Source organism: Centroberyx affinis, unplaced genomic scaffold (assembly GCF_046629955.1).
Source record: "Centroberyx affinis isolate AG114_WGS23_722 - 3 ecotype Tasmania unplaced genomic scaffold, CSIRO-AGI_Caff_v1 ptg005254l_1, whole genome shotgun sequence".
Lineage (NCBI taxonomy): Eukaryota > Metazoa > Chordata > Actinopteri > Beryciformes > Berycidae > Centroberyx > Centroberyx affinis.
The window spans coordinates 1-56,482 of record NW_027282615.1 but is presented as its reverse complement, the minus strand read 5'-3'; the positions used below and the strand labels follow the sequence as shown (position 1 = coordinate 56,482).

The following is a 56,482-nucleotide window of genomic DNA, read 5'->3' as shown; positions in this document are numbered from 1 at the left end:
ATGTACAGTACAATATTGCACAATACTTTGTTTAGTAAGATAAAAAACAGATATTGATTTTGTAAATATGGATGATGCACAAAGATTGAGTTGGCTGTTCGCTTATGAAACATTTAGATTAGCTAGTTACCTGGAGAAAGCCTGGGAGATGAGAAAAAAAGCTCTTTATCAAGATAAACTGTAAGTCAAAGCTGAGAATAACAGCCTCAAAGACCAGCTGGACGATTACGAGAATCGTGCCAGGCGCTGCAACCTTCGTGTGATTGGAATTCCCGAGGGTAGCGAGGGCCAGTCTCCATTAAAATTCATGTCTGAGCTTCTCGTTGAAATTCTGAAGGATGAAAGCTTCACCAACCCACCAGAGCTGGACCGTGCCCATCGGGCACCGATGCCCAAGCCTGGGCTAGGTGAGCGCCCACGCCCGTTTATTCTCTGTTTTCATCGATATCAAGAAAAGAACCGTGTACTCCAGCTGGCAGTCGAGAAGCGGCAACTTTTCTACCGAGGAAAAAAAATCTTCATTTTCCAGGATCTGAGTTCACGGCGAGCCGGGAAACGGAATGCATACAAGAGAGTCAAGTCGCTGCTCTATGAAAGGGGGATAAAGTTCGGCATGCGGCACCCAGCGACGCTCCTGGTATATTATGAAGGGACCCGATACTCTTTTGAGTCTGCAGAGGCGGCTGAGACCTTCTATGACCAGCGCATTGGAACGAAGGTACCGGGCTAAGCTGACAAAGTAGGCTAGTCAAGTTGGCAGGCAAGCTGGTGAACTAACCGGGATGTGAAATAAGCTATTTGAACATTTTGCACAGTGCCCAAGAAGTGCATTGGAAGGGACACCTTGCCCGGACTGATTATCTGACAACACTTTCGAGTCAATCGCGACAAGGTGAACCTTTTTTTTTTTTTTTTTTTTTTTTCTTTTCTCCATGAACATTTGGCTTTTCTGTACACTCTGTTAGGATAATATAGGTGTACAAGGTATGTTACTAAAGCCACGTTTGTTTGTTTGGTGTAGTTTTTTTTTTTTTTTTTTTTTTGTTTGTTTTCTGGTTTGTTTTATTTTTACTACCCTACACAATCTCTTTAATATAAAAGCACTGAGTGCATTACAGTGAAAGAACGTTATAGATAACTCAAGTTATGTTTTTCCGATGGTTGGTTGACTCGATGGCTTGTTTGCTATTTATTTGGTGCCATCATCTGTAGTAGACTTAGTTATATAACATACCTTATATAAAATCATGTTATATTGCATTCTAAGTTGCATTCTAACAATGTTATGTTTTGTTTTGTTTTACTTTCATCATTCACTGTTACTGGAATTATACTTATCTAAACCCATAGTGGACTGTTAAATCAGTCTGGGGGCATGAAAGGGTTAGTTCTACCACAGACACCCACGTGAGGGCGATCTTGTCCTATAGACTGGCTAGCAGTACCATACTGGGGCCCTCTATACAGGACCAATGGCGCTATCTTAGCTAAACTTTTTTTTTTTTTTTTTATATGGATATAAATATATAAATATACCTATATAATTTTGGTATGGTAAACTAAGTTGTTCGATTATGGCATTAGATGCATACTTTTTTTTTTTTTTCTCCTTTTTATTTCTTAGGTTGTAAGAACTTGGAGAGTTCTCCCAAAGAAAATAGGTAGTTTACAATGTTACTTTTCGGAAGTTACGTGTTTATCACAGAAAGGGTGGGATGGGACACACAGAGATTCTTTCTTTGCTGCTTTTTTCTGCTCAGGTCTATTTCTTACTTTGATCAGGGATTATGACTATGGTTAATTATACTGTTTTATCTTTCAATGTTAGGGGGTTGAACTCGCCATTCAAGCGTACTCGAGTTCTGGATTTTTTGAGAAGGAAGGACGTAGATGTGGCTCTCTTGTCTGAGACCCATCTTAAACCAAATGATGTACAACGAATGCAAAATAGTCGGTACAAAGCGGTTGCCTTCTCTGGAGATGGCTCAAGGACGAAAGGGGTAATGATTTTAATGAAACGTAACATAAATCTTTCAATTGAAAAATCCAGCTCAAATGATTCAGGGAGACTAGCCTATTGTGGGGTTTCTATTCAGGGGAAAAAAGTTGCATTTGTGAGTATCTACGCCCCAACGGTCTTTGACCCTGCTTATTTTCCATGGCTGACCAGAGAGCTACTGAATTTGACCGATTATTCACTTATTATAGGGTCTGATATGAATACATTTTTTGACTATAACCTAGACAGGTCTAATACAACTACTACACGTTCCCAAACCTTAGCCTCCAGGGCTCTGTGGAATTTTGCCAAGGATCTCAATCTGGTTGATATTTGGAGGATACAAAATCCAACAGCTAGAGATTATACGTATTTCTCCCCGCATCATAAAATGTTTTCAAGGATTGATTATGTTCTCTCCACCCCAGATCTGACTTCTGTGGCGGGGAATGTTGAATTTCTGCCCCGAAGTATCTCTGATCATAATGCAATATTAACTACATTTAACTTGGATTGTATTCAAGGCAGACTGTCTAGGTGGAGATTTAATACTACATTACTTAAAAATAAAGAATATCTTTTACAGCTTAAGCCCAAATTGGAGGAATTTATCAACTTTAACAAAGAATCGGTTTCGGATCCAGCATTAATCTGGTCTGCAATTAAAGGCTTTCTACGGAATAATGCTATTGGCTTCTCCTCGCACCTTAAGAAATCTAAAATACAAGCTATTTCTCAGTTAGAACAATCGTGTAGTGAACTAGAAAAATCGTGTAGTGAACTAGAAAGGGAGCTTAAATCCAACTACAGCAATGAGGTGGAGCTAAAGTTAAAGACAAAAAGGGCAGAATTAAACAACTTATTGAGGCAACGCGTTGAGTTCTTAATGCACATCACTAAGCATAAATATTACACTGATGGCAGTAAACCAAGCCGCCTTCTTGCATTGACATTGAAGCGACAAGATAACAAATTTAATATTTCATCAATAAACTGCCCAGAAAAAGGACAGGTTTCCAAAACAACTGACATAAACGATGCCTTTAAGTCATTCTTTGCCAACCTATACTCCTCAGAGGACCTATTCTCCCAAGATCTATTTCACTCCTTCTTTGATCATTTAAATTTGCCTATTTTATCTGATGAGGATTGTAGGGATCTAGACACTCCTATATCCTTAGAGGAACTGTATAAAGCCATAAAATTAACCAATAAGGGACGCTCCCCAGGCATAGACGGCCTTCCAGCTGAATTATATCTAGAACTATGGAGTATCTTGGGACCTATTTGGCTGTCCACCATTAACTCAGCTATAGAGAAAGGCTATTTTCACCGAGATCTCAACACGGCACTTATCACAGTTCTACCTAAACCTGGTAAAAACCTTCAAGACTGCTCCAGTTATCGGCCTATATCCCTAATTAATGCAGATATAAAAATTTATGCTAGAGTCATTGCGCTGCGCCTAGAGAAGGTCATAGGAGCTTTGATCAACCCAGACCAAACAGGATTCCTAAAGGGTCGATTAGCATCTGACAATGTTCGTCGTGTTTTGCATATTATTTCCGAAACAAAAAAGATAGACTCGCCCAGTGGACTTCTATTTCTCGATGCCGAAAAGGCCTTCGATCGACTAGAATGGAGATATTTATGGAATGTTTTAGAAAAATTTAAGTTTGGTCCAAAGTTCATCAAAATGGTTCAAGTTTTATATGCTAATCCCTCCGCCAGGGTCTCCACGGGAGGACTTTTTTCAGACCTTTTTAATATCTTTCGTGGGTCCAGACAGGGGTGTCCGGCCTCACCCTTAATATTCAACCTTTCATTAGAACCGCTGGCCCAATATATACGACAGAGCCCATTGGTTGCCCCAATAATAATAGGAACCATGTCCCATTCTGTTTCTATGTATGCAGATGACACGCTTATATATCTCTCAAATCTGCAATACTCCCTTCCAAATGCTCTCAAAATTATAGAACACTTTGGGACATTGTCTGGCTTTAAAATTAATCATTCCAAGTCGATTCTAATGTTACTTAATACGGACACAGGCAGAATGGGCGTTATGCCCTGCATACCCGTGGCACATAAGGTGACATATTTAGGTATAGAGATCAGCCCCTGTGTCTTTGCAATAGCAAAGAACAATTACTCCTCCATTTTGAGGAAGATTGAGGACGATCTTGGGAGATGGAAGCCTCTTGCATCATCAATACCGGCCCGTATTGCCACAATAAAAATGAATGTGCTCCCCCGTATTAATTTTGTTAGTTCGATGCTACCATTGTCACCCCCAGTAAATTATTGGAAGAAGCTTGACTCATTGTTAAAGAATTTTGTTTGGAATGGAAAGCGACCGCGCATTAAGTGGTCAACCCTCCAAAGAAATAAGTCTCAAGGTGGGTGGGCCTGCCCAAATTTTAAGCTTTATCATTGGTCTTTTGTGCTGCGCTCTTTACACTACTGGTTTGATACAGAGATGCATTGTCCTTGGAAATACTTAGAACAAGAGCTGGTTTCACCCTTAAGGCTCCGGGATGTGGCCTTCTCTGGGCTAAATCATAGGAAATGTACTGTACAATATGGACCAATAATATCGTACACAATACAAACTATGGCAAATGTGGAGAGATACCTAGGCTTCAAGTCAAAATGGCACAAACATTCACCTATCTGGCATAACTTAAATCTGTTGTCAGATGGCAAACCCTTTGCTGTGGAATCATGGGCCCAAAAAGGCATAAGAATATTGGATGATGTTTCAGGTCAGCAATCAATTCTTGACTTCCCAGACTTGATATCCCGCTTTGGTATTTCAAGAAACTCGTTATTTTTCTACTTTAGGCTGAGATCAGCTCTTAGGGCATACAAAGTTCCCTGGGGACCAGACTTAGCTAATCACCCCATAGTGTCTTTGATAGAGAAAGCACCACAAAAGGGGATAGTCTCTTACATTTATGACTGCCTTATGTGACATCCCTCTGCAAAAATATCTGGGTTTAGGATGTGGGAGAACGATCTGCCCCAGTGTGAAGGGGTCATAGACTGGAGTGTTGTATGGGATAATGTCTTTGGCGCATCTAAAAACCCAAATCATCAGTTAATTCACTATAAAATCTGTCACAGAACATACTTGACTCCACGTAAAAGACACTTGATGGGTTTGGCCCCCCACCCATACTGTACATTTTGTGGTCAGGGGACTTTGGGTACTCTGATGCATGTCTTATGGGAGTGTCCAGATGTGCAAGGGTTCTGGGTTGAGGTAGTGAAAAAGGTGTCTAACTTGGTGGGAAAACGCTTCCCCTTAGACCCTGTTCTCCTCCTGTTGAGTGACAACTCCAGGTTCGAGATCTCAGAGAGAGAGCGCAAACTTTGGTTGGCTGGCATGACGGCAGCAAAAAAAATCATAGTTTTACGTTGGCTACCTCCCCACCAATTGTCATTAAAGCATTGGTTACAAGCTCTCCTTGATGTGATATACTTGGAGTTGTCATCAGCAAGGGTTAATAGTGTTAAAACACAAACATTGGACATGTGGAGGAGTGCTGCCGAGAATGTTAAAACTATGTTATTGGCATGAATTTAAAGTGTCCTTTTGAATTTTCACCCCCCCTTTTTCTTTTTCTTTTTCTTTTTCTTTTTCCTCTTTGTATAACTGCACTTTTACTTTGTATGTACTTAATACCCTGAGCCTGATTATTTTACATTTAACTGGATATTACTTCTTTTATTTTAGGACCTGTTCTCTCTGTTTTGTGTGCCCCTTGAAGGGAGGGACAGTTGGTGGGTGGGGGGTAGGGGGTGAAATGTAATGTAATCTGCACTATTCTGTATGCTCCTATGTACGTCATTCACCCTCTAAAAGGGAAACTTAAAAAATCTAAAAATAAAAAACATTTAATTACAAAAAAAGGATGCTATTATTATGGAATTTTGTTGATAGCCCCAGTCAGTCAAGAATAATCCCTGTTTTAATCAGTGCTCCACCTCTTATCCCTATAATTATGCAAAATATGCATAATTGTGTAAGCACAGGAAAACTTCATATCCTACTATAAAATGAGGAAAACTCTGTCCATCTGTATGTCTGTCTGTCTGTCTGTCTGCATCCATTTTGCTCCTCAATGGGTTGGCCAATCAATTTGAAATTGGACATGGGCATTGAGCATTGGCATAGGCAGGGACTGGACTGACGAAGCTGATTTTTCCTTTTTCCCAAATTTACGCTGTTTATGTGCATTTTTGGCAAGTCTGTGCGGAGTTGTGACGCGCGCATCCCCGGGTATGGACTAGTACTTCATAAACATGCTTTGGCTTTATTATTTTAAAAACACAATAAAAATTGTTTTTTTAAATACATTTCTAAAGTCAAATATAATAACATACTGAACATGTTTGTAAAATTTCATAAATTGATTGTTAGTGTTGAGAGAGTATGGCAATTAAAAAACCAAAAAACAATAACAAAACTAGAAGGGCACTCGGAGAGCGCAGACCTCCACCAAGGTTCTTGCTATTATTGCTTGTCCGTGAGTCGGATCCGGATCCGCTCCAAAATGTAATGGGTTCTTCCTTGGCCCATGCTACATGCTTCCACGAAGTTTCATGAAAATCGGGCCAGTAGTTTTTCTGTAATCCTGCTAACAGTCAAACAAACGGCACCGAAAACATAACCTCCTTGGCAGAATCAAAACAGAAAAAAAATTGGATAGAACATTTATTAACCACTACATTACTGACAGTACTGACAGAAAAGAGTGTGTGTGTGTGTGTAATGGCATCTTAACTCAGTGCTAGCTGCAGATCAGTGACCGTTAATAATAGCAGAAGCAGCATGTTAAGAAGACACACATACACAAAGATACAGTTTCACATAGATGCGCTCCATTCGCTCTGTAATGGCACTGAGGCAGAAAGGCACACTAATTCTCTCTCACACACACACACACACACACACACAGAGCCAGGAGCTGTGTGTGTGTGCGTGTGTGTGTGTGTCTATTTCATGATAGACCAGTCCCCATGGACAGAGCTACAGTGCTCACATCTCTATCTTTTTCCCTGCCTGTCTTTCTTACTCTTCTTTTCTCGTCGTTTCTTTTCTTGAAGGTTTTTATTTGCATTGCTGTGTAAAGCACAGAGGAAATGCAATGTTTTGAATTGCATGGACAACACCAGAGGTGGGAGACTGGGGTCACATGACTTGACTGGAGTCAGACTTGAACGATTCAACAACTTGAGACTTGCTTCACTATAATTCATAAAAGGCTTGACTTGACTTTGACTTGGTATTCATTACTTGGGACTTGACTTGGACTTAAGAAAGATGACTTGAGAGGACTTTTTATTAAATATTTGCATTTTTTTTAGCTCCAAATATTAACAGTATGAAAAGAGAAGCGTGCATCTTTTTTTTTTTTTTAAGATTATTTTTCCCATGGCGCAGCTGAGGGCATCACAAGGCAAATTCCTGCAAAGTCAGGCAGTCAGTCAGACATCTGTCGCTTTGTGAGATGATGAGCTTCATGAGATGGCCTCTAGAGGGCGTCTTAGACTGCAAGATGCAGTGTTTCCCATACAGAGGCATGAAATCAAACGTTGGTCAATGTATAGAAATTATTATTATAGAAATTAAGTATTGCGAGAGAACGCAAAATTTATTGCGAGAAAGGCAAAACATATTGCGAGAGAACGCAAAATATTGCGAGGTAACTCAAAACATATTGCGAGGGAATGCAAAAAAAAAATTCTCGCCATGACCCTTGGAGGGTACATGTACATGCTGTGGGTGCCTGCATTGTGTAGAGGTAGTTTTGACTGTTCTGGTTTTGGCATGAATGTTTTTGTTTTTAAGATGATAGGTCAGCACAGATAGGTCCATAATGGAAATATATATACTTTCTTTTTTTTCCCACACACATGGTGCTACTATATTCTATAGTGTAAGGATAACATGCAATGAGCACAACTAAGTATATTTCACTTAATGTGAAAGGGGTAAATTATGTGATTAAATGCAAGAAGGTACTATCTTGGCTTAAGAAAGAAAGAGCTAACATAGCACTATTGCAGGAGACCCACCTCAATGATAAGGAGCATGAAAAGCTCAGAAGAGAATGGGTTGGACAAGTATATTATTCCTCATTTTCAACAAACAGAGAGAAGTTGCTATCCTAATAAATAAGAAGACACCATTCACTCTAGATAAATATATTAAAGACCAACATGGTCGTTATGTTCTCATAACAGGTTTTTTATACGGTGAACATATTGTGATTGGTTGTATTTATCCTCCAAATGTTTATCAAAGTGAATTCTACTCAAAATTACTAGCTGAAATGTATGGATCCTGAGGTAGACTCTAATCCTCCTGCTAAGACCACCAGGGCCACGAAAGAGGTATGCTTAGACTTAGATCTTTTTGACACTTGGAGAGTTCTCCATCCTACAGAAAGGGATTATACCTTTTATTCTCACCCTCATCAAGTCTCTCTCGAAAGGATTATGTTTTTACCTCAGGGCTGGTGCTTGATAGGGTAGAGAACTGTGCTATAGGTACTCGCCTACTATCTGATCATGCTGACACATATATTGTAGTTACCCCACTGTTTCCTCAACATCCTTCACGGCACTGGCATTTGAACCCGTCTATTTTGAGTAGCCTCTCTTTTGTGACCTTTTTAGAAGATCAAATTGAATTTTTTTTGTCGACTAATTGAAAAGCAGGTAAAGGATAATCCTTGTTCAGGAAAACAGAAGCCATACGATCAGCTCTTAATCAACTGATTTTTGTATGCGGACGACCTCTTATTGTTTGTGACTAAACCTCAGGAATCCATCCCAGCTATAATGTCAGTAATACACGCCTTCGGGTCTTTCTCAGGGTATAAAGTTAATTTTGATAAAACAGTAACAATGCCACTCAGGGATGATGAGGGCATACCAGATTTACCCGACCTTCCATTTTCTTGGTCTACCCTCGGGATTCACATATTTAGGGATTTCTATAACTTCCAATATCAAAAACATTTTAAGATTGAACTTTAAAACAGCACTTAAAAGTATCAGGAGTGACCTTACCAGATGGTTTGATTTGCCAATTTCATGCATGGGTAGGATAAATTTGATAAAAATTAATGTATTAACCCAGCTCCTCTATCCTATGCAAATGCTACCACTACATATTTCAAAGACACTGGCAAAGGAGATAGACACTTTTTCAAAGTGTATATGGCATGGTAAAAAAAAATCTAGTTTAAGAATGAAGACCTTGCAGTTACCAAAAGATAGAGGGGGTCTTGCATTTCCAAATATTATTTATTACAGTTGGGCCTGTCAAGGTAGAATTATCTCTGAATGGGTTCACAGCTATCTTAAAGGGGGACCAGGACCTCCCGAGGCCTGGGGATGCGCTCCCTTTGTATTACTGGGGGAGCTCACAAATAATAGAAAAGCACATTCTAGGTCAACGGACAATCCGATACTAGCTTTTAATACTAGCTTTTAATGCAAGCTCAGGATTGTACAATTCTTGTGATGATTTTACTAACAAAATAACATCTTCCCAGAGCAAATATCTAGCTATCTAGCTATCTGGCGCCAACAGCCAGCTCTTGCCTTGACAGCAGAAACATTATCGCTTACTTAGAGCAAAATGGTGCAGATAAAAGTTGAAATAAAGTTGAAATAAATTGTAGTGGCAAATTCCTTTATGTTATCACCACAGATGCTCCAAATAAAGTACAGTGTACTTTATTTAAATCTAATACTTTCACACTTCACAACGTGCAATTCAAATCAATAATTGATCCTCTATCCTCTATAATACTTAATCCTCTATGCTCTGTGAATCAGCACAGAAAATTACATTTCAAAATAAATGCAGCATGTCTATACTGAGTGATGTATTAAGAAGAATACTTGAATTTAGATCAATTTTTAAGACATCATGATGTGTTTGGTAGCATTGCTTGAGGATCCTACTAAACACTGCATAATACCATGTAGTATTGCATAGTAAAGTATAGTTGTATGTGGTATTATGAATCTGTCTCTCTGTGTTTCTGTTATTCTCTTGTCATTGTCACTATTTTCCTGGCGCAGGGATCCCTCTGTGCGCCCAAGGTTTCTTCCATATTTTTTCCTAAAATTATTTTTTTCTTGGGAGTTTTTCCTTGAGGTATGCATTGAGAGTCTAAGGCTGGTGGTGCTGGTAGGTTAGGCTATGTAGAATAGGTACGCTGTTATATCTTGCTAAAATCTGTTTTTGTGTGTCTTGCTCTTCTAATGTTGTCCTTGTTGATCAGTTAGATCTAGTTAGGCTCATTCTCTGTAAAGTCCTTTGAGACATGCTTGTGATAAAGGGCTATATAAATAAACAAACTTGAACTTGTACTGCATAATACCACACAGTACTGCATACTGCACTATCAAAAATCCAGGTCAATAAAGAAGGGCATAAAAAGAGCACAGCAGAGAAAGCTGCATAACACCAAAAAGAAGACACGAGAATGGGAATTACTGGTACATACAAAGAAAACACATGTTATATGTTGATGTTTCACTTCTCTGTTCGTTTTTTCTTAATTTTTCTTAATTGTGCACTCCCATTTGAAATAAGGGGATATGAGTGGAGACTCGAAACATGATCAGCAACCATACAGATGGCTAGCACAGCACCATGACAGCACCTTTTTTTTTTTTTTTTTATACCACAACTGAGCAAGAGTTAATAATTGAAGGCAATGAGGAACATAGCTTAACCAAAAACAGTATTTTAACTATGAAATTCAACACTGCCAATGTCTCTAAATGAGAACAATCATGACAGAAAATTGCCGATAAAACAAAAACAAAAGTAGGCTATCTACAGTTGCATCCACACCCACATTGCATCACTGCAGGCAGCTGTATAGGCATTCATTTCATTGTGGAAATTATTCAAAATGGGAGGGAGTTAATACATTTTTGGGGGAGTGGAGATACAACATTTAAAACAAGATTTGTGTATGACCACTAAACCGCCACTAGAGAAGCAGGGGAGGTGTAAATGGAGCAATCAAACAATGGGTCTCCATGCCCACAGTGAAGTTGCTGTGGCCATAAGAAAGTCCAAGCTATTAGCAGTGATAAAAATCACGACGGATGAAAACGTATTAGAGTCGGATTAGGGATGTTAATGATTAATCAAGCACCATAGCTCCTGCACCACATCGCTAGCTTGCCTGGGAAGCTAAGCAGGTCTGGCTGTGGTTAGTCCTTGGATGGCAGACCACCTGGTGCTGGAAGTGGTGTTGGAGGACCAGTAGGAGGTGCTCTTCCCTCTGGTCTCATGAATAATATCCCCAATGCCCCAGGGCAGAGAGAGGGACTCTGTCCTGTGAGTGAGCACCGTCCTTCGGATGAGACGTTAAACCGAGGTCCTGACTCTGTGGTCAATAAAGATCCCATCGGCACTCATCGCATGAGTAGGGGTGTAACCCCGGTGCCCTGGCAACATTCCCAAACAGGCCTTCCTTCCATCATGGCCATCATGGCACTCATCACAGAGTAGGGGTGTAACCCCGGTGCCCTGGCAAAATTCCCAAACAGGCCTTCCTTCCATCATGGCCACCTAATCATCCCTCGTTACCTAATTGGCTCTTTCAGTCCTCTACTCTCCACTGAGATAGCTGATGTGTGGTGAGCGTTCTGGCGCAAACTGGCTGCCGTGCATCACCCAGGTGGGTGCTACACATCGGTGGTGGATGAGTTGAGACCCCCCCGCCCCCCCCCATCATATGTGAAGCGCTTTGAGTACCTAGAAAAGCGCTATATAAATGTAATGAATTATAAATGTAATCAATTATCAACGATCGTGGGACAGCTGTTCCCCCGGAGCGAGTGTTTCAGGATGGACTGACTGTCACCAGGCTGCACTGGACTCATCCCTGACCATGTAGATACGCTCTTATTCTTAAATAAACCAGTAGATTGTCCTGCCATTGTTTCCAATACTTAAACTGTGGCGGCAATATCGGCACGGCCGGCACAACATAAACAGTTAATCAATGTATAGAAATGGATCTAAATCGCTCTGTAATGCATCTAATGTGCGCATCACATCATGTCTGTCATGTGGCGATGCAGCAGCTCTGTACTCAACCTGACAGTCCGTCTCCCGTTCTGAAAACTTTCGCAAAAAAATATAAAATTCCACAATTTCTCCGAACTCGCATGTGTTGTAACGGTAAAGAGTAACTTGATACTTTTCAATCGGACAAGTCTAAGTGCAGTGCAGAGACTTCATTGCATATTCTGCTAGTTGAGTTCCGTTGGACACAATGTAAAGACAATTTAAAGTAATGAACCCTAAAGAAAGAACCTGTTCAGCCTGTGGGAAACACTGACTCGTTGTCGGGTCCCGACTCTTCTGAATTCTGCTTGGTTGAGTAACTTGTAGAGTCGGCCTCAAGACAGGTGTAAAAACATGCATTTTCTATTTTCTATGTCAAAAGCTGTTTTTTGCATAATGATTAATCGATCAATCGGTCATTAACGTGACCGCCGATCAATCAATCAAATGGAAGTTTCTGAAAATTTGCATCCCTAAGACGGATCTTAATTTGAGTACACAGTATGGGTGCTAGGTCCTGGGCAGAGCAAGGGCTGGACTGTAATGTAGGATAAATCAGGTTCCTAGTGGTCTTATTAGTGGTCAGCATTGCAGCAGGTCTGTTTCCTAGGATGACTGGGCTGGAAAATATCTCATTATGGCTGGGGATGACTGAGGAGGGCCGGCAGTTACTGGCTGATTGTCAGGCCATCATTAAAACCTTCTCAAAGTTCCTAGCAAGAGCATAGTACCCTTGCAATTTGGATGCAAACCGTCCCGCTCATAGGCATCCTTTCTCAGCCGGCTGTTATGTGGTTAGCGGAGTAAAAGCAGGATAAAAACAATGAAACCATAACAGGATAAAATAGTAAAAATAGCGAAATAGTAAAACAAACTTCAGATCCAGCGGTGACAGATATGACTGAGACTTAGAGATGAATGAAAACAAAGATCTATTACGGTGGTAAAATCCTGTCCAGCAGCAGTTCATTCAACAGAGCTCAGTATCAGGATATTATGGATTGATGGACAGACAGACAGACAGATAGATAGATAGATACTTACAGCAGTTGGTGACAGCAAAGCTATTGGCCACCTCCAGGTTGTCTATGTGTGGAGTCAGCCTGAAATCTGCTGTCCCAAACTGAACCATGCCAACTCTGAATGCACTGTACTCCTGATCTGCACCCCTGGGGAATAAACCACCTGATACACACAGACAGACAGACAGGAAGACAAACAGGGAGATGTATTAGAACATGCATAACCCTGCATCATTCATGATAGATAGATAGATAGATAGATAGATAGATAGATAGATAGATAGATAGTCAATACGAGGAAATAGGCGTGCTAAGCTGAATTCCAATGTATGTATTAAGGTACTCTTTGGATTAGGGCTGGACGATAATTCAATATTATCGTTTATCATCTTTCAGTGGAATCATATCGTGATGATATGAAGATATTTTAATAATAAAAATGACATAAAATGAGGTATGGTAGGAATATTATTTGAATATTTCTGTTTTGTTTGACACACCTAACATTACCATTCGGTTCAATGAGATGAACATTCATTTGATTATTTAACGTGATTTTGCACACATGAACCATATCGTGATATATACTGATATCGAGAAAAATCCTAATGGTTATCGTGATATTGATTTCAACCATATCGCCCAGCCCTACTTTGGATACACGGCTTGATCATCAAACAAGGGGAAAAAATGGAGAATCGTGCACTCCAAAAAACCAAGTCACGCTTACTTGTATATTAAAAATGCCTTTATTATCTTGGCATGTCCAACAAAGGAGGATAAAATCAAACAAGCGGGGATGTCTAACCCACGCATAGCGGCTTATGTTGCCTTCATCAGGGTATAACATCCCAACTGGCCAAGGGGTTTATAAAAGCCTGGCTCTTAATCAATATGCATTCTTGTGCCCTCCATGATGCATTTTGCGTAATATTTAATTTCCAAAGTTCTATTCCAAAAGAAAGAACGCAAGGATGGAGGCAGGTAGTTTACTTGCCAGCTGAGGATGCAACGGATGATGACTCCACCAACGAGAACAAATGGGGGGAAGCCCCAAAGATTCATTGCGAGCACAATGCATCACATCCAAGCAGTGTATAGTATAGAGCAGTGATTCTCAACCTTTTTCATATCAAGGACCCCTAATGTAGTCCACATTAGAGCCACGGACCCCCATTTGATGAGATTTCGTCTCTCGGACCCAAATCTGTGAATATTTTTATTGTTAGATATGATTTTGTCCAGAATTCCATGACTATCTGTATTGTAGGTAGAGAGATAACAGAGAAACTATGATCAAAACAGTCATTCTTCTACATTCTCTGATTGTGTTAACTTCTTGAAAATGAAATAATGATTTGCTGGGGACCCCCTGGAACCCCCTCAAGGACCCCTGGTGGTCCCCGGACCCCATGTTGAGAACCACTGGTATAGAGTACAGAACCAGTAGAAATAGAAATAAACTCCTGTGCAGTGTTCAAACCGGATACTAGCCTATAACATGCTACATGCTAATCAGTATGTACTGCATACTGTACACGCAGGTGATGATTCAGTATGATTACCTGTGGACTATTAACTGACTAGCCAATCAAGTGGCTACCTGACTCCCACCATGTTATTCGATCATCAGTGCTGTTGTAGATCTGTCATCGAGAATTATTCTTTACAGTCAAACTCTTCTGTCAGGTAGCACTGGAATACTCTCACAAAATACTTCACTCTGTCACACATGAGACTTAAATATTATTAATTGGCAAATCATTTCAAATCTCCATATCATTTCAAGTCTCCAACAAATGTTCACAACTTGAATCCAGAAAACAAATGTACATATGTCGATTGATTCAATAACACATAAGAAGTTAATTAATTCTATAAGAAATGATACATTTAGTTATGTCCTCATCACTCATCAGTCCCTATAGCAGCAAGGCCTAGCTCTTTTATTGACATTGGCAGATCCCAAGGCAGATGCCGCTATCTCTGTGGTACTTCTGCTGGATGCTGGCAAACACTGTGGATACTTCTGCTGGCATGTCAACAAATGCAGCGTTTGTGAGTGCCACTTCCATCAACAGAGCCTCCCCTTCATCTGCATATGAAAATCAGATATGCCAGTTTTCACAACAGGTCAAAAAGTGCAAATCGACATGTATTCACAAAAATCTCAGAAATATGCCCAGAACGTAGAAGATGAACTTAATAAAACTTTGTAACCTAGGGAAATGGTTTGACAAACTAATTGATACTGTGTTTTACAAAAAATATGACCAATTTAGAACTTAAAGCTTTTGTAACTTAACATTACTTATAATTCTGAACTTTTTTTTTAGCCTATGTTTTCCTTTTGTCATGTTTTTTGTCCTTTTTTTTTATTATATACATATATATAGTTTTTTCTTTAGTGTGTTCCTGAAAGCCCCAAACACCAGCTGCATAATTTAATACAGGACAGACACAAGACCTGTACAGTTGTGTATATGGAAACCTAGATCTTTACAGGCTTTCATTTTGTTCAACACAGAACCCAGTGCCCTACCAGCTGAACCACTCGATACACTTAGTGCCTCTTTGAAAGTCAAATAACTCATCGAGAATCAAGCCAAGGTATTCATACTGCTTAGTATAGCATAATGCAAATGAACCAAAGTTTGAAAGTAAAGAGCCTCTTTGAATATGTTTTAACCTGAAGTGGACAATGTGTGTTTTATCCTGGTTTATCACAAGTCTCCATTGCCAACACCATTAAGCCACTATATTCAGCCACTTTAACCGGCAAAATTGGAGCATTTAATTTGAAGAGCTAAATCACTAAATCAAGAAGAATGTGGGGAACCAACCTGTTCTGAATTCACTGACCTGAACACATGCAGAAGGTGAGATAGGAGGTGAGATAGAGAGAATAAAATTTCCCATTGACACCAGAGGTTAATAATCGATATTCAAGAAGGTCCCTATTAACCCAGTCAAAAGCCTTCTGGAAACGAATGCATAAGTTGACTGACCGTAATGAAGTCTTGCTCGAATAACAGACATAATTAAATAAATATGGTCAATACAAGCTCTTGTTTTCTAAAGCCATTTTGCTCACCAGCAAGATTTGCCATTTCCAAATAATTCACGAGTCAAAATGCACAAAAGGTACTCGACAGGTCTATAATTAGCTAATTCAGCCCCACAGCTCTGTTCATATGGGGTTCGAAACTTTGATGAGATATGAGACAGAGTGTTCCCTCTTCGTCCTTTTCTCCATCTGCCGTTAATGCCAGTAGAAACAGCACAGTCACATTCATTACAGCAGACAGTCTATCTCCCTTAGCAGAGCAGAGTCTGTTTACTGGAGGAGGACGAAGTCTCAGTTTCTTCTCCTCCTGTCTTCCCCTCACCTCAGTATTCAGGCTACAGTATATTATATTCATATAGTATACCAGATTTGCCGGTAACGGTCATATTGTGGTACCCAGCCGAAGGACTAACTCGTTGAAAAAAAATTTACAGAGCCATAACAATCCGGAATAATTTACCTTTTAATATCCGCCTAATAAAAAATAAATCATCCTTCAAAAAGATTATGAAGAGGCATTTATTGGCATGCAGATGACAGACTGAATAGTAGGAGGTATAACTCTGTACCAGTTTTCAATATTCGTGTTCCGCTTCATATGGGTTGTATTATTAAATTTTTTAAAAAATTTTTATATTATCTATATATTGATTTTTAATTAGTATTCCACCTAAATGTACGCTTCAGTGTTGACTGGCTTTGAATTGTATATGAATGTATTTTTTGCATTTTTTTTTTATATATTTAATGTATATTGATGTAATTGAGTGTATATGAATGTAATTTAATGTTTATCATGTAATGTGTTATGTACAGTATGTCAGGTGTGGACCCCAGGAAGATTAGCTGATTGCCACGACATGAGCTAATGGAGATCCTTAAATCAGTGGTTCTCAACGTGGGGTCGGGACCACCAGGGGTCCTTGAGGGGTTCCAGGGGGTCCCCAGCAAATTGATGACTAGTTAAACTTCAGCATTATTTCATTTACAAGAAGTTAACACAATTAGAGAATGTAGAAGAATGACTGTTTTGATCATAGTTTCACTGTTATCTCTCTACCTCCAATACAGATAGTCATGGAATTCTGGACAAAATCATATCTGACAATAAAAACATTCTCAGATTTTGGTTCGAGAGACAAAATCTCATCAAATGGGGGTTCTAATGTGGCTCTAATGTGGACTAAATTAAGGGTCCTTGATATGAAAAAGGTTGAGAATCACTGCCTTAAATAAACAAATAAACAAATATAGTCAGACCTCAAGCTTTTTACATGTGCTAAATATTATTTTGTGGCGGAATGTTCCTTTAATGTCCAATTCACTAAAGAAGCTGCACAAATCAGGTAATCACGAAGACACACCCAAGCTATTAGCTATTATTACTATTAGCTACATCGACTGCTTGTTGTTTACTACTAGCTTCAAGCACTATTAGTTTACTAATAGGCACATCCAGTTTACTCAGGGAGTTTGGGATTCATGGTCAGGAATTACAATAGGCCACAAAGGCTGAGAAGATCACACAAGAGATAGTTTAATAAGATGCTGTGTATTGTTAAATGTCTTTCTCCATGCAGCACATAGCAACTAGCTGGAGGCTTTACTATTATTATTGACTGAAGTCTGTTCAAACCACATATACACTACAGAAAATAAAGCAGTGATGTTGTTGGATCTGAACAAAACACTAATCACTAGAGGCTATAATGCTCATCATTATGTTCACAATATTTATACACAATAATAAAATATCTGAATTAATGTCAGCCATTACAAAAAAAAAATGATATTTTTAGGTCTGGACAGCTCCACCAACAGGGAAATAGGTGTTGTCTCAAATCAAACCTAGTTGCTGTAGAACAGTGTTTCTCAACGTGGGGTCCGGGGACCACCAGGGGGTCCTTGAGGGGGTTCCAGGGGGTCCCCAGCAAATTGATGAATTGTTAAACTTCACTATTATTTAATTTACAATTTAACACAGTTAGAGAATGTAGAAGAATGACTGTTTTGATCATAGTTTCTCTGTTATCTCTCTACCTGCAATACAGATAGTCATGGAATTCTGGACAAAATCATATCTTACAATAAAAATATTCTCTGAGAGACAAAATCTCATCAAATGGGGGTCTGTGGCCCTAATGTCTAGTAAATTAGGGGTCCTTGATATGAAAAAGGTTGAGAATCACTGCTGTAGAACGTAGAGCAAATTATTGCTTTCAGCCCAACCCTCATATTCATATAACAGCAAAAGATTCAAATACTTCAAGGTTCTACAGTTATGACACTTCATAGTACAGGTGGCACCTCCACACAGCAATGAGTGACAGCCCAGATGGAACAGTATCTGCTTAGCTCTTGCTCCTGACAGACCTGCAATCCTCAAGCCTTTACAGTAACAGCCAGATTATGGACTGCCAAAAATCTAAGTCCAAGTCCACATATATATATATTCTTTTTAGAAAGGTTAAAGATGCAGGCTATTTCCAGAATCAAGACTTCGCATAGGCCTTTGTTTACAAACACAACATCAGGGGTGTTAGGTACATTGATCGAAAAAAAAACAACATTATAGTAAATGGGAGTGTTTCTACGTTGATGCAGTACTTGGCAGAACCTCTCTGACATCTGTAGCAATAAGGCCGCTAAGACGTGACAATCCGGTCTTGTCTTGTGTAGGAAGCATGCCTGAATCATTCATGGTATCCTCCTCCTTCACGGCACCCTTGGCTTCTGGACCTGTCCCCCCCCCCCCACCCACTCACCAGCAACATTCACCCCAAAATGAAAATTCACTCATCGGGCCCTATTTTGTTTGTTGTTGTTGGGCATAACCGCATTTTTTTCCCACCTGCACCCGATCGCTTGCGCCTAAATGGATGGGGAGAGCACTGGAGGGGAGTGTTGATACAAAATGTCTGGTGCAGTGCAATTTGGTGTCCAAATGCAAGTGTTCTGTGCCATTTTTGTGGCTTTAGTTGATGGAGGCCCATCCACATAGACCTCTCCAAAATCACACAAACCCCTTTTATGTTATGCTTACCTTTTTCACTTTTAAATAAATTAAAATAAATTCTTCAACCAGTAGACACGTTTCTACGGAGCCCCTCTGGGGTGACATGGTAGAAAAAAAAACTCGATGTGTAAATCTGTGTGAACTGTTTTTTTTCTACCATGTGACTCCAGAGGGGCTCCGTACATTTCAACGTGATCTCATAAAATTTTGTGAAATGAGCACTAAGTCTGAAATGCAGATTATGTGCTCTGGACACAAATATGTGAAGATTACGTTCACTGCTCTATTTCAATGTCACACTACTTCCCGTTTATAATCATTAGGGATGTGCGCGATTAGTCAACTAGTCGTTTAAACGTTTCTACCCTCACTAATCGGCACCAGAAATACTAGTCGGTTAAACTAATTATTAATAATGTACGCCGCTTAACTGATGCGTCTAAGATGTTACGCAGCCACCTGCCACTAGCCGGGGCTGCAGCCCCAGCAGGCGGTTATGCCCGGACGTAAAGGTGGAAAGAGATGACATCTCCAGCGCGGTTTGGCAGTATTTTGATCTAGAAAAAGAAAATAAGGTTGTAATCCTGTATCTCATCTAACGAAGATCCACTTGTGTGGTGGTGCGGGAAAACGCGACGCTTTCCAAAACTATGCCGGCTTCAAGTCACTATCTCTGTGTGCCTGCAACGTCTGTTCCAGCTGAGAGTTTTTTCAGCTGCTGGACTTATTGTTAATAGACTGAGGTCTCGCCTTTCACCCGAACATGTTGACATGTTGATTTCGCTGAACAAAAATGTTTCGTCAGTCGAGTAAGTAGGCCTACCACGTTGTGTGTGTGTGTGTGTGTGTGTGTGTGTGTGTGTGTGTGTGTGTGTGTGTGTGTGTGTGTGTACCTGCTGTTTCAAGCTGATTGCCAACAGCACGCCGTTGTTGAACAGCCTAATAATCTAATGTCACGTCGATCAGTAGGCCTAATTGTTATTTTTTTGTAGGCCTATTATTGGTAGTTTTTCTGATGACAGATTATTATTTTTTAATATTTTTCATTATTATTTTAAATGTTATTTGTTAACTTTTATTTAGTGAGTTGTCATGTCGTTTGTAATGTACAACGTTCATAATAAACGGCGCAAAGTGCCACAGTTATTGAAGAATATTAACGGTTTCAAATGGCTCTTAAATACATGCAATATTTTTTCGGACAACGTTTCAACCTTATAGATTAAATTGTTAATTTTGGACTGTTTTCTGAGTGTTTTCTTACTTTTAGACTAGTCGACTAGTCTACATTTAAATTTTCGTTTAATCGACAGGGAAATTAGTCGTTAGGAACATCCCTAATAATCATGCCTCCTTCATGTAACCCTTTCATAGTGGGGACACATATTTCTCACCCTTTTTGTGTATTGAGTTAAGTTTTGTGCTTATTTCACAAAATTTCAGGAGACTAGCCATGTTAAATGTGCCGTTTACTTGCGCATGAAAAATACGATTTTAAAGGAACAGTTAGTCCATACAACAGGCCCTGAGTTCCACAGCGGAATGGCGTAGAAGCCCTCTCCAAAGCTGAAGTTGCTGGGGACCTGACTTCACGGTTCAAAAAATAATGGAAAATAACCATAAAATGACTCCATGCAGTTTGTGCAGCATAATCCAAGTCTCCGGAAGCCAACCGATCCCAAAATGACTTGAAAAGACCGACATTTACACCATTATTTAGCTGAAATCGCCACTCTAGCTGTTGATATGAAAAAAAAGTTCACGTTTGCGCGCAGCCGAGATACGAGGACGAGGAGAACTACATGTCTAACTCGAATTACCAGAAACAAGACTTCCAGTTTGGCTGTTTAGCCTTCAAAATAAAAGCGCAAGATTTTAAATAGGTAGAAATACTGTTTTAAACCAGTTACTTTGTATGTAATCATCAAATTCAATATGTCAGCACTGTCCACTATACATACCGCGTTTATAGTTAAAATGGCACATATTATAAAAGCGTATTTGTTCAATGTGCTGTTTGACTGAAAATGAGTTTCACTTTGTTTTCTGTTGCCCTTTTTACTGGGAACTGCGCAATACTTTGTTTAGTAAGATAAAAACAGATATTGATTTTGTAAATATGGATGATGCACAAAGATTGCGTTGGCTGTTCGCTTATGAATCATTTAGATTAGCTAGTTACCTGGAGAAAGCCTGGGAGATGAGAAAAAAAGCTCAAGATAAACTGTAAGTTTGTAGCAGTTCTTTTCAGTGTATTGTTCATTTGAAACCTATCATTTCAAATATGTTATTTGAAAGAATATAGTAGCACTTTATAATGTGGTAATTTATTTTATTTATTTATTTTTTGCTCTTATATGTATCACCGGAAGATGTATGTTTTGTAAAATGGTGGTGTCCTGTCATCCCATGTGGGATGGCCCAGATGTTTGGCATGACACAGAAATAAAAATAAACTAACTATTATGCCATTTTTCATTGTTATTATGTCATCAAACATTAATATGCTGCCAAGTTTGAAAGTTGTAAATACATCTCGTTTTAGTCAGAAATAACAAAATGAACCCTGAAACAAAAGTAGCATTTTGGTGACTATTTTAGAAACTAAGTGGTACAGAGCTACTTTGTGTTGCAAGGGCAAAATGAAGAGGACAATATTTGCATCCATTTTGTAATTGATATTACAAATTATATATTATAGTTTATTGGGTAAACGTTGTTGTATATGCTTGACCCCTAAAGGTTAAACAAAGAGTGAGAATGTCACATCAAGGCATCTCGGGTATCATGTAAAATCCAACTCCCCGTTTGTATTTACCACTTTATTGGGTCCTTCAGGTGCACTCTACCCACAATTCACAGTCAGAGACACTTCAGTCAACGGAGTCTGGACCATTTATTGGTTATACAGTAGTATTTTGCAGAAAAGGCTGTACTCTTTAGGATGCTCCACATTGACATTCTGCGTTGAGCCAATAAACCCACAAGGCATAGTAGACATCAGGGCTATAGTGGAGTTCGCCTTGGTCGAGTCCAAGTCCAGATCAAGTCATTGGTGAATCGAGACCAAGACCGAGGGGGGTCGAGACCGAGTCGAGACCAAGACCACAAAACTACGAGTCCAATTCGAGACCAATACCATAGCAATGTGTTATCCAAGGCTACCATTGTATTTATTGACTAAAACAGCATATTTTTGTTTATTGCCTAAAATTGAAGGGAGGTTTCTAAAGACATTTCAACAAAATTAGCATGTTAGGAGTAACATTAGGAGTAACGTTACATATGGACATGGTGAGTTTTTTTTTTTTTTTTTATCAAAACGAAGTCATTGGTTGGGTAGTTGGTATATTACCAATCAGCAGTCACTAAACCTTTTGGTGGGCGCATAACTTTATCAACTGTGAAAATTGTATCATTTGCTGCTGGTCACTTTCTTAGAAGAAAACCATAACATACAACCAGACATAACTCAGTGATAGCTTGCACAACTTCCTGTGTACAGATAATAGCAGGAGGGGGTTGAGGAGGAGGAGGGAGTTTTAAAACCCTCTTAAGAAAAAAAATCTTCTCAAGTGCCATTTTTTTCTTGACTTTAGTCTTAAGGAAAAAATGCTATTCTCAAAAACAGTTCTTACATATTTTCTTAACTTTCTTCTTATGTTTCTTCCTAAGAAAAAACTTACGAAATAAATGGTATTCTTGAAATGAAAGTTCTCAAATTTGTTCTTGATTTTTTTCTTAACTTTAAGACGGCCCTTCACCTGTCTTAAAACTCCTACAGTGAAAAGGTAAGCCTCTAATATCATATATTTAAACACATTTTAGACAAGTAGGTTATAGTTCAAAGTCTTCATAGGTTCCCCTACACCTAACATTAAGATGAACATTTATTGTAAAGCTTTATTTGGTGTAGGGCCAGGTAGGCCTCTGTCTCATGTTTACTGAAAATAAGCTGCAAATTTTACAGTTACCAACAGCAACCAATGTTTAAATCTTTGCTCTAGTTGCCCTAAATAGGTTTTTCCCCAATTGTTTTGTAGATGGAAGCACTTTGGGTTGCCTTCTAGCCTTGTCTCCTAGCCTCAATGGCAGTAAGCCTAAAGTTTATTAACCAGAATTAATTCAGGCCCTATTTTGAGTAGGAAAATTCAAGAAATTCGTAAGAAATGAGACTGTTACTAAGAAAATATTGAGGAATTGCACTTAAGAGCCTTCTTGAGAACTTCCTAAAATGTCCTCTTATGTCATTTCTTAAGAACTATCTTAAGAACACACTGGTGAATCCGGCCCCTGGTCTATAGCAGTGAGAGTGTGAGCTGTCAGATTATAAAGGCTGCCTCATCAACTTGTTTGAATGTGCGTGGTCAGCTGATAGAGAGTCAGCTGACACTGATCAGCTGATGTGTTGTTTGGATGGGGCAGCTGATAGCCAATCAGCCGACGGCGTGCACAACTTCAATGTAACTAACGCGATGCTCCATTATGAGTTTGTGGGATAAAGCAACAAAGGCATCTCTAAAGTCCAAGAACGCAGTGTAAACCTTGGATGGCTCATGCTTGAAATCAATTGAAGTTTTTTAGGCAAAATTCATATTCATTCATATCTTATCAGGCAATATATGCTTTTTGCCGGTTTCCACTACCCTTGGTAGTATGGAGGCCAGCGGGCATTTCATAAAGACCTCATAAACAGAGAGGAGGAGACATCCTCCCATGTAACTGGATTTTTTGGAATTCTATGGATAAATGCACCTTTCCATTTAGCAGACAGACATAGAAAATATATGTCAGTATTGAGTAGACTGAGGTTGAGTAGACTAAGGAGTCTCTGTGAGTCACATATGTATTGTCACACACACACACACACACACACACACACAGTCTTACTTATGTCACTTTTTGGGTATTTGCATAGACTTACATTCATTTCCTGGAGACTTACCCTAACCATAACCACTACTTGCCTAAACCTAACCCTTACCTTAACCTAACCCTTACCTTAACCTAACCCTAACCTTAACCTAACCCTAACCCTAACCCTAACCTTAACCACTGACCCAAAAATCTGCTTTTTACCAATTGGGGACACGGCATTTGTCCCCAGTTGCACAAGCCGTCCCCAATAAACTGGTCTTAAGTCTCTCTCACACACACACACACACACACACTGGGTTATGGACAGATCCAGAGATATAAATAGAAAATTAGCCCACGTCATACTAAGAGTTATTGGCTGCAAATATGAAGTGATGTCCTCCACTATCACCTAACTTCACCTGCCGTACAATCACCAGTTACTATAGCAACGGCCAGGAAGTGAAAACATGGTGGCAATCTATAGTTGCAGTGAAAACTGCAATGGCCAGCTATGGTCAGAAACATCAGCCTTTATGTAAAATATTATTGTTGGAAAGGATGGAAATTAATACGTTTTTACACCAAAATAATGGACACCCATGGAGAGAGGGATGTTAGCATCTATAATGGCTGTTGGCAGCACTATGGCCAGGACTAAGCAGACCTAGACCTGGTTTACCTGCCTGTAGCTATAGCAGTAAAACACCTTAGCACGCGCGCGCGCGCAAACACACACACACACAAACACACGCGCACACCCACATACTGCAATGCTAGTATGCTGGCACACACACACACATACACACACACACACACACACACACTGTAGTTATAACGTTAGGCTAACTCTGCTGAACGCGAAATAAAAAACATTAATATTTCAAATAGCCTATTGAAATCAGCCGACCGCTGCAGCAGCCGCTGTAGCATCTGAAGGCCTCGCGGTACAGAGAGAGAGAGAGAGAGAGAGAGAGGGGGGGGATGAATGGTAGAAACAGGAGAGATATGGACGGGGGAAAGGAAAGAGATTGATGAGAAGGAGAAAGGGATGGATGGAGAGGAGGAGGAGAAGAGGGATGGCTCAGAAGGAGGAGAAAAGAGAGGTGAGATGGATGGGAGAAGGAGAGAGAGAGGGGGGGGAGGGAGGGTGCGATGCGATGCCATGAGACGAGAAACCTACCGATCTGGACACTCGGGGAACCGCACAACGCCTCGCGCCATAAGAGTGTCAGCACGAGTAGCAGCTTCATGGTCGTGTACGGGTTCCCTCACGCGACGCCACAGAACGGTACCGTGTTCCTACCGAACCCACACCTCCATCACATGGGGCGCGAGCTCATAGCGGCGGGCCAGGTTCGGAGGGAGGGGGGGAAAGAAGTGGTCTGGAGCTCTGCAGATGCCGTATCCTCTCTTCGCCTCTGAGGCGCGCGCTCCGCTGCTGCTGCTGCTGCTGCTGCTGCTGCTGCTGTTGGACGGGGAGCGCGCGCGCCGAGGACAGCCAAGGAATACCGATGAGGCACGAGAGACAACCGAGAGCAACCGACAGCTCCACATAAACTCCTTTTATGAGCCCAGATACTGACTGTAGACTATAACACCATAATACACTAATACAGATGGAGGACGAACCTTTCCTTACCATTTTTTTTTTACTGACGAATTATAATGGCATAACTGCATATCATATAATATGCCTATGAATTGTGACACCTATAGTGTTATGATGTAGGTGTCAATTTGGCCTCTATTTAGGCACAGTGATTAATAGATTACCTATATTAATAATAGAAAATATAAGCACAGACACACATACACACACAGACAATAGTAGCATGAATGCTACTATTTCTATCTGTATTTGTTCAACCAACCAAATTATCAGGGGTCCAAGCATAGTGCTGGAACCCTATTGGAATTGTTAGTATTAGTAACAAGGGTCCAAGCACATCTGTATCTGTAATTTTGAATTTTGATTCAAATTTTGTATTGTATTGTGGATGGTCTTCATAGTGGATGGCTGAGTACCCTTTCTGTTGGGATTCTTGTTCCTGTCTTTGTTGCCAATTCATTTCATATTGGAATAATTGCAATCAGTTGCTTAATTCTTACATTATATTGTAATACTATGGTGTTAACCCTTTTTTTTTCTCTTTCTTTCTTCCTCCTATGTGCATACGTTGGTGTCTGTATGTTTCCTTTGTCATTTGGTGGTCTGTATGTATGTAATTATTAGAAATTGTGAATAATTAAAAAAATGTTGTTGGTGGTCACCAAGGCAAACAAACCAATTATACCTTCAAAAGAAAAAAAAAAAAAAGGGTCTAAGCACAACGAGCTGGAACCCTATTGTTTTTGTTAGGATTATTATTATATGGGGTCCATCTGCTGGCTCCCTATTGGAATTGTTCTGTATGTTATTAGGAGACCAAACATGAAGTGGTGGAAACCTATTGTTTTCTGTTTCTTATTATGGCTCCACTAATAGAAGCTCTATCTCCTCAAGAAAATGTCCCATCATCATCAAACTTGGTCAGCAAGTAGACAACTATACTCTTTGAGCCTGTGTGCAAACATTCACCACAAGGTGGTGCTACATATTTTCACATTTAAAGGGGGCGTTGTGGATCACCTAGTCATAGAGATCTCAAAGTTGCATATTCCTCTGCTGTTGCTGAAGCTGTTACTATAACCTTTTGATCATGGTCAAATTCAATAAGTCAGCACCCATATTAATGTTTGATGTCCACTTCTGTTCTGTATGTATTCTGCCTAGTGTAATAAATACAGTGTTTATAGTAAAAATGGCACATATTATGGCATTTTTCATTATTATTATGTCAGCAAACATTAATATGGGTGCTCACTTATTGAACTGGCCAAAATAATTGGTTTAAAGCAGTATTTCTACCCATTTAAAATCTTTAAAATCATGGGGGTAGATAATGACTGAATTTTCATTTTTTGGTGAACTATTCCTTTAGGTTTTGATTATATTGACACACGTGGATAAGGGTTCACTCAATCTCTGGCCAGTCAGTTTTAAAATGTGTATATACTGTACATCTATACTGAGTTTCATGAAGATCTGTTGGCAAAAAAAAAAAAAAAAATGGCAATAAATCATTATTCATCCCATGCTGTTGAAGGCCAGAGCCCAGAGTGGTAATAACTGCCTAATTCACATGCTTCAGTATATTCTTAAAGACATGCTCCACTTGCCTAAACTGTCAAAAGGTCAAGTCTCGTGCAGCATGGTATAGGCTAGAAAACGTGTTAGATTACATGCCTATACAGTAAGTCTGGAGTGGTGAATTGAAAACTGATTGTTGTTTGATACAAGGAACCAAGTTAGATTAAATTGCTCTAACATGAAAGAAGGCCTAACATACCTGAAGAGACAAAGAAAATAATAAATCATTGTGTCAAATGATATGATCCTAGCTTATTCAGCTTTGTTGCCTATCAATTTTAAGCGGTTCAGTATTAAAATGAAAAGTACAACCCTGTACCATTTACAGAGAGGAAGATTAGGGCAGAAGAGCAGAAAGAAATTAACCTAATGAAACCGTTATTATTGATTGCAAAGGGAAAGAAATGAAGAATTGAAGCACCTGAAGCATTTATCAGAGATAAGAGCAGCAGACTGCACAGGGCACAGAGATAAGAGCAAGAACGACACAGAATAGAGAAAAAAGCCTGCCTCTAACCACTAACACTGCACTCACTGCATATTGTCAGGTCAGTCACACACCTCCCTGAAATCAGTTTTTCTAGGGTGGGATGTCTGTCAATGTAAAGATTGCATGATTGATTTGCTTTAAGCCACATCCTAACTTTGTGTTTAAAGCTAAGGTAATTAGTATTAGTACAATCTCTTAGTTCAATAGGTAGACTATTCGAATAGTGGGTGGCTCTGACCAAGAAGACTGTTTGCCCAAAATTGCTGTAATGGTATTGCACTACACAGTTGCTATTAGACCAGTGGTTCTCAACGTGGGGTCCGGTGGCCCACCAGGGGTCCTTGAAGGGGTTCCAGGGGGTCCCCAGCAAATTGATGAATTGTTAAACTTCACCATTATTTCATTTACAAGAAGTTAACACAATTAGAGAATTTAGAGGAGTGACTATTTTGATCATAGTTTCACTGTTATCTCTCTACCTACAATACAGATAATCATGGAATTCTGGAAAAAATCATATCTAGCAATACAAATATAAGATTTGGGTGCGAGAGAAAAAAATCTCACACCAAATGGGGGTCTGTGGCCCTAATCTGTACTAAATTAGGGGTCCTTGATATGAAAAAGGTTGAGAATCACTGTCTTAGACAATAACTTGATTATATTCTGTAGCATGGGCGAGCCAGGACAGGCTCACTTTAAGAGCCAGAGTCTCTGGTTTCTACCCCTTCAAACGCCTGTCGTGGCATGTGATGACAGGGTTCCCAAAAATACAAATAGGTTGAGCTCTTTGTTCATCACTGTAGGTTGCATGCTTTTTAATCTATAGATCAATTTTGCCTCAAGCTTTAGTAATTAGCTTTAGTAATACTCGAGAATCTATAATGACCCTTTTTATGTTTTCTTGAGATTTTGCCAACATAACATTTGTTGCATGGACAAACAAGCAAATAAACTACATCCCTAGAATTACAAGTTATACAGTATTTGATTTTGTATATTTTTTCTGACTGGCAAGGAAATTCTTTCATTCAAACAAGACAGTCACCAGATGCACAACGTCTACAAGGAAAGCAGCCTGGAACAAAAGCAGGCTTCTCTACAAATACATTGGATCAAACCAATTGATCCTTGATATTATTTGCCCATTTAAGTGTAAAAAGTGGCAGATGAGCAAAACATTAAGGTTGTAGCAGATCTCAAGCTATGCCATTGCTTATTGACAATGGTTTTAATAGTGGGTTAGGGTAGGGTTAGTGGTGAAAGGGTTATATTTACATAAATACTTCACTGACTCAGGATTCAGGATTATGCTCTCTATGTGTTTTACGCAGTAGAGACTCTCTTGGGATGTTGGCCACTTTTTCCTGTGCATTCCTAAACCAGTCTAAGCTAGTGTCTGACTGTTTTTGAAAATCCTTGTCCCTACAATAAATTCTTTTAAGCCTCCATACTTTTATGATAGAGGTGTACATCCAAAAAAAATGAATGCTGCTCAGACTTTTCTCCATACTGAATTGTATTAAAACACGCCTTTCCAAACAAGGAAACGCTCATCAACAAAATGTGTGTAAAATTGAGTATACTACCTATAGGGGCTGTCATTTCAAATAAAAATGTTCTTGAATTTATTCATAAATAATATGGCATAATTGTTGGATAGGGCCTGGCCCATAGCTGTTCCTGACTTTTGGAGCCACCCTGTGTCATTTTGAAAGCACAAAATCTGTAAACTCCAACAAATTTTCAGTAGGAAGGCAGCATCTCCATGAGTTAAAGATAAAGGCTTGATGTAATGATCCACACATTTTGACATGTTCTCTGTCAGACATCCAACATTCAACATTATGGGCCTCATGGGCCTTGTTTTGTTTTGTTGTACTATTGTGTTCTGTATATTATATGTACAGGAAACATTTTTGTACTTTTTGATTTTGTACTTTTTGTTTTTGTACTTCTGTTGTTTTTTTTATCTTGTACCCCTGACTGCAAGTCAAGTTTCCCATCTGGCATAATAAAGTGACTGAACTTCAATTAAGACTGAATTATTCAGTTTATTGCATAAAGCAATCTGATTACCTGCACCTGTGTGAAGGCTTTAAAAGGAGTGGATATAAAATTTTTGATACACTAATGAAAGCCATGGGCTAAAACGTCGGTGTCCTTGTCTGTTTTCTGCACCTCAGTAACCACCCCTTGAACACATTTTGTGTCCTTTTTTGTCCTTAATGTGTGCGAGCTTCCTTATTTGATTAACTTTTTGTAATGATACCTTGGACAACTTTTTTGCTGGGAGTCACTGTTTTTGCACCTATTCTATCATGAGGAGATACACAGAAGGTCTCCCTATACCAGAGTGTGGCTGTGGGTGGAGGTTCTTTAACCCAATTAAGTAAGATGCATTTTTGGCCAAAGAGTAGCAACTTATACTGCAGGGAAGAGAGTGCAAGTTCTTTAGAGGATAAGACAAGAATAAAAAGTCCTGAATCTTTCATTATCTTAACCTTAAAGATACTGCTCAGTTTGCGACCAGTGAGGCTCCAGAAACTCGAGCTCAACCTACATTCCCAAAATAGTGGGAATGAGTCCCAAGATCAGAGTGACACTTTGCACACAGGGCAGAAATTGTGAAATCCATTTTGTTCAGGATCACCAGAGTAATGTGGAGTCTGTGAAGTATTTCATATTGGATCTCGTCTAACCTGTTGCATGTGAAGGCTGCCCAGACCAGGTCTACTGCTTCCTGCCAGTCATTTTCAATATATTCATTGTCCCTTTACCATTTATGTGAGATGTTAGTTATATGATACATACCGAGGGGGTACAGCAACAGATAAATGGAAGAGATAAAGTGTGTCACTCCTGGCCGACAGTATCCATGACAATACACTGTCCCCTGTTCTGAAGTAAACGCACAGATGTAACCCGTAGTAACTCTTTACTAAAGGATACAAATTTTAAAGATAAAATTCAGCAAGCTATGGGACAATATTTTCAGAGTAATGACAATGGAAAGGCTACACCCATTACATTGTGGGAAGCTGCTAAAGCCTCAATACGTGGGGGAATAATAGCAAATGCCGCTTTGAAAAAGAAAAAGTCACAAAAGCAAAAAAATTGAAATAGAAAAACAAGTAGGAAGACTGCAAAACATACATGAAAAAAACAGGAGATAAAAATATTTCACAAGACAAACGTATTACGATAGCAGTCCAAAAGCATTAAAGCATTAAAGTTCTTGGCATTTAAGTTAAAAAAACAGAAGGAGAGAACAATAATTTCTAAAATTAAGGATGAAAACTCTAACTCTAAGTACCAAACTGAAAAATCTCAAATAGCAACACGTTTTCTGAAATATTACCAAAATCTCTATAAAGGAACAGATAGGAATGGCTCATTTATTTTCTAAACCCAAGCAGAATGGTGACAGTGGGTTTTTGTGTTTAAAAACCCTGAAACTATCATGAAGCCTTTTGTAAGCATGATAAATAATCTGCTAGTTATTACATAGTAAACATGAAAACGGTCCAATTTGACCAAAACATCACAGAAAAGTTGAAGGCACGGCTGATATTCAGGAAACATTTTATTTAAAGAAATAAAGCTCTTAAGTTAAGAAGTATATAAAAAAAGAAGAATCATCATATGACATGTTAAGGTGGGAGTATATTCACTGAGAATGTTCAGCAGCATCAGCAAATCAGGCTTATTGTGCATATGTTGGTCAAAATAAGTCATCTGTCAAAATACACAAAACAGCCATCCAACTGGTGATATGGTGATATGCCACAGCCAAGCACTATATGGAGGCAAATCATGGCTCCTCATCCTGTGAGGTTTCTCAGTTGGTCAGAGAGAGATGTTTGGGATACAACGATACAATACAATAATACAATACAATGTGTGTGTGTGTCTGTCTATGTCCTCTTGCGCCTGAAGAGGCCACAGAGCCAAGAGACCCACTTTTTCTTTTTCTTCTTCTCTTTTAGCTCTGTTGTCACTGCAGCAACCTGTCGGGTAAAACAAAATGTCAGATCTTATTTGTACCTGGACGGTTGGTCTGTTCTTCTCTGAGGTGAAATGATATGCAAAGCTAAAACTGATGTTTCCTTTTGCATTGTTTCTGAGCATCATGTTCATACCATAGCAGTAGGAAATGGCCTGTGTTTCAGGAAAGTTACAGTTTACACAGTACCATGGTTAAGGAGTTTTAGCTTTGCAGTAAAACTGACAATCCACATGTCAATTTGTGATTGCTATAGATTTAATGAGGGAAATCAATAAGGGATAATGGCTTTTACCTGGATTCACCTCATCAGCGTACTTCATGAAAAGAGCAAGTGTGTCCCTAATATTTTGTCCATTCAGTGTATGCCTTAGGTTTAACACTACCCATGTGCTGCAGACTGTGACTTTGAAAACACGTTGCTTTGAATGGCAGCTCACCTTGAGCTCTGTGCTCCAGAACTCCTCCCTGCTCTCCTTGCGCTGCCTCTGCAGACGCAGCTCCAGCAGGGTCTGGCCTCTCTCTGTCTCCCCCTCCTCTCCCCGGACTGGGATGTTGACACTGAACGGGGTTTCATCTCCGCTCTCGGTGCCTTCAGCAAAGCTCACAGAGGGCTCGAGGTGGTCGAGGATCTCTGTGGCTATGAGGCTGCAGGCCAGCAAGGCCATCTGAGGATCCTCCATCAGCCCTTGTCTGCTCAGCCAGACGTTAGGAAGGGCCTGATTCAGAGAGGTTTTGAGGGGCCGGGACAGATCCAGGCTCAGTTTGGTCTGGGAGAGGAGAAAGTGGGTGAGTTTATACACTGAATTTATACACTAAATGTACAAAACACTGGGGACATCTTCCTGATATAACCCCAAATGAAATCAAAACAAACCTCCTGCTCGGGGTCGGTGAGGCGTTCCAGGTTTTGGAGGAAGACTCTGTTGTGTTGGTACTTGGCCGCATCCTTCTGCAGCAGGGAGTGGATGTGCTGCACCATCTCCTTCTCAAAGGTGCGGTTCTGCAGGTGCTGCGACCGGTAAAGAGTCTTATCTCTGCCTCGGAAAAGTTCCACCAGGATGCATTTGATGGTAGACTCCTGCACCACAGCTCTTTCCTGTGTTAGAGGAGAAGATTTTGGTTGGCTCACCTGAACCCAGAGCAGATGGAGCTTAGGTAGTTAGGGGTTAGTAATCTTTGACCTGGACTAATATAAATTTGCTGGTACTGTTGGCATGTGAGGAGCCAGTAGAAACAGGCCTGTAATTTAAGGGTTCAAGTTTGGGGTCCCAACCTATAGTTTCATAAACACTTTCTTACACACTGTTTTATTTAGCTGAAGTAAACATACTGTAGTCAGAAGAGGTTGGACAGCAGCAGAGTCACCAGCCCATGGTTGGGGAGGAGAAGACTGGAGAGATCTGAAGCCATACACAAACCCCTGGTCTCCTCTCCCTCCTGCAGTTCCTTGGACACTGAGCAAAGACCGACCGTCTAACCCGTCAGTGACAGGCTTGGTCTCCGCAAACATTTCTGTCTCTGGGAACTGCTTCATGAAGGCAGCCAGGCTGCAGTCGAGGGCCAGAGGGTTCTTGGCTAGCGAGCTGGTCGGCGTCTTCACCTCCTCGTAGTCGTCACCGACAAAGAAAGTGCCGTCCACCCACACCACATCCCTGTTGGACGAGCGGGGCTCGGCGACTCTGCTCCGGTATTCCAGGACGTCCCGGTCAGTGATCCTGCGCAGAGCCTTCTGAAAGACCTTGGTGCGCCGGATCCAAGTTCCATACTGCTGGAACATTTTCTCCCGCAGAGATTCAGGGAGAAGCTGAGAGAACAGCCTGGTCTCCATCTCGTCTCGCTCCCTGGGTGCTAAGAGCAGAAAAGAAGGATCGGTCAAGCGGTGTCATAACACTGGGAGCAGAGAACAAGGAGGGGTGAAGCGGGGTCATAGTGGAGAGTATTTCTAAAGACCTCCATTCCTCCCCGCAACATGAATCTGGTTGCGTCGAGAACACCTATTGCATGAAGTGCAAGGTCTTGTGGGATGTATAGCAATAAATGACCATAGCTTCTTCCATTTGATTACCTTGGTTCGAAGCACCTGACAGGTCGGCCTGCCCGCCTGGCTGGTACATAGTCAGGACGGCCTCGATGATGACATGTGGGATGGAGCAGAGGAGAGCAGGGTCTCTCATCGCCAGCAGTTTCTTCACCTACAGCAACAGACCAGGCATTTTTGTGAGAGGCAGTCCAGAAAGATTTGGACCAAGGACAATTTTAGTGAGTATTTTGTCAAGATAGGGCGTTATGGGTTCAACTCCCACTGGGACAATCCATTCTCACAGTATTGCATGAAAAACATATCCTGATATCACTGATATCCAGTTGTACCTGAATAGATGATCCAAAGCTCTTCATGAGGCGGCTCTAGAGCAACACGGCGGCTCTCCTGGTGTTACACAGTGGAGGAGGGAGACTCGTATCCACGGCAACGCCCGGAACTCTCCGCAGGGTCTCCAGAGTCACAGCACTCATCTGGACAAGGAGAGGAGAGGTGATCACAATGAAGAACAGAAGAGAAGAGAAGAGAATAGAAGAGAAGAACAGAGTTAGATGGTAGTAGTTATAGTAAGGGTAGTAGTAGTAGCAGTAGCAGTAGCAGTATTAGTAGTAGTAGTAATAATAGTAGTATTAGTAGTACACCTACATGGAGGCACAAGGCCAGCAGTTGTTGCTGATCCAGCCGTCTGACACCAAAGCCGTTCAGTGGGTGGAGCTTCAGCATCAGCTGGATGAGCAGATCCTCCACTAGCTCACTGCTGACAGTGAGTGTAGCAGGGAGAGGGAGGCAGTCTGCTGCCGACACCACCCTCTGTCCAATCAGCTGGTAAGTGTTTGCATTTACTGTGTGTATTCACTTCATCAGCTTTTATGTTAGAACTAACTGACTTCAAAATCTTTCCAACTTTTCTCCTCAGCTTGCATTTCTCTGATTTCTTTTCCTAGCTTTCCTCCCTCTTCTCTGTCTTAGATCATCATTCGAAGATCACAGGAATAGTTTGATAGCCATTGTCAGGACACCATGGCTCTGACCTTTGAACTCTCACTATTGGTTGCTTGTTGGTGATGTAGGAATTTAAGCTTATGTTACTGTTGCAAACACTTTAAGTCTTGAAAATGTCTAAAAATGTAAATGTTACCTACTGTTTTTTTTTTTTTATATATAAACTTTACTGAAATTATACGTGACTGCAAACAGTGCTTCCACTGCAAAACTGTCACTCTGAAAACAATTCTGAATCATTTTTGTTGTCATACTTGACAGTTTTATGTTATTCATGTCATGCATTTTAAAATGTGTCAGCTGAACAAAATTAAAATAGAATACAATAAAAACATAAACGAATCTAGACAGGATTGAGTTTAATTGAAAGTGAGTTTAACTCGTCTCACTCACCAGTCTGTCCTGGTTAAGTGACAGCTGATCTGGGACCAGCTGGGCTATGTTCAGAGCCACCAGGTGAGCAACATATTGCTGGAGGATGGGTGAAGAGACCAACAGAGCTTTCTCCAGCACGGCTCTGGGCCCTAAAACCTCCTCCAAGCTGCCCAGGACGCACTTGGCCACCTGCAAATATACACCTTAGATATAATATGATGGCAACATATAGGCCTACTGTTGATCTCACACTGCAATGCATTTTATTTTTGTGTTAACAAGTCATTCAGTGTATTTTGACATAATATTTTCAACACATTAAAGGGGATTCCTCCTGCTCTTGCAGCATTTGAACATGCCGGCAGTACAGTAGTCACCTGGTAGTGCGCAGTGGGCTGGAGGAGACAGTTGGCCTCCTGCTTCTCCTCCGTCACCTGGACCCAGGGGAAGGAGGGAGAGAGGAGGCGCTGTGTGTTCAGAAGGCCATGGGCCTGCAGACAATCCCCAGACTCAGTGGCACAAGGGCTGATCTGGAGAGCACAGAAGACCAACATGAGACAACCTGAGTTTCAACCATGAAGATTTAATGAAGGCGAAGCATGCATTTACTGTATAACTCACCAAGGGAGGGAGCAAAAACATAAGGTGAGATTTGATCAACTATACATGTAATATAAGTCAATAAGTTTAATAGTTGGAGCATAACGTAATAAAATAATTCTGCAGAAGCCTGAACTACTGGAGCATCTTGTGATTATCTTTGGATTCAAAGCTTCTCATTTCATATCACATTGAACACACATCCATGATAATGTACCTGAACTGTCAGCTGGGAGATGACTTGTTTGAGGGAGTAGCTGTGGACCAGCGCCGTCCAGTTCTGGATCCTGGTGTGGGTCTGGGCCTCAGCTCTCTCCACCTCAGAGGGACCGGAGTCCATGATCTCGACAAGGCAACCTGAACACCAGGGAAAATAACATACAGCATGGTATGATACAGCATTTATTCAAGTTATTCATTTATAGTATGCTTATAGGATGCTTTTGGGATCCTGATCCCAATACATTGCTACACAGAGAATTATCCCATTTCACCTGTTTTTCCCTCTTACAACATCAAATTTGTGTTACATGAGGGAAAAGTGTCAAATTTGAGCTTTGCAGTGTAAGTCTAGCCATAGTGTTTCATTTGGTGACAATATAACTAACTGTAACATGTAACATTTCACTGACACTTAGGATGCTACAGGTTAAGCAGTGAAATTAGATAAGTGAGTGAAAAAAACCATACCTTTGCAGGGTCTTGGAGAAGGTGGTTACTGATAAGTAAGTGGTGAATGCACGCTCAAAGCAACAGCAGACAACAAGGTGAAAACACAGCCAATAGCAGTCTTGAAGACGTGGTGTGTACGCAGAGGGAATCCATGTAAACTGACACACAAGGCGCATCTTGGACCTGAAACTCTGATTCCATAGATTCTGAACTGTACAGCTCTCCATTGTGCCCTGTGACATCACAGTTCAATGTTGAAGAGATGCTGCTAAAATGGAAATGCTCTATTTTTATTGCTCAGTGTATTTATTTTATTGTATTTTATTTTATTTTATTTCTGGGCCAGTCCATGCTGGCATCTTGGAGGAACAGGGAAAACAATAGGTGGGGTCAGTGGAGGCAGAGGATTTGCCTTGATGCTGCTCCATTAAAAACAAAGACACAGACACAGATGACAATTAAGTACATGAGATAAGTCATAATACCATACATATAAAAACACATGTGCCAAATCCACACCTACACATTATCCTTACACTATGCAATATAAGAACTACTGAGTAAAATAAGAGTGCCCACCCTTTAATAAAGTGACCTAATGCTAGTGCTGTAGTACTCGAGATCGGTCTTGGTCTCGAGACCGGTCTTAAGACTACATTGTGATGGTCTCGGTCTCGTCTCGGACTCGACTGCATTTTTACTCGGTCTTGACTCGGTCTCGGACAAAGAGGACTCGGAATTTTATTTCAGGACCAGTCGAGACCACAAGTGCAGTAACATCATTACCTGCCGGTGCATTGTCTGATTTATTTATTTTTTATGATTGGATATAAAACTTTCCCTTCAAATTGCAACCGATAACTTGGCTTATTTTAAGTTTGAAAGTTTATTAACCATTAAACGCTGCCACCCTCACCCCCCTCTGAGCTGTGCCAAGAAAGAGAACGCAGGATACAGGAGGAGAGAGCACCATGTGTGGCTGAGGAGGAGAGAATGAGATAATACAATTTGCCTACAGAAATCACAGAGAGTTTTGCAAAACAGTTCTAAGAACAAGCACCGATTCCATACAGGCGCATGGCGCGTTAAATTCAACGCGGTGCATTAAAGCATTGCGACACAGTTATCGGTTAAATTATAATTTCACTAATGTTAGACTTAAATTCCACAAGGTAATAACGTTACCGTTAAAGTCTGTAGTGCAGCAGAAGACGTGTTATCAGGTTACTGTTTATACCGTTACTAACACAGGAGAGTAAATTGTGGAATTTTAAGTTTCACTTTCGTCTGCACAGCGGGGCTCTGGCAGATTGAGTAGGGGAGAGCGGGGCAAGTTGGCACATTGGTCAAAGTCAAAACACTATAACATAAAAACAATTTGTAGCCTATACATGACAGTAAGTTTATGTTTCTTCTCATTTCAGGAATCAAAATAATTATACATTGTGACATAAAAGCAAGGGTCAGCTATAACCTGATAATAATTTTGAATGTTTTAGTGAAGCTATCTGCTCAGGGTGTTTTAACACTTCTGTTTCATTCTGCCCACTGTCTTGAGCCTTTCCAAAGGTCAGTGAAATCGAATTGCAGTGGTTCAAAGGATTGCCTTCTGTCACTGAGTACATACTGTACATCCATTTGTATTTTTACTTAAATTCCTAAATAATGCTTTCTTTCTTTTTGAATTTTAGCAGAGAAATGGTGTAAATGTTGAGCCATCACTCTGATTACATGGTCTTGACTCGGTCTCGCCCCCCTTCGGTCTTGGTCTTGACTCGGTCTCACCCCCTTTCGGTCTTGGTCTTGACTCGGTCTCGCCCCCTCAAAGTCTTGGTCTTGACTCGGACTTGATACGCTCTGGTCTTGGTCTTGACTCGGTCTCGGTTTAGGTGGTCTCGACTACAACACTACCTAATGCCTTACAAAGGCCCTTCATTTACCTGACTTCTACTGCTTCCATTAAAAATCACCTAGCCTGCACATTCAGGTGACAGACAGTCTCTGTGTAGGAGCCATATGGAGGCGTGAGGTTGGACAGCTAATGCTCTGGTACCTCTTCCTAGAAGGAAGGGGTTTGAAGAAAGAAGTGGCAGGGTGTGAAGGGTTGGTGGACAGTTTCTCCCTGTGAATACAGGTGGCATATGGAGCTCACAGCCAGTGATCTTAGATGATGTGCTTGTAACTCTCTCCAGCTGTTTCCTTTCTTGAGCTGTTGTATTGGCATACCATGTCTCAGTGACAGTCCTGTAGAAGTGAACCATAGCTTCCAGGGTCACAGCAAATTTACTGAGCTGACGCAGGAGGAAAAGTGTGTGATGGGCCTTGCTGATTATAAGGCTGGTGTTGGCCTCCTGCTTCAGTGTATGGGAGATGGCAGTCCCAAGAGACTTCATGCTTTTAGGATTATATGCGTGCACAAGAGAGAATGAAGAGGAACAAACTATCTTTTATTACTATTTATTAAGTATTTATTTCTGCTCAAAACCATCTGGAAGAGATTTATATAGATTTCCGGGATAGTTATCTCCCCAAACTTTCCTTTTTTATTTTTAATATTTATTTATTTTTTCACCTCTCCTCTCTTCCACTTCCCTTAGCTCCTTTGTAAATAGGCCAACATATATATATAAATTCTTAAACAAGGCAAGTTCAATTATGAGAGCATGCCAGGATTTGGTGGGAAAATGTTTTGTTTTGCTAATTCTGTAATATTTAGGGGCTTGACAGTTGTGTTCGACCGGCATTACGGCTCCTCAAGGTGCAAGCTTACCTTTTTTTTCAGCTCTGTGCATGGCCTCCTTTCATCCCAGGAAATAAATACAAATATAGCAAGATAAAACACAACGTATGAATCACAACACAGGCTATATATGGTTAATATGCTCTTTTGACAGCAAACTGTAAAAAGTAAAATCGAAACAAACTGTTCTCACATTGTTCTCTGTAGGTACAGAGTAAGTTATATATATGCGGTGGTAGTTATATGTACTTAAAGGGTAACTACAGGGTGTGCGGGCTGTAATCTAAAGCACAGTTAGTCCTCCCCTAGTTACATTTAGTTACAGGGTAACTACAGAATATGCCGGCTGTAATCTTAAGTGTACATTGTACGCCTTGTATCATATTAAAAACCAAATCTTACATCCTTAACTTAAAACCTTTATTTAACATACTTCTTATTTCAAAATACATTATAAACCTTCGAGGAACAAATAGCATTGAATTCTTTATTTCTTTGTTTTTCTTGCATTGCTTCCTCATTTTGTTCTTCTTTTTCATCTTCCTTTCCACTTCTGATGAAGATGACATGGTTGAGGTCGAGAGGAGGGGAAAGAAGCTGGTGCACCTTGGCCATATGTCGACCCTATAGAGAAAAACTGTTAGTGTCAGTCTCTTGACCATCATTTATAGTCTGAGATGTCTGGATCTCTGACAGCTGTGATGTCTCCCACTTGGTGAGAACCATAAGAATCAAACTGTTGGCCACACAGGTTCAAAGCCATCATCGCTGGCATTCTAGATGTGAATAAATACAATATTATTGAGCTATGTAAGGCTATACAAGAAATACTGTATAGCTAACTAAAATCAGCGTCTTGTTTCTAGTTTGTCAACAAACCATTACAAATATGTGGCACAATAATAATGGAAAAGTTGGGGTTAATTTCCAATTATCTGGTGGGACAAGCTTGCAACAACAGTAGTCATCTAGCAATAAGGCATGAAGTCAGAAGCATGGACGATTTTCCCTTTTATTTTATTTTACTGACAAAGTCTAAATGCAGCATAGGACATGTTTGATATGTTGCTAATTGGCAGCAAAGTAATCACAAGTTAATATAAGTTCCAATAAGGATGTGTTGAAAGTTTAGCCAGTGCAGTAACAACACTACAGTAGCAGATTAGCTTAGTGTCGGTTGCTATGTGAATAAAATCACCTGAACGTGTTTCAGCTTCTGTAAGACACAAACCCACAAGCGTTATACTGTATTACATTGAATGTAATGACATAGTGTTGTAAATTCTATTAGAGCAGTCATTAGTGTTATCTCGTAAAAACTGCAGGGAAACACTTTGCTCTTTCAGCTGGGCGCACAGCGTTAGCGAGGACGTGAACGTTCAGTAGCTAACAAATGATTATCAAGCTAACACTCCAACACCTTTCATTTGTTCAGTTAACGCTACATTTGACATGAGCCACAAACCAGACAGCTCTGTGCCAATAAATATATTCTGATTATTACTAACCATATGTTTGCTGTAAAGTAGGTTAGCAGGGAACAGATCGGGTATGTTCCTTCACACTTCAACACTCCATCGCCCCCTGCTGTGACCTTATATGAATGAAGCGTACCCATTCAGCTTTGATGAACTTTGATGACGCTGATGTGAAAGGTTATAGGTCACAACTGTAATGTAAAAATAACATAGTACTACATCCATGAGTCCTCTTCCATTATTATTGTTTTTATGGCATTGCTTTTGTTTTTCTTATCCAAATCTTTGTCACTTATTTGATTTATAGTTTTCAAGCCAATGAGCGGCAACATGTATTTAATCCGACCCAGAGGTGAAAATCAGATATTCAAGGTATGGTTTGGTTTTGTGATTATTAACTACTGCTGTTTCCAGTCTAATGCAGAAAACAAACCTCCCACGTGGGAAAATCAAATAATCAAGTTGTGTTTTGTATTTTTAATATAAACAAGACAAGTAGAATTTGAGTCGTGTTTTTGTTTCTGCGTCTTGTTAAAAAACGAGAAAACAAAAACCAAGTCGTTTTCTCGTTTTTGCCACTTTTGATTTAATGCAACTGTTAAAACGTACACGGACCCTCTGTTCCATACATTCATATATGGAACAGACATCACATATATATATATATATATATTCATTCTCCCACCACACTCTCATAGTATTGTTTATTGTAAACAATAGGGTTACCTGCTTGAGGTAAGTATGAAAACACACTACAGATGTTAAGTATGACAATTGCTTAGCACTACAAGGCCCCCTTTGTCAGCAGTTGCAAAAATGTAATTTTCTGTTTTGGTCTCTTGCTATGCCAAATTAATTTAGAAAATGCTTTCTCTAGCTCTCTGTTTACTTTTTTGGCAGTCAATGAAAGGAGCATTTGCAGGGATACAAGAGCTGGGGGAGGACATTCATCTTTATAGGACTAATTCACACGATAAGAGATAAAAGGTTGTGCCAACGTTTTAGGTCTTTTTTAACTGCTACTACAATGGGAGTAAAATTTAATTTCCAAAGACCCTTTAACTTTAATCCCCAGATATGTGAAGCCAGACCATTTTAATGGAAAGTTTTCTGAAACCTTAAAGTTATTGAATCTGCCCAAGGGCATAGCTTCACATTTACTATAACTGATTTTGTAGCCTGATATGGAGTCAGATTCATTAACAAGCAAATAGTACATGTTGTCCCCCACCAGTGATGTAGTTCCACCCTTGGGTCAGTCAGTGATTGCTGAGTGTACTTGAAATATGAGTGAAATTGTATAATATAATAATATTTCTGTTGCCTACTCTCATCAGAATTAGGCTTACAAGTTATATCTTGAAATGTAGTAACTGTAATTGTCCTGTTTTTACTCAATACAGTACAAAATATAAGAACTACAATACGCAATAAATACAATCTGTACATTACACAATGTACACTACAATGCAATTTCTAATACAATATACAATATACAATATACAATATAACATACAACACCAGGAGCGTGAGTGTTATGAATAATATACATGCTAAATGATAAGTGATATATGGTATTCCACAGTAGGTAAGTGGTAATATGATATAAGTAGTCAACACTGACGGCACAGTGGTAGTGCAGTGATGATGCAATAACAGTACAACAGTCCAACAACTGGACAATAACTACAGTGTCTTGTGGTTAGAGGTTTGCCCAAAAATTCTCCATTGACTCTCACTTCAACACATCAGCCCAGTCTGATGTCTCCAAGTGTGTAGCGTGTGTAGACTATTATGTTACCTATGATAACTTTAACTGTATTGCTTTACCACTGAGTCCCCATTCATTGTCCCCCACATTGTATGATAACTTTAACTGTATGACCTGCTTTACCACTGAGTCCCCATTCATTGTCAATGCCGCCCCCCTAGCGGCACAAAGTCAACATTACAGTGTGACTAACTAACGAACGAATGAACTAATGGTCCATAGTCCCCCCTTTGGTGGGGGACAATGACAGATAGAATAGTGGGAACAGATATCTCAGGGGATGTCAGAAACAATAAGATGTCTGCATATAAGACAATTTTATGTACTGTATCCCTAATTGTTACACCCCTTATATCTTCGTGGAGCCTGATAGCTAGTAGCTTGTGGCTCTTATTTTCAACCTGGGAATATTTTCCTAGACGGATTTTCCTAGTTTTTGTCATTATGACGATTGCGTTCAAAATGTCATCATTTGCTTCACTGTAGAGCGTGACGTAACTTCAGTTAGCTGTGAGTGGTACGGTCCCACACACACCCACAGGACAAACACACTTTCCAACAGTTTAACCCAAAAAGCGACAATGAAAATATGGCGTATGCTGTGGCGTAAGAAGGCAAGAAAAAGAAGAAACATGGAAGTTAAAGTGTATGATTTACACAACAGGGAGCTATTGGCCAATAGTCAGAGAGAGAAAAGGAGATAGATAGATGGATGGATGGATAGACAGATAGATAGATAGACTTTCATGCCAATAAAGCCTATAGAATTGATAGACGAGCCAGGAAATTAAAGACATTTTTTTTTTGGAACAAGCAACTTTAATGAATCTGGTTTCAGCAAAAACCAGCATCAGTTTAGTTTCTCAGCATATCAGCAATATACACATAAACGATATAAGGAGAAATATAATCTGATCAGTAGAAGCAGGATTGGGTTCGATTCCCCTTCAATTCAGGAAGTAGATTTTCTTCAAACTTCCAACTTTTGGCAAGAGAATGAGAGGTCAATTTAATTCAAATTCAAAAGATTCAAAACATAAACAGAGATTTTCTCATGATAGAGCATACATTATTAATGATTTTTAAATATCTTGAATTTGACCACCTTCTCATACTAAAAGTTTGGAGAACGTTCACTTGCTGAATTTACTTATTTGAAAGTAAATCAAAGCAAGCCCTGAAGGCTAGGCTAACAATGTTATCTCCATAGGTTCAGGAATGCTGCAGGACAATGGGTTTTTGACATTTCTCAATCTAGAAAATTTAGTCTGCCACCCGGTGAGCCAGGCTCATTAAAACATGTCAGTCCTCTAATTATGTGGGACCTAAACTGAGTAAATATTGCCTCTCATTAACATATGCCTTTCCTCTAGTCATGTGAGACCCAAACTAAGTAAATTTGGTCTGTCACCCTGGGCGACAGGCTCATTCAAATATGCAGGTGTCTTGAGGCCCAGCATTAAGTGTAAAGTTGTAGGGTAAAGGGTCACTTTGCAGGGAGAACAGTATGTATGTATGCTGTATGTACACCACACCACTATTATCTGAATTCAGTTCTGATTTAAAAGCATAACATTAGGATAAGCAGGGGGAACAGTTCCACTTATGTTCATTGTGTGTTTCAAGAATGGAAAATCCCAAGAAATAACCAATTAATGAAGAAATTACCATTCACAACTCAAGCCAATAAATTCAAGGATTATTGATCAGACATTTGAACAACCAGTAACCAAAAATCAATCAAATCAAAATGAAACAGCTGAATATAAATGAATCACACAGATCCCATGTGGTTTATCCATGTTTAGACATCCACAAGAAGACCAGATCTGGGCCACAAAGAGTTTGCATCAACCTAATCAATATAATATACACTATAACATCTTACAAATCCAATAAATTAAATGAAAAATAGTTTTCTATAATGCCCCAAAAATCTGAAGACTAACATTTTACAGGACACAGAAAATGGTGAGGTAACTCATCATATACAAAATAGTAATGATAATAATGATCAAGAGGTATTGTGTGATGTAACAAATGTAATAAATATTTGAAAATAAAAGACCAAATCCACTCTTTAATATGTGGAAGCAAAACATCTCCCTTTGACATATTGTATATCAAATCTCATCCAATACAAATAAAACTAGCAACATGTTGTCCCATTGTGTATGGTCATTATAAAATGAAGCCTATTGAAAAATGAGGTCAGTCTTTTGCTTTCCAACACTCTTAAAAATGCTGTGTTGAAATAATAAAGGAGGTTCTGGTCCTAACTAAACACACACTGGTGTGTTTTCAATGGGCCCATTAGGCCTACTACTTATAATTTAACACATTTCAATACATCTGAAAGTGTTTAGTAAAACACAGATCATTGTTGTTTCAACACAACTTTTTTTTACAGTCAAATAGTTAACAAACTCTAAACTCAATTTTGTATATTTAATTATATTGTTTCATCACAAAGCATTGATAGGAGATAATATGATATAAAGCGTGATCGAAGGCTCAATTTACACAGAAACAGAAGAACTAATGTTTAACTGTGATCTTATCATGGCAGTTTACCCACATGGAATCTGAATTCTTCCTGTTTAGAGATTAGATCTACAAGTAAAATATCATCATCTGTTCCTTTGGAAAGGGAGCTCTTACTGAAGGACTTCTCTATTCTGTACAGAGTTGGCTTGAAGTCACTTAGCATTGCTGGGTAAAAGATAGCCGACCTCAAGCCAATGGCTCTTTAATAGCATAGAAATGTATCTTAAGAGAGGCCATAGCATATATAGTAGCTGGTTAGCTATGGTTATGAAATAGAGTTATATTCTAGAGAGACCATTAAAGCTCTAGCAGTTAGCCTGTATAGAGATCTAATGAGAGATCTAATGCGGCCATAGCATATAGCACTCAGTTTGCTGGGCTGGCTACGGTTAGCTTATGCTAACCCTGATTGAATGGCTTGTTCATTCAATAAAAAGCATAGATTTAAAATATACAGTATAGGGATATTGGTGCAACAGTAGCAACTAGCAGGTTTAGTTTCCATTATGTACAATGTCCTCTACAACAGTGGTTCTCAACCTTTTTCATATCAAGGACCCCTAATTTAGTCCACATTAGGGCCACAGACCCCCATTTGATGCGATTTTGTCCCTCGGACCCAAATCTGAGAATATTTTTATTGTTAGATATGATTTTGTCCAGGACTCCATGACTATCTGTATTGTAGGTAGAGAGATAACAGTGAAACTATGATCAAAATAGTCAGTCTCCTACATTCTATAATTGTTCTTGTAAATGAAATAATGAAGTTTAACGCTTCATCAATTTGCTGGGGACCCCCTGGGATGCCCTCAAGGAAACCTGGTGGTCCCCGGACCCTACGTTGAGAACCACTGCTCTACAAGGCTAGGCCTGAAGACGAGCCAGACTTAGTTTAGAGTGGAGGACCGCAACCCTGGCCTGGCAGAGAGAAGCACACGGTTTTGGAATGATGTAAATCTTGATGTTAATATTTTATCAGGATGTAGTTCAGCATTTACATTTGCTATGTATTTTGTTTGTTCAGTTTAGTTTTAGTATCTTCCACATCAATAGAGCCATGGCATGGCGACAAACAGAACTATAGGACACAAACCAATTGATTTTCTTCACAACTCTCCTCCCCTCTGCTTCTCTCACAGGTAAACAGACCAGTAAACTACATTGAAGAAGAGGAAGGAGAAGGGGAAGAGGGCTCTTGCATAGAGGTCAACGCGTTTGGCAGCAGCTGGTATGACAGGCTTGGGTGGGGGGGGTTTCTTGTTGGATTTGCTCTGGGACTTAAGAGCCCCCGTCACTTCGACTGGCTTACCATAACAGTCAAAGTTGGATAGTTCAAAGTCCCGAGGTAGAGATCCCACGATGCTGAAGTCATTGGAACGAAGGTCTGACTTGGAGGTGCAAACTTTCTTGCAGCGAGTTTCTACCACCTGTTAAAAGACAAGAGATTTAGTCTATGGGCACAGACAAAATAAGTTGCACTTGTATTGCAAAATGTGTGAGGTTGTAACATGACTTGCAAACTTGCAAACACAAATGTGTACTCAAATCTGTGAACTTGAAAAGGAAAATATTTGTGTGCAATGCAATTTGCTAATTTGTGATGTATTTTGTAGATGTAAACAGCTATTTGCCAATACGCAAAATTTCACAAATTACATTACATTATTACATTATGTCATTTAGCAGAAGCTTTTGTCCAAAGTGACTTTCAATAAGTAGATTTGACTTAATGAGCTATAATCAGTTTTTCCTTTTGTAAATCACAGAAAACATCTGCAGCCATTTAGGCAGTGTCCTGCAGAAAATCATGCCACAAGCTATTGTACTTGCAAACTTGTAACACTTGTAGACACTACACAAGTACACTAACCAGAATTTTATTTATTTATTTTATTTAACCTTTATTTAACCAGAAAAGTCCCATTGAGATTAATAATCTCTTTTTCAAGGGAGACTTGGCCAAGAGAGGCAGCAGCATAAATAAAAACACATAATTACAGACAGAAAACACAAAAGGAGACAAAATTAAAAAGAACTAACCAGGCAAATTAAAAACATCGATATCTTAAGGAATCTGCCTCTAATTCTTTCATTTGGGATTTAAAAACATGTAATGAGATTAATTAACTGAGTTTCAAGTCATTCTGCAACGTATTCCATGCCGAGGGTGCAGAATACACAAATGCCCTTTTTCCAATTTCCGTACGGGCATTTGGGACAGAAAGCATAAAGAAGTCCTGAGAGCGCAAAGAGTATTGTCCGAATAACCAAGAATAACCAAGAACAAGACTTCCGCTGTGGTTAGGGCTTCAAAATAAAGCACGGAAGTTGAATTTCTTTTTATTTATTTTACTCGTTAAAAACAGTGAGGTACTATTCAGACTAATGATACCGTTTTGCAGTCAATATTGAGTGCTGTTAAGTTTCACTGAATGACGCTTTCATTTTTGAAAATACCAGATCGGAAGTCTCATTCTTGTTCTGGCTGGTTATGTCTTTCTCTACCCCTTGGGAAGTACTATGATAATATACAAAAAGTTTCACTTGGTTCCAGAGCTGGAATTGCTAGGACCAGCTGGGTCAGGTCACATGAGCAGCTTATGTAGCTCGGATGCTAATTTGGCAGGCCCCCTTTTCAGTCCAATGTAAAGTCAATGGGAGTTGACCGTACCACTTTTCACACATTATGGATTTTGAAGTAAAATTACATTAAAGCTGGGGTAGGAAAGCTTCTTTTGTATTATTTGGTGACAATTTAATAACACCATGTCAGGTATGAGTAATTCAACTACCGTATTTCCTCTAATAGTGGCCGGTAGTCAATTAAAAGCCGGGTCTCTGATACTGGCCGGGGCCGTGGTCGACACGAACAAATAAAGGCCGGCCCCAAATACAGGCCGGGGTAAAAAACAAAGGAAAAAACAATGGTGGATACCGGTAAACTCCTGGTGCCTGTTATATAATGTAACTGTAGTTTGTAGTAACGTACAAGTGCCACAAGATGGCAGTATGCCACAAGATGGCTCGGCCGGCGAAGTCTCTGGAGCAAGCCGCAGTCGATTACCGTAATTATCGGTAATGCATTGCAGTAACAAAAAACGGCTACCTAACAAACCCCAACAGAAGCAGATCAGAAAACAAGGAGAACTAACAAGGAGGCTTCGTACTAAAATATGAGCAAATATACTTATCAAACAGAGGGAATTAGAAATAAAAGCCTGTCTCTCATATAAGCCTGCTTCCAATAAAGGCCTCCTGGTACCCTCTGCAGTTGAGGTAAATAAAGGCCTGGGCCAATATTAGAGGAAATACGGTATTCTGAGAAAAGATCAGGTCCCTGTGATAGCTCCTGCCTCTGTATTCAGGCTTAGTGATGGAAGATCCGTGAACAATTCATTCATGGCTAAGGACTGTTCATAAGGAACTGGGAGTCAGGAGTCACTCTGCCAAACGAGTCGTTCGTTCACAGCCCTGCAGCGCCACCCGCAGCCATTCAAGAATTGAGTCTCAATTTGCGTATGAGAGGAGCTGTGAGCCCATTAGCTTAGGTGAGAGCAGCGCCATCGCTAGTGGGGTAAAAGGCGGTGACGATTCTACACAGCTGGAGCTGGGCCCACAACAATTCCAGACAGAATCTGCTGTTTTGGTTGACTTGTTCAGTTTTGGGAAATGTCTTCATTGTTTTGAGAGCTCTGCATTCCTCCACCTAAGTAAATAATTTTGCTTATTCCACAAACTTAAGTCATGTTAGAGAAAATTCAGTCCAGTCATTTAGGCTACATCCTTTTTTTGTATAGTTCTGTCAGGAATCACTCACATCATAGCTAAAACCATTTATTACAAATAGAGATGACGATACAGTTTGACTTGGCGGTATGGTTCTACTCTCGGGGATGCTCCCTGCTGCAGTAATACACCATTACCACTAGCGACACACCTATTTCACTTTTGTGTTGGTGTCAGTTTTAACCTGCTGTATAACAGGGTACAAGTTGGTTTTCAGCATGTCATTCAAATGGTAATGAATATGTACTCCTAGGTATTTAAATCCATTAAATGACATTTTAAATACTAATACTAAACTAAGACCATTGTAAAAAACTCTAGGTTTGCCAAATGGTAGGGCCACTGACTTATTCAAATTGACTTTATAACCTGAAATGCTACTCAAGTTATCCATGACCGTAAGAAATGTGGGGATAGATTCTTTGGGATGGCATAAAAATAATATGACATCGTCAGCGTACAGAGAGATAACATGCTTTCTTTTATCTGTAATAAGCCCTTTTACAGCTGGATGAGTTTGTGTACTCTCTGCAGCCAAGGCGAATATCAATGGGGACAAAGGGCATCCTGGGCGAGTGCCCCTGTTCAATAAAAAAGAAGGTGAATTGATCCCATTGGCTAAGCCTGATGATTGTGGGTTAGTATATAATATCTTAACCCAGTCGATAAAAGTTTCACCAAGACAGAATCGAATCAGCACACTGAACAGGTATCGCCATTCAATTAGGGACCCTTTATTACCCAAATTATGAGCCTTTATTGATACTTGCTTTTTATTTGGCCTAGTATATTTGTTTTATTTTAGTTATTTGTAGCATTTCCTACTTTTGTAATGTTACATAGGGTTTGACGACCAATGAACAAGAAATTAAGGTGCTTGGTCCTTCTAATTGACATGCACGCTTCTCATTGATTTAATCTACAGTTCTCATTGATTGAAAGACACTTTAGCCTGCCCTCTAGCGGTACTTGGTAGACATTACAACTTTAACAAATCTACTGAGTGTATACATAGAGTGAATGAAAATCACATGGGGCCAACCCACCAGGCACAACAGACTTCTAAAAGGGAAGGTGCTCAAATGGGGAAAAAGGGGCATCTCCCCACCGCCACCACCACTAAAACCCTAACCCTAACCCTAACCATTGAGTACCTTGAAAGGATGATATAAATGATGTAAGTCAACTGGTAGATAGAAATAATTACTGACTCTGAAAGTGAGACATATATCTGAAAGTGAGAGATATATACTCAAATCCATGGACAAGCAGGTTATAGTGGCTCAAACCCATACTTGTTTTTGCACTCCACCTCATGTTGTGCTGTTAGTAGATCCATGTTAGTGGATCCATGTTAGTAGATCCAAGTTAGTAGATCCATGTTAGTGGATCCATGTTAGTAGATCCAAGTTAGTAGATCCATGTTGGTAGATCCATGTTGGTAGATCTACGTTAGTGGATCCATGGTAGAAGATCCGGGCCTCTGTTTTAATTATAATAAACTTGCTAACCTTGCTAAAGAGGGGGCACTGCTTATCAGATAAGGAGAACTCCTTGTAAAGGAGTGTTTAGATCATTATGATTATGATTATGATGATGATGATCACACTGCCGCTGCTGAAAATTGTTATTGTATTCATTCATTGCCTATTTTACCCTGGGTTGTTTCTATGCCCAAATGGATCACTAGAGGGCACTGATGCTATGAAAAGACTGAGACCAGAGCTGGCTTCAATTCACCTTCAATTCTGCTCATTCAAATGAAATGAATCAACTGAATTAAACATTTTATATTCAGAAGAGAGGGAGAGAGAAATATCTTTATTCTATTTGATTTGACACATTGACCTATCAGAAGCTCTCAACCTAGTTGAGACACACACACACACACACACACACACACACACCCATGCATTCTTTAGCATATCTGAAGTGACATTTTGAAGTCAGTGAATGAGGAAACCCTACCAGTAATTACATCCATCTCATCAAGCTCAGCGGCCTACACCACCCCCCAACCCCCATGCACGCAGACGCTCGACACTCACACACACACTCAATAATAAGAATTGGATAGCACTTATGTTAACTAAGTTTCACATTAACCACACCATCAGCTATTATAAAGCTAAATAAAACCTCCTCTTCTAGCTTCAGATCAGTATCGCCTGTTTTACTGTATTGTTTTCAAATATTACAAATGTCAACAAAACTGTTACAGCCACAAAATACAATGCAATTAAAAACTCGCACTTGCCTATTATCAATATTTGTGTCAACAACTCATTCAATTAAAGAGGAAGCACAGTATACACCCATTCCTGTTTTTTCATTTTTGGCGCTGGGGTTACCCATTTGTTTAGGCTTAAGGTTTGTGTTGAGGATTCTGCCCTTAACTATGATAGATAGCTCAACCATTATAAATAGTTTCTTTTTTCAACTAAGCATATAAACATTTAATGTTTGTTGCTGGTCTGTGTGCCTATAGTGGCCAATCATTTTCATCAAAACAGTTGCTTAGATTTTCTGTTCTCTTTCAGAGTATCACCAATGGATATCGCCACTCTGACGCTGACATAAGAGTATGCTTTTGTCATTTTTGCTTTTATTGGACTGATCAAAGTATAGAGAGACAGGAAAGGCATGCAACAAAGGTACTGGACTATATTCGAACCCAGGACATTGCATTTACATGGCATGTGCTTTAGACCACTGATCAGGGCATTTGTCTTACTTTTCTGTGTGAATGGGATTTTGGTGTCTGCAAAAGTAAGTGACAGCACTTCCACCGTTTTTGTAGAATGACCCAAGATCGTTTTCTCAGCTACAGTGGTAAGCAAAACATTATGATGTCACAGTGAAGTTGACCTTTGAACCTTTGGATATAGAATGTCATCACTTCATCATTTTATCCTATTAGACATTTGTGTGAAATTTTGTCATAATTAGCATATGAATTCTTGACTTATGGCCAAAAAACGTCTTTTGTGAGGTCACAGTGACCTTGACCTTTGACCTTTGACCACCAAAATCTAATCAGTTCATCCTTGAGTCCAAGTGGACGTTTGTGCCAGATGTACTGAAATTCCCTACAGGCGTTCCTGAGATATCGCGTTCACAAGAATGGGACGGACAGACGGACGGACAACCTGAAAACATAATGCCTCCGGCCACGTCTGTCGCTGGCGTGGAGGCATAAAAAAATGTAGAGGGACTAGTTTTTTTTATATATTGTCAGAATCTGCTTTGTTCGCATTCGTTTTGTGCTAGAAGTGTGATTTTCAGAGCTTTTTTTGCCATACAGTGGCAATCATCTCTACCGGAGCCCTGGAGCAACAGATAACACAGAATGTCATGGCCAGGAAGCTACACAAGCGAAAATACTACCAAAGTTCAACATAATTTTAACGCTCAGCCCCGCCGTGCCATTAGTCGTAGAGATGTGAAACCTGGTGCAGAAATGTATTTGGACATGTTGAACATTTTTCCCTCTCGGACCCATAATGTCTGCCATCAAATTTTAGCTGCCATTTTGGATTTTTTGAAAAACATTTAAAAAAAACTTATTCTCATGAACCAATGGTCAGAATGACATAAAATTAGGCATGCACATTAACTGGGTAAGTCTGAAAAGCTAAGGGATAGGTTCAACAATGGCACTTATCAACCTATCAATGTTTTTACTTTGCACTAAAAGTTAAACTGACTGTAAAATCATGACATAGTATTTAGTCCACTTAGTCCAAAAGTTGGTTAGAACATCATTTCAAATAGATCTACCAAACTAAATGTTGATATGTTGTTAATATGCTAATCTGCACGGAAGAATAGGAGAAATAATAATGAATGCAACTGCAATATATCCATCCCAGCAGTCCATTTGATGTAGTTGTGTTTACCTGCAGACTGCTGACATGTATCGGCGTCCCACCAGTCCCATTCACGGTGTTGTTAGTTTTACTTGGGGTCTTCTTTCCTTCTTTCTCTCTCAGAGCTTTCTCCTTTGTGGCCATTTTAGCTTTCTCCTCCTCAATCAGCTTTGGGCTGTTCAACATCACCTACAGAGAGAGAGAGAGAGAGAGAGAGAGAGAGATGGAGGGAGGGAGAAAGCCAAAATTGATAATTGGTGGAATCCATATTACAAGATTTACAGTATGTGTCTATTAGTGTTGCTCCATTACAGAAACATGCCACAATTCCTGGTCTCATTTCCTCTTGTAGTGAACACAGCCTATCATCCCACATCTGGAAAGGCCATTTGCATCCTGTGTGTGTGTGCCCCCCACCTGATAACAGATCAGTAAGGTGGGGGGGGGGGGGGGGGGGATGGTTGGCTCCTAAAGGAGGCCATTGACCTCAACATAAATTACCTCATTTCCACCCCTAAAAGACGATACCAGGGAACAGACCTGGTAAACAGCCATAAAACTCCAATACAGAGCCTGTCTCTATTAATCCCCAAAGAGTCAGAAAGTCTGGGATGAGACATATTGGAATGTGTCCAAAATCAGGAGAAATATTTGATACAGACTCATGAAACCTTGGGTATCACATTGGGGTGGACTCTAATGTTTATCTCTTGATTTATGCGTAACTGTGAGGTTGTGTATCAGAGTTAATTGCATTACTCAATTTCTTCATATTTACATGGGGCGTTACATGATAACCATGTTTGATATCAAAGTGTTCAGGAATTTGCGCTGAGTTTAATAATATCAAAGGTATGGTGGTCAATTATATTAGACCGATCTGGGAGCCAAAATCAATGTTGTATGCATATGTAATGAGCTCTTTCCCGCCGTAACACTAGATGTACCAGCCCATATACACACCCCTCACCTGATCACAACAAAACCACATGCAACAATGTCCAAAGCGGACTTCATGCGCTATGTGGTCGCGACACGTGTGCTAAAGGAGTCTGACAACTTTGTTCCAATTCGACGGACTCATTGGCATCATCATCACTACAAGCCAAGCTGGTGAAGCTGGTGAAGAGAGCCTTACCGCCTTGCCTCTGCCTGCCTGACACAAATACACACACACGCCAATATGTGTGTCTGTGTGTCCTGTCCGCTACAACACCGCTATCCAGCCATCCTGCTGAATTTAACTCTGATTATACCATGGTCTGGGTGAATACTCGATTCTGATTGGCTGCAAGGTGTCCATTAATTCCTGATAATGGACACCAGTGAAACTGTCTGTTCACCGTTCTAAATTAATGCGCTGGCTACGTAGTATCAGCCTGTATCTAATATGAGTAACCATAGCAACAGGGACGCAGTCAAAGCCACCGTTTACAATTTGTATGTTCGTGAAAATCTTGATATTGATTTGGGGACAATGACATGGCTGGATAGCTAGCTAGTCTTGTTGTTAAACATACTGTCAAATTATATTTACTGTTTGTTATTGACTTTGAATGTTGCTAGCATAACGTTAGCTTTCTGGCTCATAGCTGAGTCAAACGGTTCTATGAGCTGAGCAGACTAGAAATATCTCCTGTTGCCAAGTCGTATCTAAGGTTCGTCCTATTTATTGGAGTAGTGAACAACGTTTCCATTGCATAAGAACCTTATGGGACGGTAATGATTGTTCCAGGTATTAGTCAAACCCTCTGGTGTTACCAGGGAAACTGAGTTATGGCTTGTGAAAAACTTTAGATTTTGATTACAAAACGCATGAAAATATAAATTAATGGTCTTAATTTTTTTTTCTTTGGCAAGTGACCATGGTATAAGCGGGATAATGCCCTTCGAGGTGTCCATAATTAGGAATTAATGGCAACCGCGGAGGACAGTTCTAGCCTCCCGGTCGTCCATTAATTCCTGATAATGGACACCTCGTCGGGCATTATCCCTTACATAATCATCAGAACCTCCAGAGTGGGTCGGAGTTTGCCTTGAGAGACCCACAATCTGGTGCCCAGATAACAGACAGATTTTCATTGAAGCTAATGCTAAATTATACTGATATCAGACATAATCAATTACATCAATTACTCCATTACAGCAGATTGCTTTGTTTCAGGAACTAAAATATGCATAATTTCAGGTCCCGACTATATGGGCGCTGATCCCCACGGACACTTCCCCTTCACCACCATTCTTACCCACCTTGTATATCCATTTACCTTATACAAAATCCCTCAGCCATGTGATCTCCTCTCATAGCGTCTTCTATCACTGCTATGCTGATGACACTCAACTCTACCTCTCCTTCCCCGCCCTCAGAAACACAAATTGATGGCCGCATCTCTGCATGTCTTAAAGACATCAGTGTTGTGTTGCCCTCTCAGACTGCCAAGAACCTAGGGGTGATCCTGGACAACCAGCTGTCGTGCTCTGCCTACATTGCAGCGACAACCTCCTGTAGGTTCTCCCTCTATAACATCCACAAAATACACACGAGAACTTTCAGTCTACGACACATGGTTCAGAAGTTATTGGCCAAAACGTAAAGTTGCCTGTTATAGCACCACCATCTGGCCAATATGCGTGGGCTGCCTTGCCTGAGTAGTGGGGGGCCGTAGAAGCCCACCTGCCAAATATGGTTGCTGCAGGACTTACGGTTTCTGAGCTGCAGACACTTTTAGGGGAAAGAAAGAAAGAAAGACAGAAAGAAAGAAAGAAAGAATTCCAGCAAAAACAATAGGGTTCCAGCACTAAGCTACTTGGACCTAAATATCCATATCGTTATCAGCCTTCAAAAACCCATATCGGTTGAACACTAATGCAAACCTAATGTTGTGGGACAACAAGACATATGTTAAAACCAGATGTCGCTGTGTTCATGTCCAAGTATTTTTTTGAGATCAATATGCATATGCACAGTATTTAAATGTTTGTGTTTGTGTATGAGAACTGACCTGCACCACAGCGTACTCCACCAGGGATGAAAACCCAAATAGTAGACAGGCTATGAGCCAGATATCAATGGCCTTCACATAGGAAACCTTAGGAAGCTCTGAAGCCAAGGACATACTCTCACTGGACAGAGACAGCACTGATAAAATACCTAGAAACACAGTTATTATTACATGAATATTAATAACAACGGTAACACTTTACAATAAGGTACATTAATTAAGGTTTAGTTAATGCTTAATAAGCATTAACGAACCCTTAATTAACTAATGTGTCTGGTAATCATTTACTAATGGTGTTCATGTTAACTAAGGTATTAATTTATACATTATTTAATAATTGTCATCTTTATAAACTATTAAATAAGGTATAAATTAATACCTTAGTTAACATAATCACCATTAGTAAATTTCACATTAGTTAACTGTTAATTAAGGGTTAGTTAATGGTTATTAAGCATTAACTAACCCTTATTAAGCATTAACTAACCCTTAACTTAGTGTACCCTTATTCTAAAGTGTTACCACAACAACAACAACAACAATAATAATATTTAGTTGCTTTTTTTAAATGTGACATTCATGCAAATAAAAACAAATAAGTGAAAGAGAGAAAAAGGGAGAGAGGGGAAGTGAAAGGCAAAGAGAGAAGGACAGATATTTTTCCTCTGAGGTGGTTGAGGCATGGTAGTGATGACATGGTTTGATGGCATGATGATGTCATCAGCATGCTACTCACTGTCAACTAGATGGAGGGATGCCCTAGTGGAAGAGAGGGTGGGTGGATGAATGAATGGAGAGGAGAGAGGACAGGGTACCTGATGAA

The 56,482-nt window shown here is 39.9% G+C and overlaps 1 protein-coding gene across 1 annotated transcript; it reads right to left on the bottom strand.

The window, feature by feature from the left end:
* Positions 1-46,135: 46,135 nt before the first annotated feature.
* On the bottom strand, positions 46,136-55,808 carry LOC139667025 (glycine receptor subunit beta-like; the record flags this gene model as incomplete). Its single annotated transcript, XM_071546404.1, has 3 exons — positions 46,136-46,429; positions 52,688-52,846; positions 55,660-55,808. Coding segments are annotated over 3 exons (602 nt in total), but the record flags the coding sequence as incomplete, so codon positions are not given.
* Positions 55,809-56,482: the final 674 nt, after the last annotated feature.